We start from the raw sequence: 62,422 nt of genomic DNA, 5'->3' as shown, positions 1-62,422 counted from the left end.
TGCACTTTTATCCTCTTCGCACTGCACATTAAGCAGTTGCTCATATTGTCCAATTTGAGGTCTCCGTTGAAACATGTACTTAACCCAGTGAGACTTCCTCTTAATTCTCTTTTTAATTAATCTCACCCTTCTGCCTTCACGCAAGCGTTTTCGATGCACATGTTGCTCTAATGCATACAGCGCGTCAATTAAAATAACAACCAGCCTGTACTCGAACCAACTTTGTATAGGCATGTCTGCAAATGAGCCAATTCTACGAACGGAGGATATTTATATAGTGTGTGAAAAAAAGTGACATCATTTGTGCCACGTGATTAACTACACTACAGTCCACGATGTTCATTCACGATTAACGGGAAAGATCGGGAGACGGACAAGTCACTCGCACAAATGACAGAATTGCCGAGTACCGTGGGAACTCTTTATCTACCCCCCGTTATATCGTGCGGAACTCGTGCTGGACCACGACCACTTCACTCTTGTGACATCTTGCTTCAGGTCGCACGGTGAGAACCGGCCATAACGGAATCAAGGGATATGGGGAGAAAGCAGAAACAGGGTACTGATTTTGGATGATCAGCCATGATCATATTGAATGGCAATGCTGGCTTGAAGGGCCGAATGGCCTACTCCTGCACCTATTTGCTCTGTGTTTATACCTTTTAAATGTTTTGACATGCGTTTCAGTATTCCAGCATCTGTTTTTTTCAATATCCCTTTCCCTGTATTTCTCTTGGGCTTTTCCTCTCTTTCCCCAACACCTATCTCCTCCATCTGCCATAAATGTTGCATTCAAGTGTAAGTTAAACGATTCGCTCCATTATATTCACCGTGGGAAGGGAGACCCCGCACCCCCCCCCCCCACCCCCCCCCCCCCCGTTGCTATTCTTCCCCCGAAATTTCTCACTCTCAACTCCCACCAAATTTTGCCAGCCCTGCTCCTACAGATCCCGTGGAGGTCAGTACCGGTAAAAGAAAAACAAATTGCTGGTTTAACTCATGCAAGAAAGAACTGCAGATGCTGGTTTAAACCGAAAATAGACACAAAAAACTGGAGCAACTCAGCGGGACAGGCAGCATCTCTGGAGAGAAGGAATGGGTGACGTTTCGGATCTAAAACGTGACCTATTCCTTCGCTCCAGAGATGCTGCCTGTCCCGCTGTGTTACCCCAGCTTTTTGTGTCTATCTGCTGATGGAATTTAGCCGATCAAGTGGAGCGAACTGGACATGAAGTTGAGGTGTCAATTTCCCACCATACCTACTGCCTGACTTGTTGAGATCCACCAACAGCTTGCCTTTTGCTTCAGACTGGCACCATTATTAAAAAGTAAACATGGTTCTCCTGAGAACGATAAGGATCTGTGTTTTTTCGGTATGTCTGCAACGACTCCATTTGGTCATTAGGGAATTGTAGCACCCCAAATAAATGATATACCGTTGGCTGTGAACTAAATAGGAAAAGGAAGGGATAATATCATTGTCACGTATGTCCCACTAGGGTACACAAAATTGCTGGAGAAACTCAGCGGGTGCAGCAGCATCTATGGAGCGAAGGAAATAGGCGACGTTTCGGGCCGAAACCCTTCTTCAGACTTCCCACTAGGGTGCTGCCTCTAGCTATTTTTCGTGCGGTTGAGAATGATGTTTGGTATCCAGGAACTGGCACGGCAACATTCGCACGTGCATGAAGGCGTTTCTTTTCAAGGAAATATACAACCAGGATTTAGTAACCCCGATATCGTGTGGGCTGACGAGCGACCAGTCGTCGTTTGCCGGACTGCAACGCTGAAGTTAAAGGTAAGATACATCTCGAGGGGTTAAAGGAAGGGGCAAATATGTAATGAGTTACTCAATCATTTATTGGTAAATCTGACCGCACAGAGATTCTGCGTTGCCTTTTGTTATTAAAGGAACTAGAACATTAACAAAAATAACGAGGTTAATATATATTTTTTAATCGGGTAGTTGTCTCTTGTTCGTTAATATCTTATGTTGTGAAAGAACGTAGGAACACTGGAAAAATAAAATAAAATTAAATACCCTTTCTTACAATTTTAAAAATACATCCAATATTTTTTGATATCTACCTGCTCGTGTCCTTTTAAATGTGGTAGACACAAAATGCTGGCGTAACTCAGCGGGACAGGCAGAAGTAGAAGGGTTTCGACTTGAAACGTCACCCATTCCTTCTCAACAGAGATGCTGCCTGTCCCGCTGAGTTACTCCACACTTTGTGTCTATCTTCGGTTTAAACCAGCATCTGCAGTTCCTTCCTACTCCTTTTAAAAGTGAGTAGATATTCTCATTTGGCAATGATAGCCTGTTCTGAACTCAATTAGAGCCATGGACTAATAGATTTACACAGCACTAAAGCAGGCCATTCGGCTAGATTTGTCCATACCGACCAATTTGTATACCTGTGCTTGTGCTTGTCCCACATAGTTTCGTTTGACCCCTATCCCTCTAAATCTTTTCTATCCAGGTTCCTGTCGAATTCTTTTAAATGTGATTTAGAACTGTTTAGAATTAACACCAAATAACCCCAAAGTGGGTGGCGCAGTGGTAAAGTTGCTGCCTTAAACCCCTGTCCCACGGTGCGAGTCCACCCACGAGTTATCCCGAGTTAAAAACAAATCAAACTCGTGGTAATCACGTAGAATGAACGTAGCGGGAACGACGGAGCTCGTGGACGTAACTTAGCGACTCGTAACGCTAACGACAGGTACTCGTGAAACGTGTTAACTCGTGAAAAATTTTCAACATGTTGAAAGATTTCCACGAGTCAAATATACTCTTGAAGGAAAATTTTGATATTTTTAAACTCCTTGTAATACCGTAGTAGCCCGTGAGTTTGCCGTATTAACTCGTGGGTACTCTTAACTGGACAGAGAAAAAAAAGGTGAATAAAAAAAGGTTTGCCAAGTCTGCGGGTCAGGAATGATCCCCTGGTGCTGGAGACACCTGTGGCAATCGCACCTTGGCCTTTGGTATAGAGCGACCAAAAAACAATATTTCCAGATTTCCAAGGGTAGGTCACTTCCCTTGTTTATGTGCGTTTCACATTACTGCTTCAGAGGTTTGATGCGTTATGTGGGGCGGGGAGGGGGGTGGGGTAGTGAATGCATTCCTGTTTGAATAAGTGTAGGAAGGAACTGCAGATGGTGGTTTACACCGAAGACAGCCACAAAAAGCTGGAGTAGCTCAGCGGGTCATGCAGCAACGCTGGAAAAAAGAGTCTTGACCCGAAGCGTCGTCTATTTCTTTTCTCTGGAGATGCCGTCTGACCCGCTGAGTTACTCCAGCTTTTTGTATCCATCTCTTGTTTGAATAAGATTATTTGAAATGAAATGATCCACACCAACTCTTAAAAATAAATAGCCTTTATGTGAAAAATAAAGCAATTGCAAAACTTTGCCAACACGAAGGGGAATATCCTTTGGGGTCGTTCGCTACCATCCGCAGTCACGGATATGATAATGTGGCCAATGATACAGGTGTGAGGCGAGATCCCTGAAATACAGTCTGCCGAGCGATGAATAAACAGGGGTGAGAAATGTACTAACCGTCAGCCTATATATTGAAAAATCCCCAAACTTGGGTTCAGTGAGTTTAAAAAAGTACATTAGACAAGAAACCTTTACAAATAGTGAAGCTTCGCGTGTAGCTGCGTATACGTGACAAGTCCCAAAGGGTGGAAGCAGGCCCTTCGGCCCACTGAGCCAGCCGTCAAACACTCATTTACCTCAAACTCATTTCTGCCCGCATTCACATCAATTTCCCACCTGAGCCCCATTCGACCACTCACCGACACATCGGGGGGGGGGGAGGTGACAGTCGTTCAGGTGTTTTTGCCATTCATTTCTCATCAAGTCATGGGTTCATACAACACAGCAGGTGTTGCGGGGAGCATTCATACAACAAAGCAGCGTGCGGGGAGCGAAAGGGAGCCCTTGGGGGAAACTCCATAAAATAGTACCGGAGGTTAGAATCGAACCCGGGTCCCTGGAGTGACACATGCTGCTCCTGTGAACATATAATGAAATGAATGAGGACAGACAATAATCAGAGTAATTGAACTCATCAAAGGGCGTAGATTTAACGTGAGCAGCAGGCGGAATAGAGGGCATCTGATGATTTTTTTTCTCATCCCAGTAAGTGCTGTAGTCGTAATCTGAGAATGCGACGGAGGCAGGTTTACAAAGTATATGGGCCAGAACTCGAATAACGGTCAGGAAGGCTATGGTTGGAATGGACATGGTGGGTGGAGGAGCCTGTTTCTGTGATGTATGAACCCATGACTCGATGAGAAATGAGTGGCAAAAACACCTGAAGGATTGTGAGATAATGATCATGGATGACTTTTAATGGAAAGTCCACACATACAGATAGACAGCCAAGAAGAACTTCATATCTACACTCAGATGGACTGGCAGATGGAGGAGATAGGAGTTGGGGAAAGAGAGGAAAAGCCTAAGAGAAATACAGGGAAAGGGATATTGGAAAAGACAGATGCTGGAATCCAGAAACGCATGTCAAAATATTTAAAAGGTATAAACACATAACAAATAGGTGCAGAATAGGCCATTCGGCCCTTCGAGCCAGCATTGCCATTCAATACGATCACGGCTGATCATCCAAATCTGCTTTCTCCCCATATCCCTTGATTCCGTAACCCTAAGAAATGTAAACATGGGAGGCTTTTAATAGTGAAAAAAAAAACTGCATGACATCATTTTTACCATGTGATGATTTTTCCACACGACGGTAGTCGTTGTTGGCTCAAGAGTAACTCGGGAGAGGAACTTAGTAACTCGGGAGAGGAACTTGGTACGTCGCAGATATGAGAAGTAAACGGCAAACTTAGACATACACGTGGGAACTCGTTGAAACTCGTGAACATAAACTTGGAATCTCGTAGAAAACCACGAGTTTGATTTTTTCTTTAACTCGGGATAACGCGTGGGTGGACTCGCACCGTGGGACAGGGCTATTAAGCGCCAGAGACTCTGGTTCAATCCTAACTACGGGTGTTGCCTGTGTGCAAATTTTACGTTCTCCTTGTGACCGCATGGGTTTTCTCCGGGTGCTCTGGTCTCCTCCCACACTCCAAAGGTCTGTAGGTTACTTAGCTTCGGTAAAATTACAAGCTGTCCCTCATGTTTTGGATAGTGCTAGTGTACGTGGTGATCGCTGGTAGTCGAGAACTTGGTGGGCGAAAGGGCCTGTTTCCATGCTGTATCTCTAAAAGTATAAAGTTAACTGGAACAAAATAATCTCCTCACCTCCAAACTTGGATGCTAACTACAAGAAAATAATTTAAAAAGTGTTGTTTACCACAGTCTGCTTTCAATTCAGGTTTGTTTTGCAAGTACAGGTATGCCCACATTATAGCTATTTGGGAAACAAACATTTGCCCTTACCAAATTTATAAATCACTACCCAGAGATGTGAGATACAAAGTAAAATTTGCTCTATCTAAATGTGAGTAAAGTAAATAAATATTTGTGTCATTTTTTCAACTCTTTCTTTGATACATGAGCATGTGACCCAGCTTTGCTGTTATGGGAAATTACAATTTGACTGTTATCTGGGAAGGCACCTTTTTCTAGTATTGCATCTCCTGTAGTTTTGTAAAATAGTTTTGTACAGCAAAGACACAAAGGCAAATGCCTGTGATTATTCTACGCATTCATTCTGCAGGCTTTAAGATGTCAATGAAGAATGGTCAGCTTCGGGAGATTACTAAATCAACTGTTTGGGTAACAGTATTTATTCATCTCCTTTTATGTGGTAAGTGTGAATTGTTCAAAATGCTTTAATAATTCAATCATGATGAAACTAAGCAGAATCTTTCTCTCCAACTTTTTCAGAATTGATTCAGAATTAATCGCATGTAACATACAGTAAATACGTAAATATTCAAAGCACTGAACTTGGGCCTCTGGTTTTCCATGTTCCATTCAAGACCTAGTCAGAGATATCCATCTCTGTTTGTTTGAAAGCTGGCTTAAGTGTGGTAACAAGATCTTAAAAAGGTGTAGATAATTGGAATGTACATTGACCTTTGAATCCGTAACCTAAATGTACATTTGTTCTTTAGTGTTCGGACAGCTGGTCGCACCACAAGATGTGCAGTTAACCTCTGAAAACTTTAGATATATTGTAACATGGAAACCAGGAGTTGGGACGTCTCCAGACACACGATACACAGTTGAGATTAGCAACCTGAAGTAAGCATCTGTATCTATGTTTCATAGATTTCTGAACACTTTTTGGTGAATATGTTACTCTTTCTTAGGTTGTTATGGGGTCTAAGTATCACTGCCAAAATACTGTCTTCCCATCCATAGTTGTCCTTGAAGCTGATAGTAAGTCTTCTTGAATTGTGTCACACCTTATGATGAATGGGCTCCAGCGATTCTATTAAGTGCTCCAGAACTTTGACTGTTGGTGAAGTGATATATGTGAAGCTGGAAAGTGTGGGACTTCATGTTTATAATAACCAATTATCCTTATCCTTCAAAGTAGTAGAGGACCCAAGGGAACAATTGACCTGGGAGTTAAGGAGGGAGCGGTCTTTGCGGAAAACAGCAAAGACCGCTCCCTCCGTATATCTCCACTCCTGACTGCTTTCTGCAAAGACCGCTCCCTCCGTAACTCCCTGGTCAATTCTTCCCTTCTCACCCACACCACCCCCTCCCCGGGCACTTTCCCTTGCAATCGCAAGAGATGCTACACGTGTCGCTTTATCTCCCCCCTCGACTACATTCAAGGACCCAAGCAGTCGTTCCAGGTGCAACAGAGGTTCACCTGCACCTCCTCCAACCTCATCGATTGCACCCGCTGCTCTAGATGTCAGCTGATCTACATCGGTGAGACCAGGTGTAGGCTTGGCGATCGTTTCGTCGAATACCTCCGCTCGGTCCGCATTAACCAACCTGACCTCCCGGTGGCTCAGCACTTCAACTCCCCCTCCTATTCCGAATCCAACCTTTCTGTCCTGGGCCTCCTCCATTGCCAGAGTGAGCACCACCGGAAACTGGAGGAGCAGCACCTCATATTCCGCTTGAGCAGTCTGCATCTCAGTGGCCTGAACATTGACTTCTCCAATTTCCGGTAGCCCTTGCTGTCTCCTCCCATTCTCAGCTCTCCCCCAGCCCTCTGGCTCCCCCTCTTCCTTTCTTCAACCCCCCCCCCCCCCCTGCATCAGTCTGAAGAAGGATTTTGGCCCGAAACGTTGCCTATTTCCTTCGCTCCATAGATGCTGCCGCACCCGCTGAGTTTCTCCAGCATTTTTGTCTACCTCCTATTATAAAGAACCAGTCTGATAACAATCTTTCATTTAAATGGAAACTGTTTAATTTTATACCGTGTGCCTTTAGGTTTTCATGTGAACTCTTGGACAAATGGGCCACGGAAGCCTCAAATGGAATTGATGCATTGCAGTGTGATTGATCTGTTGATTCTTTTATTTTGTTTAAAGCAATGCTCAAGGGAAATTCACTCCAGTGAAAAGATGCACCAATATTACAGCACACTCATGTGACCTATCACGGAGGTTTAAGTCTTTTTCCAACCTTTACTGGGCTCAGGTTAAAAGTGTCACCAACCAATCTGAATCCTCATGGGTGGAATCGAAGGAGCTTCTGCCAATCCGGGACAGTGAGTGCCTAACTGTTTAGTTTTTGTCACTGTGATAATTTAGCAAATGCTCATGCAATCATTTCATTTCCGAGCAACTGTGCCTCAGCTGGTAACACTATTACCTCTGAGCCAGATATGGTTGCTCTGTATCCAGCTGCAGAGACCTAAGCACATTATCTAGGCTGATATTCCTTGATAGGCAGTGAGCAAGAAAGTTATAATGCAGCATCACTACTGCATGGATGTTGAACTCTTTGGGAGATGATTATACATTTTTGTTTAGATTGGATAAATGAAACTCATTTCACTTTTCCATTTCAAATGTAATCAGGAAGGAAATTAAAATATCTTAATAAAATAAAATATGTTTGGACAGGTACTTGCAGAGGAAAGGTGCAATAGGATATGTCTAATACGTTCAAATGGCAGGGATGGACGATTGGCTGAAAGGGCTATTTCTGTGCTGTAAGATTCAAAGATTATATAATAAGCAAATACTAGGCTAACTGGTTTACGTTTGAGATACAGCATGGAAACAGGCCCTTCAGGCCATCGAGTCCGCACTGACCAACGATCATCCGTACACTAGTTCTGTGTTATCCCACTTTCACATTCTACACACTAGGGAATTTTACAGAAGCCTATAAACCTGCACATCTTTAGGATGTGGGACGAAACCGGAGAACCGAATGGCCTACTCCTGCACCTAATTTCTATGTTTCTATGTTTCTAACCAGGAGAAAGCCCATGTGGTCATAGAGAGAAGATACAAACTCCATTCAGATAGCACCCCTAGTCAGGGTTGAACCCGGGTCTCTGGCACTGTAAGGCATTAACTCTACTATTGTGCCACTGTGCTGTCCTCTCACCTAAGGTGATTATATAAATACTGGCCAGATGATTGGGGAGAACACCCTTGGAATAAATATTGAGAAGATATTTACCATCATGTGGAAATTTAAAACTGGTACCAAAGTTTCAGAATAAGAGTTTGTCTATTTAGGGCAAAGAATGAGGTAGAATTTCTTCCTTCATGAACATTTAACATTTGTTTGAACATAATTATTTTGGCAACCCTGTGACGTACACCTGAGAGGATACATTCTTGGTTTTGGCTCAATGAACACACAATTATGTGGTTCCTAAAGAACAGGTTTGTCCTGTTTGCTTCCTGGCATCTGATCAGCAAAAATAGATTATGTTTAAGAACATTGTGCGACAAGGTTTGTGGCCATTCCACTATTTTTATTGGCTTTATCGTCGGGTATTTTAACTCCAGAAATTAATTCAGAACCACATTTTTTTTTTTGCTAATTTATCTTAATGACACTTTTCTTGGCTACATGCACAAAACAGGCAGTGTGAAACAAAACAGATAATTCATCACCTTGTTTTGATCGAATACAATTATGCCTTATTCTCTAAATGAAAGAATTGGTGAAACATAACCACTGGCCTCGACGCCGTACGTCACGCGCGAACTTCCCGCGGTCTTCGCTCGCACTTCATGTCACTCACTCGACCACCGCGCGGCCCCCGCTTCTGGTTAGGTCGCGCTTGCCGCATGGAGTCGCATGCTCGTGGGACAGGCCCCTAACTATCTAAATGGCGTCAAGTTGTGAAAAGGGGAACTACAATGGGATCTGGGGGTCCTTGTATATCAGTCTATGAAAGTAAGCATGCAGGTACAGCAGGCAGTGAAGAAAGCGAATGGCATGTTGGCCTTTATAACAAGAGAAATCGAATATAGGAGCAAAGAGGTCCTTCTGCAGTTGTACAGAGCCCTAGTGAGACCACACCTGGAGTATTGTGTGCAGTTTACGTCCCCTAATTTGAGGAAGGACATTCTTGCTATTGAATGAGTGCAGCGTAGGTTTACAAGGTTAATTCCCGGAATTGTCATATGCTGAGAGAATGGAGCAGCTTGGCTTGTACACTCTCGAGTTTAGAAGGATGAGAGGATATCTAATTGAAACATATAAGATTGTTAAGGGCTTGGACATGCTAGAGGCAGGAAACATGTTCCTGATGTTGGGGGAGTCCAGAACCAGAGGCCACAGTTTAAAAATAAGGAATAAGCCATTTAGAACGGAGACGAGGAAACACTTTTTCTCACAGAGAGTGGTGAGTCTGTGGAATTCTCTGCCTCAGAGGGCGGTGGAGGCAGGTTCTCTGGATGCTTTCAAGAGAGAGCTAGATAGGGCTCTTAACAATAGTGGAGTCAGGGGATATGGGGAGAAGGCAGGAACGGGTTACTGATTGGGGATGATCAGCCATGATCCCATTGAATGGCAGTGCAAATGGCCTACTCCTGCACCTATTGTCTATTGTCAATTGTCTACATTAGTTTTTTATTGTATCCAAATTGGAAGCTCAATTTTATCATTATCCTTAAATTTGACACAGCTTTCCATTCACAAAAGAAGAATGCTTGGCTCATTTTTCATCCTGTATTTTAGACATCACTGTATAGTTTCCATGAAGACAGAGAGTTATTTACCTTGAAGGTATGCCACAGATACTCCAGAAAGAAAACATTCTTTGGGTGCAGCTGTTTTTCTTGACATTGACAGTGACGTTAAAACACTGTAATGATTCCCTCAGGGGAGGAGCACCGAGAAAAATATTTAAAGCTGCACAACGGGATACTGGTAAATCTGATGCGGCAATATGAATGTTCACAGATATCTTAATCCTCCAACATTTTTGCCACCTCCAACGGGATCCCACCACTGGCCACATCTTCCCATCTCCTCCCCTTTTGGCTTTCCGCAGAGACCGCTCCCTCCGTAACTCCCTGGTCAATTTGTCCCTTCCCACCCAAACCAACCCCTCCCCTGGTATTTTCCCTTGCAACCGCAGGAAATGCTACACTTGTCGCTTTACCTCCCCCCTTGACTCCATCCAAGGACCCAAGCAGTCATTCCAGGTGAGGCAAAGGTTCACCTGCACTTCCTCCAACCTCATCTATTGCATCTGCTGCTCTAGGTGTCAACTGCTCTACATCGGTGGGACCAAGCACAGGCTTGGCGATCGCTTCACCCAACACCTCCGCTCAGTTCGCATTAACTAACCCGATCTCCCAGTGGCTCAGCACAACTCCCCCTACCATTCTGTATCTGACCTTTCTGTTCTTGGCCTCCTCCATGGCCAGAGTGAGTCTCACCGCAAATTGGAGGAGCAACACCTCGTATTTCGCTTGGGTAGTTTACACCCCAGCGGTATGAACATTGACCTCCAATTTCAGGTAGTCCTTGCTTTCTCCCTCCTTCCCCTCACCTTCCCTGCTCTCCCACAGCCCACTGTCTCCACCTCTTCCTTTCTTCTTCCCGCCTCCCCCCCCCCACTCCCACATCAGTCTGAAGAAGGGTCTCGACCCGAAACGTCACCTGTTCCTTCGTTCCATAGATGCTGCCTCACCCGCTGAGTTTCTCCGGCATTTTTGTCTACCTTTGATATCTTAGTAGTTGTCGGTTCATTATGTAATATAATCTGTGGCATATAGCAAAGAAACAGTTCCTTTGGCCCATCTCTTTCATGCTGACCCATATGCAGTTATTTGATGGTTTCTGCGAATAGGAGAGGTTGTGGTTGATTAGTGCGAGTTCTCTGATTTACAGTTTGATAGAAGGGGCCTTCAACTCTCTGACTTAAAGTGACATTTTGTAGAAAATATGAAGTCAGCAACTGTCAGAATGAGTTGCTTTAATGTCTGTTTAATAAATATAGCCTGCATGTACCTGTTTACAGCAAGTAAACATATTGTCAGGATATATTTAAGAAGAGGATTGATTGTTTTACAGCAAAAGGAATGCATGTAAATATATCTGAAAAGCAAATCATTTATCTTTTGGAAATAAATTACATTAATTCATGGGAAGGAGAATCCACCCATTGAATGCACTATATTCTGATGTTGCTTGTGGATCTGCAGCCTCGCATCTGGGTTCAATCCTGACCTAGGGTAGAGTTTGCATGTTCTTCCTGTGACTACATGGGTTTCTTCTGGTACCCTCCCACATTCCAAAGACATGCAGATTGGTAGGTTAATTAGCCACTAACAATTGCCCTGAGTGTACAGGTGAGCCATAGAATCTGAGGGGAATGGTGCAAATGTGAGAAGAATAAAAATGGGGTTGATGTAGGATTAGTGTAAATGGGTGGTTGATGGTTCGTGTAAACTCAATGAGCTGAAAGACGTTTTGGGTCTGGACCCTTCTTTAGTTTAAAAGGCTCCCGACCTGAAGCATCGTCTGCTGAGTTCTTCCAGCACTTTGTTTTTTGCTCAAGATTCCAACATCTGCAGCCTCTTATGTCTCTAAAGGTTATTTAGGTATTGGTCCTGGAAAATTATAGAAGGTACAAGACCTACTTGCAAGGTTCGACAGAAATGCAGTGTGTGCATCTATTAAAATATTGTATCTTTATGATTCTTTGTTTTTATTTTACGCAGCCATTGTGGGTCCCCCAATTGTTATGGTGGAAAGCAATCTCCAGATAATTGAAGTCACTCTTGACATGCCTCTGACACCACACAAGGAAGAAGATAGTCATAAACTAAAGACACTGAGGGATATTGATCCATATTTGATTTACATTATCCTTTTTGTTGATGAAAATGGCAAAGCGTATACAGTAAGTGAACTTCTATTTAAGCTATTCTGGCAAGATTAATTTAACTTTTTATAATATTTCCATTGAGATTCAAGAGAAATTATACCAAACTTAATATTGTTTTGGAAATACTATATATAAAGTTTTAAATATTTGCATGGTCCATTCTTGTTCTCATGTCTTCTCTCCAAGTTAAATAAAATAATATTTCCACTATATACATTAATATGTACATACATATAGAGACAGACACACACACACACACCACACACACACCACACACACACACGCACACGCACACGCACACGCACACGCACACGCACACACACACACACCCACACACCCACACACCCACACACCCACACACCACACACCACACACCACACACCACACACCACACACCACACACCACACACCACACACCACACACCACACACACACACACACACACACACACACACACACACACACACACACACACACACACACACACACACACTGGATCGCTTTGTCTGAAACTCCAAATGTACCACATCCATTAGTATTCAATTCAATAAAATTAAAGCTTATGGGATTGGAAATGATGCAGAGGTGTGGACTGAGAATTGGATAATGGGCAGACAACAAAATAGGAATAAATGGGGAATTTATTCCTACTTATTGGCGCCATACTTGGCAGCCGCGCCAACAGCCTGTCTCATCTTTTTCTTCTTTTGCTGGTTTGGTCTGTGTTTACTGTGTTAGCTCGTGTTATACAGTTCAAGAGTTTGATGGTTGTTGGGAAGAAGGTATTCTTGAGCCTGGAGGTGACAGATTTCAGCCTCTTGTACCTTTTTTCTGACGGCAGTAGTGAAATTATATCGTGGCCAGGTTGGTGTGCATCCTTTTTGATATCGGCTGCCCTTTTGAGGCAGAACCTCCTATAGCTCCCTTCGATTGTATGGAAGTCAGTTCATGTGTGGACTGGGCAGTGTCTGCCACCCTCTGTAGCTTCATTTGTTCCTGGGTTTGAGTTTCCAAACCAGGCTCTAATGTAATGAGTCAGTATGCTCTCTACCATACACTGTGGATGTTCGATACAGTATTCGTTGACATCCCGAATCTACTTAATCTTCTATGGCAGTAGAGGAATTTATGTGCTTTTTGTGTGATTTCACCTAAGTGCTGGACCCAGGACAGATCATCAGAGATATGCATGCCCAGGAACATGCAGATGTCACAGTCTGCATTGCCATCTCATTGATGAAGACAGGTTCATGGATCAATTTCCCATCCTAAAGTCAACAATTAGCTCCTTGTATTTGCTCACATTGAGAGCAAGTTTGTTGTTCTGGCACCATTCAATCAGTTTATCAATCTCTCTGCTGAACTCTGACACACCATTACCCATTATTTGTCCAACAACTGTAGAATTGCGGTGAATTAAAAAATGGCATTGAAGAAGAGTCTAGCCACACAGTAATGGGTAATGAGGGAGTACATCAGGTGACTGAGCGCAGAGCCTTGTGGTGCACTATTCCTGATGGTTATCCATATCTATGACTGGCCTTCAATGTTATGAGGAAATATGAAAGCTAAAAATATGACAGATTGAAAATCATTGATTTTCTGATGGATCCTGAGGTCATTGCATGTAAATCTCTGCAAATTAACATGCGGGTAGAGAAACCAGTTAGGAAGAAAGATGGCATGTTGACCTTTACTGTAAAAATAAAAATGTAGCTCACTTACAATGATAACATTTTAAATGGGAAATAAAGGAATGTGAGAGGAATGCATTAAAAGGGTATGGTATCAAAACACATGCTCTCATGTCACAGCTCCATGACTTGGAGGACTCCTTCAGTTCTTTTGGTTCCCTTTGACCAACCCAACGATATGATGTTAGGTTAGTTACAATCTGTGGATTATCCTTAGTGTATCTAAGAAAAAATCAAAAGTGATTTGAATGGGTCTGCGGGAGACGGTACAGGTTGTAGTGGTGTAAGGAAGTAAGAAGAATGGGAATAGGACTAATAGGAGCTGGCATGGACCTGAAGGGCTGAATAGTTTTTTGTGCATTATAAATATTAAATAATAATATGATTGAGCTGACATAGCATGGATCTGTGAAAGGAAAATTATGTTTGGATTTTTAAGGTGTATTTATTACAGTAAATAAGCATATTTTAGAAGCAGAATGGCTCTCTCCAGCTCCTATTTTGTATGTCTTAGGTTCAATCAGTGAGAGTCAGGACAGCATGTAAGCATTTAAGAAGACACTATCATCTATGGAACTGCATCTGCTATTCCCTGACCTTGGTGTTACTGGTGTGGTTCACCTGTCAGTTCCTGTTTATCCTAATTCTGCATTTAACTACCTCTATCTGGATCAATGTAGATATTTAATTGTTTTTGGTCACACTGCGCACCACTCCCTAGATTTCTGAACACAAAATCACACAACTCCAATCGTTAATTTGTTAGTTGCGCTTTGCTGTGCAAAATTACATATTGATAGATAAATATTTTAATGTTTTTACTGTAAGAATAAGGGAAAGATCACTTCAATATTTTCACTGAACCTAAATGATTTATTTTATAGTTTTTCTGTATTATTCATATTCAATATTCATATTAATATTGCTACTTTCTGAAATCAGTTTATGGGATGATTATTTAATGAATCTCAGTCATTCTATACAGTATGCAATGAGTAATGGATGTGTTTTTCCCACCAGAATAGAAAAGTAAAACCTGATAAATCGGGGAAAGGATATTATCGGTTTGAAAATCTAAAATCCAACTTTACATACTGTGTTGTAGCCAGGTTTGAGTCATTACATAACTATCACATGAAGGATTCCAGAAAGATTTGCAAAACCACCTCAACTCAAAATACAGGTAAATAATTGATGTTGAATTGTACCAAATAAATCTTTGAAATATTACTTTCTCACTTATTCTACAACCAAATAATTACTGCATTTCAATTACACAACGCAATATTTTGTATGATTAAAGATCCTAGTACATGAATAGCAAAATGTGAAGAAAAGTTGGAGACCTAGCACATAAATTACAAAAGCTATGATTTTCATCCTTGCGAATTCATTCTCTGTGCGAATTCCACTTCTGTTGAGGACATTGGATATGACCTGTACAGTCCATTGATGTGCTGCGCTTATGCAGATACTACTTCCATTTGCTTTAGAGTCGTCATGGTTTGCAAGCCATACCTGAAGCAGTAGACTTTTAAACTACACTTGAAGCATAACTCAAAACAAGCTCATTGTTCAAGTCCCAGTCCAGTATAGGGAAATCAAATCCTGTTGGTCCTTTTCAGTTACTGAGTCAAATGAAGACCTCTTTCCCACCAGGGTATCAATTTCTCAACCTCCATCGGATCCTTACGTGATCCTTTCTCCCATTTAATGATCACCCATCCAAATGAAATCCTATAATTGATCATCCAGCAGAACTCCAAACCCATCCATCCCTCTTCCCATGATACCTCCAACATGCCAACCCTATAATGTCTCCTGTAAGGCCCTGTTGTGGCTAGCACAATGAATGGATGTCCAACACTGATGACATCTTGTAAGAAGTCCTTTATTTCCCACTCCAAACCACAAGCTTCTAGAAGGCCACTCGTCATCAGTCATGAGGCACTGGCCAACTCGCCAGCTTCTACTCCTGGATTCAAGTGGTGCTGGCAATTACGTTAGATTTACATTACATCTCCCCCTTCAACTTTGGGGTCACAAATTAATTTACATTACAAACAACACATCCAATTGGCAATTTCTGCCCCACAATAACTGATCACCATTTTGGGTCGAGATCCTATATCGGGACTGGAAGCATAGTGTGAAGATAACCGGTATAAAGAGAGGGGTTGGAGTGAGCAAGAGCTGGCAAGTGATAGGCGGAATCAAGGGAGGAGGGGTGTAGGGCAGATCAAACAAGGCAGGGGGAGAGGTGGTAGGAGAATCAGAGGCTGGAGGTGATAAGTAGGCATAACAAAGGTGGCAGATTCTGCAATCTAATATATAAAGCCTGTGATAGATGGAACCAGATAAGGGAGAAATGTTGAGCAAATGGATCCATTGGGAGAAGGGGAAACATTTGAATAATGGGAGATTGAGGGGGGGGGGGGAGGGAGGGAAGGGGGGAGTTGAGAGAATCTGGGAAGAGGTGAATCAGGAAAGAGATGTGGATTACCTAAAAATTGAAAATTCAATGTTCACACCATTGGATTGGAGACTACCTAGGTAGACCATGAGGTGCTGTTCTTCAGGTTTGCATTTGTCCTTACCCTGGCAGTGCAGAAATCCAGGGATAGATTGGTCCGTGTGGGAATGGGAGTTTTAATGGAATCCAACCAGAAGCACAAGATAGCCAAAGCTGACAGGGGAATCAGCGAGACCATATACAGACCAGACTCTGTGCTGAGCTATGGGCATCTGTGCCCTTCTGCAGTGGCCATCATGAGTGATGCGAATCCTACACAGTGGGTCTTCTTTAAACCGGATTTATTTGGATGCAATCACAGGACACAAAATGATCTGCTTACTCCTTTATCAGCTGCTGTCATGCAATATGTTCTGCCCACCTCAGAGAGAAGCTAGAGCCTCTTCCAAACGAGGCATCCCTGGCAGACAGCACACCCACAATACTGGACTCCTGCTAAAATCTCCAGAGTAGGATTCATAGAGTCATTGAATAAGCAGGTGTTATAAATCTGTTAAGGACACAAAATGCTGGAGTAACTCTGGGTCAGGCAGCATCTCTGGAGAGCATGATCAGGTGACATTTCTGGATCGGTTCTGAAGTAGGGCTCGACCCAAAACGTCACCTATCCATGTTCTCCAGAGATGCTGCCTGACCCGCTGAGTTACTCCAGCGCTTTGTATCTTGTTTCTACATCATAAATCTGTTATTTGTCTGTTGTCTTCCCTGGTAGATATACTGTGGATTGCTCCCTTAGTAGCGGGGGCTGGTTTCATTGTAGTTTTGATCATCACTGGTATTGGGATATGGATGATGAAAGAATTTACTTACCTACATTTGGTCCAGTCAGATCTTCCTAAATCCTTGGTATGTAAATATTTTTTTCCTATACCTGACTGCATAGAAATATGTTTGACCCTTGAAAATATTATCAAACTGATTGAAATTTGGGGATATGTGTCCTCCTGTTTCATCAGTTAATTTACCCTGAAAAACATGCATGATTCTATATTGGTTCCTGCTAAATTACATACACAATGAAACAATTATATAAACTGCTAAAGAGCCTCTGATTCTATCTTGGGCAGCTTCTGCTGCAAGTGTGGTTCCTTGAAAGAGAGCAAGACTTGACACCTCCTACAGTGGAACAGTTTGATGCTTATCACTACGAGACTTGCTTGTGAATTTTGTAGCCCATACCAGAAAGTATCAGTGGTGTTAATGGAGTTATAGCAGAGTAAGAAGAGAAATGTCTTCAGGAGATCATTTATGGCAAGACATGATGTATGATGTTGTAATGATAAGTCTCTGACTCTTCAAAATCACATAGCCTAATGTATTCTTATATCTTGAAGTACGATGGAGAAGTACAAGAAGGAATGTTTTGTTCTGTGGTTTAAACTCATTGGGGTTCTGCTAATAGTTCTCCTCCCAAACACTACCCTGATTAACACATGTTCAGTTTGTTCTCCCTGTTTGCAAAGAAATGCAACCTAGGAATGGCCTGATTTCCAGCCGCCCAGGATAGAGATCATGGCGATGAAAGTACAGTAGGTTAAAGAGGATCTCGGGGGAGAGATGATGTTTGAGTTGTGTTCCACAATCACAAAGACTGGAGATGTGAGCATCATTGATCTGGTGGTGGTGAAAACAGCTGGGCAACATTGTTAGCAGTTGCATGGAGGTACTGTTGGAATGTTCAGATTGCAGTACAAGGACAGAGACATTTACTGGTAATCAGGTGGAACATTCCTGTTGTTGGGCCACAGGCAATGACAGAAAGGCCAGGAGTGGGCACGTTCAAAGTTGATTGAGGTCAAATTTTATTTTATTTTTTAAACATCACATCCACTACAAATCATACCTACATTGGGCTGTAAATGTTACTCCTTGATGTTGATGCTGTAAAATCATGGATTTTGAAGAGATAGGGGTGGACGAAAGAGCAGATAGTGTTGGATGGGGACATGCAGTTGATCTTTAATATAGAGAGGATATAGATTAGAAATGCTGGTTGTGGATGAATGTAGGTACAAAGCTTAGCATCAGGCATTTCGGAAGAGTGATGGATTAGCAGTGAGTTAACAGAATTTGTGGTAGCATCTCAGTTTGATGGTTTTAGATTGACTAATGATTACAAAAGTAAGGACCCATCTGAGACTGGATGTTGAAACATGTTTAGTGGAGAAGTCATAGGAAGTGATGGAACGATGGAGTTGCAAGCCATGTCAGGTCACGTAGAAACTGATCTTGTGGCTAGAGATGGTATTGTCACTTTACAGGACATCGATGAACAAAAGGAATGTTCTGAAATGGATCCTTGGAGAACTTTAGAAATGACGATTCAAGTCTAGGAAGAAACTATCGTGCCAAACAATAGTCAAATCAATAAAAACAGAATAAAGTACAGGCAGTCCCACTAAACATCTTCTTTATACACATTATCTAAGTGTAGCTTGGGGTAATATTAATCATGTCTTGCAGGGCATCATAGCTCACAACCTGTTTTTAAATATATTGAAATTGAAGCTAAGTAAAGTTTAGCTCCCAGTTTAAATGTTTATTAAAATGTCTGATGGTTCCTTATGGCACACTGAGATGGAAGTTTTTTGCCATTTTTTTAGTTAGTGTAGGTTCACCAGGACTTGAATGCTTCTCTTGATGCAGATTTGGCTACAGAAGCAAAACCCAGGAGAACAGCTATGGATGGAGATATGGAGGGATCATGTACCATCATCACATTATTTGTTGATGAATACCAGATTATTCATCCAAGGGAAATCTATTGAACGAGCTTGGATACGCAATGTTTAAAACTAATGTCTCTTTACCTAAACAGGTCATTATTTCTCAGGAATTACATGTGAATCTGCAATGCAAAGAGCTTGATGAAAATCCAGAGGCTGACCATATCTCGTTCATTACACACAGTGATTATGCCAATGACTATTACCAGAAAAGCCAGAGATTACATTTTACCATGTCATTAACTGGCAGTATGGATGGAAATGTTTTCGACCAAAGTAGTGAATTGAATTGTACAAGTTATGAGTGTAACAGATTACTGCAAGTAAAAGATGGTTGCACAGACAAGGAGAATGAATGCATTCCTATCTCCTTCCAAACATCTACTGAAAATGGTGGATCTTCAAGCATCACCCCAAACATCAGCCTCAGAGTTCCAGGATCCTCTCATTTACTGTACCAACAGTTTTTAAGTGATGAAGATACAGACGACACAAGCAGGAACAACACTGCTAAAGACATTCAGGCATCAGAGACTGTACATCATCAATTTGATACCTCTCAGGAAATTAATCTAGAGACCACAGAAATAAGGATTTGGAATTGTGCCGATATCCATTTAAGTTCGGTAAAACTTTTCATCAACGACGGCGCAGAGTGGGATAATTTGGAAACTGACTCAAGTGCAGGTGGAACATCTGATCAGCTTACTACTGATGACTTGTGTTCTCCAGTTACCTCTCTGTTAACAACAGCCATTAATCCTTCCCCAAATGGCATCCAGGGATATCACACACAATCTATAAAACTCCCTCAATCTGGATCATGATAGGTTTCTGAACCTGGTCTAAAAGCCCTGCTCTCATATTTTCGAACTTAAATGGATGCATTTCTCTAAATATGAGGCACACTGGAAATCTGTATGAAAGATATGGTTGTAAATGATTCTAAAATGTCCAAACAAGCCACTCAGTTCATGAACACTCAGTATGAAATACATTAAATCCAGCCGACCAAGCAACCTCGATCCATTACAGTACACCTACCGCCCCTGCAGGTTCACAGCTGATGCCATCTTCCTGGCCCTATAATCATCCCTGGAACACCTGGATAAGAGAGACAACTATGTCAGAATTCTTTTCATAAATTACAGCTCTGCTTTTATTCGCATTATCCAAGCTCATCTCCAAACTCATGGAACTTGGAGTTAGCACTTACCTCTGCAATGGGATCCTCGACTTGGTCACCAACAGCCTACAATCAGTGAGGATAGATGATAAAACAATAATGCTCAATACTGGCTATACAGTGTGCAAAAGAACCTTTGGCCCAACCTGCCCACACTGACTAACCTGTCTCATCTAGACTAGTCCCACCTGGCTGCATTTGGCCCATATCCCTCTAAAACTGTCCTATCCATGTACCTGTCCAAATTTTTCTTAAACTTTGCGATAGTACCTGCCTCAACAACCTCCTCCGGCATATACCCACCACCCTTTGTGCAAAAAAGTTACACCTCAGGTTCCTATTAAATCTTTACAATACCACCTACTTTAGTGTCATCTGCAAACTTGCTAATCGTGCCTTGTACATTCTCATCCAAATCATTGATATCGATGACAAACAGCAATGGGCCCAACACCGAATCCTGAGGCACACCACTAGTTACTGGCCTCCAGTCTGAAAAGCAACCTTCCACCCTCTGCTTCCTTCCATGAAGCCAATTTTCTATCCATTCGGCTATCTCGCTTTGGATTCCATTGGATCTAACCTTCCAGAGCAGCCCATCATGTGGAACCTTGTTGAATGCCTTGCTGATATTCATGTATTCAATATTAACAGCTCTGCCTTCATCAAGCTCTTTGGTCACATTGAAAAACGTTCACTTCTTAAAAGGTTCACTTTTTAATAAACAGCCAACTCACGATATAGTTAGGTTGACCAATTCAAACTTTACTGATTATCGATCGATGGAAGTGGCGAGGATACACCAGCCAAGTAAGCAACATAGACACATGGCTCTCCTCGTGTCACCACTTCCATGAACAAATAATTACATAGTATTTTATACTGTTTTTTTTGTCACCCAAGCACCAAAGATGTTAGTCGTGGTCAGAGTCAATACACATTACCACAGGATGCGTCTGAGTTTGTCTCTTGTCAATCAGCAGTTGCATATCAAAGGCATCCTATCAGTTGGTACTTTCAAGACAAGACATTTCAAAGGCATTGGTCATTGCACATTTCAAAGGCATCAGACATTGTCCCAATACCCCTCACTGGGACTAGTCTGGGCTTCTCTCTCTCATCAATTGGTAGACGCATTTCAAAGTCATCGGTCATTGTCTCAATACACAGCAACCTGGGGCAAGCCTGGGCTTGTCTCAAAGTTATAAGCTAGTCCAGGAATCCAAAATAGTTTAAATATATTTAACAACCAGATTTGTGAGACACGACCTCCCACGTACAAAGCCAAGCCGACTCTCTCATCAGCCCTTGTCCATCGATGCAGCTTTATAGGCACATTAGCCACAACAACAATAATATACAAAAAGTTATCAGTTATTATAGAGCATAGAAAGTAGAGCAGTGCAGCAGAAGAACAGGTACTCAATGTCACAATGTCTGTGCAAACATGGTGTCAAGTTAAACTAATCTCCTCTGCCTGCACTGATGCATATTCCCCTCATTCCCTGCACATCCATGTGTGTAACTAAAATACACTATCATAACTACCTCCATCACCACTCATAGCGCTGCATTGAGTGTACAATTCCACCATTCTCTCTGTAAAAAAAAAATTGCTCTTCTATTATGGATATCCATTTAAAGTGGATCACAGACTAGTAGTGAGAGGCCTCAGTTATCCCTGCCACAGTTGTCAACTATCCGTTTGATCCTCTAATTTAGTCTGAAAGTATCTCTTTGAATTTTCAATGGCATTCTGGAGTCATACCTGAATTTCTCGTATGACTGGATGGTCTGACCTGAACACAGCAGATCTGCTCCTCAGCATAGAACATTAAACATAGAACAGTACAGCATGGGAATGGGCTCTTTGGTCCATAATATTTGTGGCGAACATGATGCCTAGTCAAACTGATCTAATCTGCCAGTACAAGATCCATATCCCTCTGTTGCCTGCACTTCTGTGTGCCTATATAAAACCCTTTAAACACAACTTTCTGGCCTCCACCACCATCCCTGGCAATGCATTCCAGGCCTTCACTGCTCTCTGTGTAAAAAAACTTGCCACGCACATCTCCATTAGACTCTCCCCTCTCACCTTACAATAATAATACCTTTTATTTATCATTTGAACCTCACATGAGGTTCAAACGGAATTTGGTTTCTGCAGCCATACAAAAAAAGAACCAAGACACACACCAACACAATTCAATTCACATAAACATCCATCACAGTGAGTCTCCTCCTCACTGTGATGGAAGGCAAAACTTGTCTCTCCCCTGCTCTCCATCCCCCTCCCGAAGTCGAGGTCAAAGCCCCCGGCGGGCGCTAGCAAGTCCGCGGCCACTCAAAGCCACGCCGGGCGATGTAGGTCCCTGCCCCGGGTCTTGATGTTGGAGCCCCCGGCGGGCGCTAGCAAGTCCGCGGCAGTTTACAGCCGCGCCGGGCGTTGTAAGGCCCCCCTCCAGGTCACTCTCAACCCCGCAATTCGGGCGGGAGAAGTCGCCGCTGCCGGTGCCCCGCAAAACGGTCTCCCAGCAGGGACCCGCGGGCTCCCGGTGTCACCATCCACCGGAGTCGGGTCGCCGCAGCTCTCCACGCTCCGAAGCTGGCCAGCTCCACGGAGGTAGATCCGCAGCTCCACAGCTCCACAGGCTCCGTGACTTCAGCCCCCAGGTCGCTCCGGTCCGAGGCCGCTCCACGGCGCTAGGCCCCAACGGCAACAGAGACCCAACAGGGAAAAGGTTGGGTCTCCATGCAGGGAAGAGATTTAAAAGTTTCCCCCACCTACCCCCCACCCCCCACACATACACATTTAAAAACCCGCTACAAACTAAACCCTCAACAGGACAAAAAAAAAAAAAAATACACAGACAGACTGCAGAGGCCGCTGCGACGTCGGTCGTGCCGCCCACATGTATGCCCAACTATGCCTTCTAAAGTTGGACATTTCTACCCAGGGAAAAGGTTCTGACTGTCTACCCTACCAATGCGTCTCATAAATGTATATATTTTTATCAAGTCACCCCTCAACCTCCAATTGCGGATCTTTTGGTTTATCCAAGGTTTCCAGTTAGGGCACATTCAAATGGTCTTGGTAGGAACCTACTCTTGCACACATTCCCTTATGAAATCAGTGAGACCCATGGCTTATTCATTCAGGTCCATTATTGAGTTCTTCCAGTCTACTAAGTCCCAACTGGTCACAAAGTCATTCCTCTGTCTCCCCTGAAGAGCTCTGTACATTCCTTCTTCTGGAATTATGCTCTTCAGTTGCTGCCCTTATGAATGAAGTAGGGGCACAATCAGATGGTTGAAATCTCCAAAGTGCTTGCAACGGATGGAGCGACAGACATCTCTAATAGTTGAGTAGCAGAAGCTGAAAGTGTTTGATCCTCTGATGCTGGAGGAGATGTTTGTAAGTACCTTCTACAGGTTAGCCATGTTGAAATCCCTGGCAATGATGGAGAAGGTGTTGGGGGATGCCGTCAGGTGTTTGTTGACCGTGGGGAATAATTCCGTAAGTGTTAGCTGAATATGTGCCTGGGCGGGATGTGGACTCCCTTGTGAGGTAGAAGAGGCAGCACATCACTGCTAGACATTTCAGGCAGGGGTAGCAGGAGATCGACAAGGTCATCACGTCCGTACCTCAGGAGTTTACCATGAGGTTGGCGCTGCCACCTTTTCCTATACACGATGACGCTAGTGCATGAAATAGATTGATACATATTTGGGCTGGAAGAGCTGGAGCTAAGCCGTGTTTCTGTGAAAAGACTAGACAGTATTCCTTCATGTCCATTTGGTAAAGCAATCTTAAGTCCTCAATCTTATATTCAGTGGATGTACATTAGCCCAAGCATACTGGATTCGCGGACTGGGGTCAGAGGCAATGATGCTACATTCTTACTTGAAGCCGGTCCTGCTACCATGTTTCTGGGAACATTGCAGACCTCACCAATGCTTCTATATACTGCATTACAGCTGCTATTTCACCCACTGAGTTCTTCCAGCATTCATTTTGTTTGTTCTAGATTCTGGAAACTGCAGTCTCTTTTTTCTTGCTGAATTCAATGTTAAATCCCAAGGGCTATGATGTTCCTCTGCAAAAGATAAGATGCTGTTCCCCGAGCTTCACTGTATCAGTGATGGAGAAGTAAGAGTGGGAGAGGGATGGAGAATGAAAGGACAAGTCAACTGAGAGCTCAGTATCACTCCTGTAGATTCAATACGTGTTCCACAAGTTTGAAATTCATTCAGTGCTGGGGAGAAACATAGAAACATAGAAACATAGAAATTAGGTGCAGGAGTAGGCCATTCAGCCCTTTGAGCCTGCACCGCCATTCAATATGATCATGGCTGATCATCCAACTCAGTATCCCGTACCTGCCTTCTCTCCATACCCCCTGATTCCTTTAGACACAAGGGCCACATCTAACTCCCTCTTAAATAAAGCTAATGAACTGGCCTCAACTACCTTCTGTGGCAGAGAATTCCAGAGATTCACCACTCTCTGTGTGAAAAAGTAAGTACTGAGTGCAGTATGCTAAATTGGAAGGTAGACACAAAATGCTGGAGTAACTCAGCGGGTGAGGCAGCATCTCTAGAGATGCTGCCTCACCCGCTGAGTTACTCCAGCATTTTGTGTCTACCTTCGATTTAATACAGCATCTGCAGTTCAGGATTATGGGGAGAAGACAAGGGAGTTAGGATTGGGATTACCTGGATTTGTGTTATGTGGAACCAGTGACAGATTTAATGGGCAGAATGGCCTATAGGCCTTAACCATTCTGTGATTTGGCAAAGATCATAGAAAATGTGAAACATGTCTTAGCTAAATTTATATTTACATTGCATTATGTTATTTTTTTACATTTATTACTCTTTTTGAAATAGATACAACAGTGCCGTGTATGTAATATTGGATGAGAACAGGAACTCAGTTTAATGGTGTCCTTTCCTTCAGATTATGTCAAATATCTAACTGGGCTCTAAAAATATTTGTCAAACAAAATTTTAAATAAAATCCATACACCTTGTTTGCGTTCCTTGTGTTTAAGATGCACTCTGCTATGGACTTCATTAATAGTTCACAACTCATTTGGCATGTATATTTCACAGCAACAAGATGTTTTGTTGTTAGTTGTTCTGGATCTTTCTATGTCCAGGGATGAACGAGACTCCCACCTGAGCAGAAGCAAGATTCCAGATTTTCTCACATCAGCTGGAATCATGCCTACCTTTGCTAATGGTTCTGCAAATGGCTAACTGCAGTATGTATTAACTTGTCCCAGACCATGTGCATATGTATGTTACATTGTTGGATATTGGAAGAGAACTGGAGGTCAGATACTAGGAAATTTGACCTATTCCGACCAGACCTCACCTCAAACCTCAGGGACAATTTGAACCTGCTGGGTGCAAAAGGTGAAACCACACTGTGTTGTAATGAGGAGGTATTGGGAGCAAGTGACAATGAGATCGATGTGAATCCCCACTGATCTTGGATCAGTGTTAGAAGATATTCTGTGTTCTCATGCATTTGGTCAAAGTTTGTGCTGTAAGCTTCATATACCATTCAGAAAGTCCAACATAGCAAAACTTTGATGTGAACATGTGTGCGTTTGTGCGCTCATGTGCCACAATTTCACCATCTTTTCTGCTGCCAGTACACCCTGCTCACACACTCACGGATTTTTTCTAGTGACCACAGGTTTACATTATCCTGTTACTTTGCTTTTATCAATGCAAAGTCCTACCTGGCTAACTAGCCTTTCCTCACTGTCACCCTTGGGAAGGAAGGCACCCAGAGGAAAAGGAACACTGCTTCATTACATTTTTATTCACTCCAAAGGTGCCAGCCAATTTAATGGAGCCAGAACATATTGTGAGATATCCAACGCCAGCAGCTGCAGCCAAGGGAAAAGAAACACGATTTCACATTAATTCTATTCTGGAAAACTTAGATGAGGATGCAGTATGATCTATATATTTATGGATTTACTGTGTGCATTCTCTGACGCCAGAAAACCTTGATGAGAGGTGTAAATGAGCAAAGAATAATCCCTCTCCAGACATCTGCAAAGCTGTCATTGTCAGAGAGGAAGTGGTAGGAATCTCCTTGCAAGCCAGCATTATTTTGTCCATCTGGCAGCACTTGATCGAAGAGGCAAAGGACATCCAAAGTATGCATGAGGTCATGGAAGATCAGTCCCTGTCTCAAATCTCTGTTTGCTGTAGTCCAGGCAAGGCCAAACTGCTGTCATCATGGCACGGAGGTTAACACAGAGTGATGCACTCATTTCCAGGGGATTTCGCAGCTTGCCATAAGTCACAGTGATTAGGCACGTGGAATATTGTGGCATATCTGGTCACCACACTTGCAGCACTAGAAATAGTACAGCAGAGATTGACACAAGAGGCTGCAATCCTGAGTAAAAAACAAACTGGTGGAGGCTCTCAGCAGGTCAGGCCGGGTCTTTCTAAGGGAAGATGACATTTTGGATCAGGACCCTTCTTCAGACTGATGAATAAGAGGGGCGATAGCTGGCAAAAAAGGGGTGAGGGAAAGGCAGGATATTACAAATGATAGGTGAATCCAGATAAGTTGATTATCAGATGCCAGAGAGGGAATAGTAGGTTGGCGAGAGTAGCTGACGTTGGAAGTGGTAAATGAAGGCAAAAGGCTGCCAACGGTCATAGGGTATTACAGTGTGGAAACAAGCCCTTCTGCCCAACTTGCCCACATCAGCCAACATGTCCCAGCTACACTAGTCTCACCTGCCTGTGTTTGATAAGAAAGGAAGATGGAGACTGAAATGTAGAAGCAGTGGGAAGGATGGTGGGTGGAGAGGAATGATGGTGGGATGGGCCAGGTAGGGGTGGGCTATGAATGGATGGAGGTTGGAGGAGGGGGAAAAACACTCGGTAATAGGGGTGGGGTGAGTGGAAAGAAAGATGTGAGTAGAGTGGGAGGGGTTCAGAAAGCTGAGAAGATGAGAAGCAGGAGTGTGGTTGCCTGAAATCGGAGAATTTAATGCTCATGTTGTTGGGTTGTAAGCTACACAAGCAGAAGATGAGAAGGTATTCTTCCAGTTTATGTGTGGCCTCACTCTGGCAGTCGAGGAGGCCGATATCATAAAAGTCGATATGGAAATGGGAAGGGCAGTTAAAATATTTAGCAACCCTTTCAACAGGCTTTGGTGGACAGAGTGCAAGTAATTGCCAATGTTGTTACCTTGTCTATGCTTGATCTCACTTTTGTAGAAGAGGCCACATTAATTTGACATTCAATGCATGATATCATGATTTCCTAAAACAACAAAATGTTGAGTAAATATATTGTTTATGACTCCTCACAATCAGCGAGCTAATAACATGGGGAATACATTTATTTTTGAAATGCAATCTGGTGGAGTCACAATCATTTCCTCTGAAAGGTTAATCTGTTTGTTCCTACAGATGCTGCCGAACGTATTGTGTTTCCAAAATGTTCTGTTTTTTACGGCAACAAGCAATAACCTTTGCCGAATCTACGTCTAGCAAAGCTTGGAAGACTGTAGGGGAATAAAAACACTGCTCTTGCCCGCCCTAAAGTATTAGACCCTGGCACTAGTATTGTTTCCAGTTGAATACAGGATTCACAACCTATCATTAAGCTTTAACATCATTGCATTGGTGTTATTTTATATCGGCCTGTTTACAAAATCAAAGTCCATGTCATTTGGAAACCCCATAGGTAAACCTCTAAGATTTTATGAATATGCACTCCTGAGTCACTTTGCTCTTCTCCTCTGACAAAGTAGCTCCTTTTAAATAATACTGACACAGTTGCTGTGTCTCTAATTCCATCACTTCACACTTCACCAAATTAAATTACACCTGCCATGTGTCTGTGCATTTCGCCAGCCCCCCTGAAGCTGATCACTGGTTACCTACTATTTGTAATGTTGCAGAGTTTTGTACCATTTGACAATTTTTAGATGATGTTCTTTACCTCAAGTCCAGGTCTCAAAAAAAACTGTGATCTTAATCCCAACTGAAGACCTTATTTGTGAGATTAATGGGTAAAAGAGAAATGTTCTCAATACAGCTATGCATACAACAGACAAATCAAAAATATATTTCGACACAAACAAACATTATACGACTTCCTGTTCAGTTTACATAGAATTAGATTCTGATGCAGGAAATGTTTTGGTAATTTGTGAAATGTCAGTAAGCCATCTACAGCAGACACTGTATGCAAATTGCTGTATTCTTAAACAATGAGTTTCTTCAGATATATATCTGTTTTATATATATATCTGAAGAAACTCATTGTTTAAGAATACAGCAATTTGCATACAGTGTCTGCTGTAGATGGCTTGAAGAACTTTTAAATGAGGATGAAGTATAAAACCACTAGAGGTTTCATCAAAATTGTTTTTCCTATTGGAGTACTTCAGCATTTTGGACTGTTCAGGGAAATGTCGCTGATTTGTGCTACTTCCTCGATATCAAGTGATTACAGTCATGCACTCACCTTGACTTCAATGATAATTGTCCTGTACACAAGCAGGGTGAGGAATGGATTGAATAAAAATCTTGCTTGCAGCAGAACGACTGGAATATACACACAGACAGCACAAAAATATATAAGTTATACATCAGTTATAAGACATAGAAAAAGTGTGGCAAAGCATTCTACATAAAACCATTGTTTGTTAGTGTGGCCTCATTTGGAGCACCATGGTCTGCCCAGCACTTGACAGTTGAGGACAGAATGTATTGAGGTACAGTAAGTTGCTAGAAAACCTATCTTATCAACAGCTTTACAACAGGAAAGTAAACAATCATTGTCTCTTGCTTTACTTTGGAGATACAACGTGGAAACAGGCCCTTCAGCCCATCGAGTCCACGCTGACCAGTGATGACCCTGTACACTACATTATCCTACACACTAGGGACAATTTACCACTTACAGAAGCCAATTAACCTACAAACCTGTACATCTTTGGAGTGTGGGAGGAAACTTGTACATCTTTGGAGTGTGGGAGGAAACTGGAGAAAATGTGTGGGAGCACCTGAAGAAAATCCATGCGGTCACAGGGAAAACTCAGTACAGACAGCACCCATAGTTAGGATCGAACCTGGGTCTCTGGTGCTGTAAGGCAGCAACTCTATCGCTGCGCCACTGTCTCGTGCCATCCTGATCAGTGTTTCTGCTGTCCAAGCTCTCTAACATGGGAGTTTCTGCTTATTCACAACTTCCTATCCTTTCATTAAAATATTATGTACCTCGTTGTAAAAACTTTTGGCCATATTGGGCATTCTGTGCATATCTGACATATTGGGATGGTTTGTTATATTAGACATGCTTTATAAATATAGGACATAGAATCAGAATCATAGAGTAAGTTACACACCAGAGAAACAGGCCCTTCAGCTCCCATGCACATGCCAACCATCAAATATTCATCTAGAATGATCTAATTTTTCAATAATTGACCTATAACCTTTCATGCCTTGAAATTCAAATGATTGGATATTTTTAAAATGTTGTGAGAGTTCCTGCTACCACCATCCCCTCAAACTATGTCTTGATTCCTCCCACCTTTGAGTGCCACACTCCTACCACACTCTGACTCCATAATTCTAAGACTATGTATGGCTCTAAGATCCCAGTTATGCTGGGATGCAGTAACAGAGTGCCATGTAGTCCCATTTCTGAGGCCACCCTGGCATGAGATTGTCAACAGCTGACTGCAAGAACATTCACTTTCCTGGCTCTGGCAGGCAGGGTAACCTTCGGGAGGCTTTTGCAGAGCCTGCAGTTGATTTAGAAGCTGTTGAGTCACATCTCTCACTGACGACACCATTCATAGCGGGGAAAGTTACAGGTTAAGTCAACGTGATTCTAGTTGTGGCTTGTTAAATCTTATAACATTGTTAGATTTTTCTTTATGCAATAAGGTGCAAGTGAGCCAAAATAGCGCATGTAGCATTTGCAGTTGAAGACGCATTTATTATCAGCAAAATAATGTTTCAATAGGCTATGTTAATGTAAAATATTGATCCACACAAAAACCTCTTAATGATGATGTTTTAATAAATCCAAAACATTTTAGTGTAGTCTGATTTATCTCCAAGTATTACTGCAGTTTTGCCTTGACTGGAAGATTGCTCCACTCCAAAGACATGTTTGTAGGTTAATTGGCTCCCAAAAAAAATTGTCAATTGTCCCTAGTGCGTAGGATAGAATGGCTGGTTTATGCAGACTCGGTGGGCTTAAGGGCCTGTTTCAACACTGTATCTCAAAGGTCTATAATTTAAAGTGTACATACAAACTTCAAATAAAGCATTTTAAAGGTCACATTTACAAAAATGTATGTTTTATTTCACAGGTTTTGAAAGCTAAGTGACATGAATATACAAAGTTACCGTTTAAAAATATTTGTCAGAATTTCCACCCAGTCCTCTGTGGATGCTATACTCTATTTGCTTATAAAATGGTGAATGTAGCTTTATAGGACTTTGCTTAGGTAGCGTTTGGAGTATTGCATGCAGTTCCAGTTGCTCCATTACCGGCAGGATGTGGAAACTTTGGAAAGTGTATTGAGGAGGTTTCATTGCCACAGAAGGTTGTGGAGGCCAAGTCTATTGATATTTTTAAGACAGAGATAGATAGATTCTTGATTTGTACGGGTGTTAGGGGTTATGGGGAGAAGGCAGGAGAATGGAGTTAAGGTGGAAGAGTTAGATCAGCCATGGCTGAATGGCAGAGTAGACTTGATGGGCCGAATGGCCAAATTCTGCTCCTATCATTTATGAACTCTTGAGCTAAAATTTTGCCTGGATTAGGGGGTATTAGCTATGGGAGGAGGTCAACAGACAGATTGTTTTCGCTGGAATGCCGGACGTTCGTGGAGACCTGATAGAATACTTTAAATTATGAGAGGTATGGAAAGGGAAGAAAGACATAACTATTTTGCTCAGGATGGAAAAATCAAATGCTAGAGGAAATAGATTTAAGATGAGGGACAAAGTTTAAAAGAGAAGTGCAGGGCAACATTTTTACACAGAGGGTGGTGCGTGCCTGGAAAGTGATGTCTGGGTTGGTGGTTGAAGCAGATCTGATAGTGGCATTTAAAAACCTTTTTGATAGCAGATGGATATGTAGGAATGGCAGGAAGATAATGCGGCTTTTACACGGGGCGACTTGACGCAAGAGTTAACCAGAGTTCAACATCGTGGGAATCTCGTGCGATAACAGTACGGCATTCGTGGACCACCGTGGACCACCGTAGCGCTAACGGCAGGTCATCGTGTAACTTGGTCACTCGGGAGAAAATTCAAGAAAGTTTGAATTTCTCCAAGAGTGACTTGTACACTTGTGGTTGAGTATTGCAACATTATATGAACGTAGTGGCCAGTGCGATATCCGTGCGATATCCGTAATAACTCTTGCGGGTACCGTGGGAACTCCTGCGAACGGTGAACCCGGAAGCTGGACAGAGGGGACAGAAGGTGATTAAAAATTATCTTCAGTGGGATTGAATTTAAAAAATAAATAAAAATAAAGATTTACATCCGCATATGGACATCAACTTATTCATGAGTTATGTTAATGAGATTCAAGAAAATAACTATAATCTTTAAAAGGGACTTTAAAAGGGACTTTACTGAAAGGTTACGCATTTTTATGGTCCGTGAGATATTTTTCACATGTACTTCTTTGAGAGATACAGGTCGGAGTCCTCGGGTCCAGGGGTCCGGAACGCTACCAATCAATGTTGTGCAGAGACCCGTGTAAGGAGTGAACTGCACATGCTGGTTTAAACCGACGACAGACACAAAAAGCTGGAGTAACTCAGCGAGTAAAGCAGCATCTCTGGAGAAAAAAAGCTGATGTTTCGGGACGAGACACATCTTCTGACTCAATTCCGATTAGGATGTCTGAAGAAGGGCTCCGATTCGAATCGTCACCTATTCTTTTTCTCCAGAGATGATGCCTGACCCGCTGACTTACTCCAGCTTTTTATGCTTTTCTTCCCAGATCTGACTTACCTGCTGAGTTACACCAACATTTTGTGTCCTTCTGTGCATATTAACCAGCATTAACCAGCGTCTGCAGTTCCTTTAGACATTACATAACTTCAGATTTTAGAGATATAGCGCGTGGGAACTCCTGCGAACGGTAAACCCGGAAGCTGGACAGAGGGGACAGAGGGTGACTAAAAAAGGTGGTCTCAAAAGGACACATGGGAACATGTGTCCTTCGAGGACGTCCCACCTAATTGTCATTGTTGGATAATCTTTTTAACAGGAACACTTGCAGAGATGGCTCCCAGAAAATCTCAAAGGAAGGGGGTAAAGCGGGTCAGAGATGTTTTTGCCATGCAGGAGAATGAGGAGGAGACGCCGCAAGAGAGACAGGTGGAGAGGCAACAGGAGATGCCACAGATAACACTGCCTGTGGGCTCCTTGGAGCAGGGAGAGGGTGAGCAAGGTGCAATTCAGATTGCCTCCCCAGTAGCCGTTGTAGGAATAGCCTCTACAGACGCTTATGTAAAGGGAAGATGGCAGAAGGTAAAGTCATATAACTTCACCAGGGAACAAGAGGGGGAACTTGTAGAATGGTTCCAATTTAACGAGATTCTGTACGATAAATCCAGAGAGGATTATAGAAACAGGGAGAGAAAAAGGAACCTGCTGGAGACGAAGGCTGCCGAGTTTCCCGAGTGCTCATGTGAGTTTATATAACGATATATAAGTTCATCAAGAGGAGAACCATTTAATGTTATCCAAGATTTAAAAACATACATTGCTATTGATGTAAAAGTGCTGTGTTTGCAGTTAACTTAAACTTCTCTTATAAGTCTGTCTGTCTGCCCTGCAGCTGCAAAGTAAAAAAGTCGCAGATTCAACCAAGGGAGGATATATATAGTGTGTGAAAAAAAAAGTTACATCATTTGTGTCACGTGTAGTTCACGATGTTCATTCAAGATTTAACGCGACAGCTCGGGAAACAGCCAAGTCACTCGCACGAATAACATAAATGCCGAGTACCGTGGGAACTCTTTATCTACTGCCGTTATATCGTGCGAGACTCGTGCTGGACCACGACCTCTTCACTCTGGTGACATCTTGCGTCAACTCGCCCCGTGAAAAGGCCCTTTAAGAGATAGACTTGGTATCATCTTCGGTACAGACATTGTGGGCCGAAAGGCCTGTTCTTGGGCTGTGCTGTTCTATGTTCTATGTGCTGGTTGAACACCAACTTGGATTATTCCATATGCCATTTCTACGCCCATTTCTATAGCTGATGTATACTTTGACAGCCTTCCTCACAGTCTGCGATCCCAGCAATTATTGGTGTCATTTGCAAACGCAATAAGCAACCCATCTGTATTTACATCCAAATCGTTAATGTAAATGTATTGCAGTATGCTTTTTCATTTTTCAAATAAAGATGGGCAGTAATAAATTCCAGAAAAGGCACAGATTATAGTGTAAACCTGAAGTTTTATCACACTTTTTAAAAATTTGGTAAGAAAGAATATGAGGCCACATATGGTGTGGGCAAGTTGGGCCGAAGGACTGATTTCCACTCTGTATGACTATGACTTTATGTGTTGATGAGTGACAACATCTGGGAATTATTTCTTTGGAATGTTGGGAGGTTAAAATGGATGTTTAAAAATGGGTGTCTGATAGTGTAAATCCTGGTCAAAATGGAGCAGGAATAGAACCAAAATTTAGTAAAGGATTCTTGCATTGCAAGGCCATTTTGGTCAAGTCTGTATATAAAAAGACAAGCTGCTGAATATTGCCAGGAAGTCTAGGTCCCAGATCAATGTTGCAGATAAGAAATGTATCAGTATCTCTTCCATTGTCAGTATGAATGAGATTATTGCAGAGGACCTCCAAAGAATTGTAAATGAATGAAGTTGATTGGATTACTACAAGAGAATTGTAAATAATGTAAATAATGTTGCTAGACAGTTACCCTGCTGTTTGTTGATTGGTTAAGGTGTTAAGCCCTGGCAGGATTGTTTTGAATTCCAGGGTAAATATTGCCCTGTTAAATTAAGTTAGCTTCTTTCCAGAAGCTTCTCCAAGAAACAATGTATGGGAGACTCTGTAATTGGTTTGGGGAACTGTCAATAATGTATTGATGTAATTAATACGTTTGATTGGATTGTAAAGAGACCACCCCTATGTAGTTCGGCCCCTCAAGGTTTGGGGACCTATAAAAGGTAGCCCCCACGAGGTCCGTTGTCGATCTTCTGGAAGAGTGCTTGGGACTGTGTGACCTTTTGGAGCATGCCGGCTTGCATAAGGCTGAAGGGCTTGGACAGGCAGAGACAAGGATCGAACCTGCGGTGGTTTAGGTATAGTATAGTGGAATTTGCTATTCAATCTAAAAATAAGGTTTAGTTGTTCCAGTGCTTGATTCAGTGTTTTTTTTACTGAACTAGACTAAGCTTTAGAAGAGCGTATTTACAATAGTTGATATGGACTCGGTCTGCAGAAGGACCTGTTTCTATCTTTTTTTGGTTTTGATTTTTTGTGTGCTTTTGGAATTGAGAATGTCTAAATGGTTTACAGGACAGAGGTATCTGTACATCAATCCCAAAGTTAATTCATGCTTTAAGACCTTCTCAGTTAAGGTTCACTTCGAAATGTGGCCAGCTGAAGATGTACGTGGTTAATCCATTCTAACGGCATTGTTGTCATTCTGTCTCCATGTTATACATATATAACAAAATTGACGGCACAGTCTGCCAGTGATCAGTAGGTTGGGTGGGGCTTGTCACATAACAGAGCATGCACTCAGCACTCAATTCAACCAATAAAACCCATTGATTCAGACTACAAACTGGCTGAAAAGTGGAGAAAAACACACACACAGGCACAAATTAATCCCAACAAAATTGAGCTAATTTCTCCAGAAAAAAATGCAATGTGCATATCAATTATGTACATTTGTTATATTTGCTATTTATAGCACTGTGCACAATGTTTGATTTATAGTGGAATTATGCAATCACCTTCAACCTGGATGTGGATGGTGTTGTCAATTTGTGTAGCCACTATTTAAAAAGAAAAACAGAGCTTTTGGATGAAGTTGGAAAATAAAAATTAATTTGCATAAATCTTTTTGTAATATTTGGGCATATCGAAAGGATTATTTATTTGCACATAAGAAGAGACAAATCTGGAAGTTGATATCTGAAATCTACTCTGCACTTCCGCAGGAAGAGAAAGGGACTGACAAAAGACGGAAGAAAAATGGGAAATATGCGGGGGTGGGGGGCGGTGGTGGATAGGATGGGGGAGAAAGATTGAAAATCCTGATAGCTGAGTCTCACGTTGCGAGTTGACACAAGAGGTACCCCGAGTTAAAACTCATGGTAATAACGTACGATTAATGTACGGAACTCGTGGACGCAACTTAGAGACTCGTGGTGCTAACGGCAGGTACTCGTGAAACTTGTCGACTCTTGCAAAAAATCAAACATGTTTAAAATTTTCCACGAGTCAATTTTACTCTTGTGGTTAAGAATTGAAACATTTTAACGTTGTAAGAACGTAGTGGCCCGTGCGTTTACCTTAGTGTATCGTGTGTCTACCGTGGGAACTCTTTAACTCAGCGGGCAGGCAGCAGCAGATTGTCGCTCCCTTCAGTTTCCCAGCGACAATCACCTGCCATAACGCGAGAGAGATCATGCACTGTTGTAGGTCTCCTTTGCACGTCGGTGTTTCTGTCTTTCTCCACTCATTGTTGGCCCTATCTGTCACCACCCCCACCTACACCCCTCTGCTTCCCGGCCATGTGTGTGACCCCTTCCCTCCCCTCTCCAGCTACCCGCCCATTGCACCGGCGCGGGGGCTTTGCACTGTCTTCACGTCGGCGATGCCAGCAGGTCAGTGCCAGTCGCCCCGGGGCAGTCCCTCCCTTCGGTTTCCCAGGGGGTCGGGACGGGACTGGAGTTGGGAGGGAAAGATGGGGGGGGGGGGGATGGGGGGGTTAGGTGAGCAGGAGAGGGGGGTTGTTTGCAGTTGCAGAGGGAGGGGGCAAGGGCGGTACAGTTCCCAGTCTCAGCTCCTGTCCAGGGGGTTGGCCGGAGATGTCAGGACCAACGGACACCGACACCCAGGCCCATCAGCTCGGGCTGTGGGCGAACTGCCACTTGTCGCCGTAGCGGCCCATCGGGGAGCGGGTTCCTCTGGAGTTGGAGCGGGGCTGGGCTGGAGTTGCTGTTGACTGTGGGTCTCTGGGTTCTCCATGCTTGCAGTGGGCCTGGTGGGCCTGGGGGTCGGTGTCCCGTTGGTCCTGACGTCTCCGGTCACCCCTCTGGACAGGAGCTGAGACTGGGAACTGTACCGCCCTTGCCCCCTCCCTCTGCAACTGCAAACAACCCCACTCTCCTGCTCACCTACCCACCCATCCACCCCCCCCCCCCCCCCCCCCCACCTTTCCCTCCCAACTCCAGTCCCGTCCCGACCCCCTGGGAAACTGAAGGGAGCGACTGCCCCGGGGCGACTGGCATTGACCTGCTGGCATCGCCGACGTGAAGACAGTGCAAAGCCCCCGCGCCGGTGCAATAGGCAGGGAGCTGGAGAGAGGAGGGAAGGGGTCACACACATGGCCGGGAAGCAGAGGCGTGTAGGTGGGGGTGGTGACAGATAGGGCCAACAATGCCTGCCCGCTGTTCCTGACGCTAAAGCCTTGGGATCGTTGCCCTTCGTGTTGGCGTGGAGGGGGAGGGGGGTATTGTGCTGTTTGATCGCCCCCTGTTATCCCAGGGACAGGGAGACACAGTGGCTTTTGAAACTGGTGGGCAATCACTTCCAAAGTGTCTGCCCACACAGTCAGTACACCTCTCTTACACTTGTCTCCCGCACTAAGTTCATCCTGCGGAGAATGATCCCAGCCTAACCCAAGAGCCATGTCACCCCAGACAGATTAATGATGACTTGGAACATCGCAGAAATGACAAGTAAACGGCAAACTTGTCATACCCGTGGGAACTCGGTTAAACTCTTGATCATACACTTGCAATCTCGTACACAACTACGAGTCTTTCACTCGGGGTACCTCTTGTCTCAACTCGCAACGTGAGAATCAGCTTTAAGAATGGATTTAGGAATATAATAGTGTTAGAAAACAGCATAATTAGAAGGGCAAACTCTGTTCTCTGAACCTGAAAGTTGTGCCTAATGCAGTGTTGGACAATTCTCGGGACTGCACGGGAACTTGGAGATGGGAAATATACAATTATCTTTGTCTCTGTGAAACCCATTGGCATTGATGCCACAAAGAAGAAGGTGCAGTAAGGGTCCAAATTAAACAGCAGAGCAGCAGAGGGGGAATCTCTGGATAACTACCCAACTCATTTGCAAATTGGCAAGGAGAAAATGGGAGATTTGGTGGACAGAAGTAGGGGAAAAGAAGTTCAAATTAGTGGTCACTGGGGAAATAGGGAGCTGTTCCATCCACCCGATTTTACTCAAACCAGTATCCGGGCAAATAAAACAACTGAATTTGTAAATATGTTAAATTAAATTGTTGGGGGACGGTTTGGTTTAGGTGAGGAGAAATTTAGAAAGTTAAAGAAAAAAGATAAAGCTATCGTGCAGGATAGCAAAATGTTATCTGATAATTGAGTTAAAGAGGAACTTTATACATAAACATACATACATCCAATTAGATTCAGAGAAGAGAAAGTGGTAGGAGTCCAAAATTGAAGGCTCCTGAGCTAAAGTGCACAGTATGAATAACTAGTTCGCGGAATAGGTAACATACAAAATCAAATAGATACCATCTAATAGTCATGATAGGGAAGTGGTTGAAAAAGGTACAACGCCGATAACTGAATATTGAAGGATGCTTCACTTTAAGAGGAGATAGGCTAAATGGAAGATGTAGGTTACAGTCCTGATATTAAAGAATAGGATAAAAGCAGTTAAGGGGGAGAGCTCTCGACACAACACGAAGGGTCTCGACACGAAATGTCACCCATTCCTTCTCTCCAGAGACGCTGCCTGTCCTGCTGAGTTACTCCAGCACAGAAAATCAAGAAGTAGAATCAATTTGGCTGAAGCTAATAAAACACAAGGGATAAAAACCAGAGTGATAGGTATGTTGGGATGTCACTTTCAAGGAACAATGTACCTGCACTCCTAGATCCCTCGGCTTTACAACACTCCCAAAGCCCTTCCATTCACTGTGTAGTCCTTGCCCTGATTTGACTTCCCAAAATGTAACACCTCACACTTCTCTGTATTAACTCCATTAGCCTTTCCTCAGCTCACCTGCCCAACCAAGATCATGCTGCAATTGTTGACAATCATATTTGCCATGTACTGTACAATATCACCCACCTTAGTGTCATCTGCAAACTTACTAAATGCCTTGTATATTCTCATCCAAATCATTGATATAGATGTCAAACAGCAATGAGCCCAGCACCAAACCCTGAGACACACCACTAGTCACATTTGGGGACATTTACAGTGGCCAATTAATCTATCAACCAGCACATCTTGACATGTGGGAAGAAACAAGAGAACCTGGTGGACAACAATGCAGTTACAGAGAACATACAAACACCTCATGGACCACAGATAGACACAATGTTGGAGTAACCCAGCGGGACAGGCAGTATCTCTGGATAGAAGGAATGGGTGACTTTTCAGGTTGAGATCTAAGAAGGGTCTCGACATGAAATGTCACCCATTCCTTCTCTCCAGAGACGCTGCCTGTCCTGCTGAGTTACTCCAGCATTTTGTGTCTATCTTTGGCTTAAACCAGCATCTGCAGTTCCTTTCTACCTCATGAACAGCAGCCCGATTAAACCCATGTCTCTGGTGCTGTGGCAGCAGGTCTACTTGCTGTACCACTATGCTGCCCTAATTCAAGATCAAAGGAAAAGGCCTATAGCATTGCTAAAGATCACGAGATCAGTGATGGAAGAGAGCCTGACCTATGGTGTCCTTCACCGCTCTGTGTGCTGCTGCAGGGATTGGTGGTGGGTCCTCCATCATGCACAATCTATATCGCTGCTTTGAATGTAGTATATTCCATATACTGAAGTAACCATATCTGCTAATGATATAAGCTGTAGCAGTCTTCTTCTTTTTTCATGTGGCGTGCACAGCCTAAAGTTGTTGGACAACTTGTTCTATTTGATCTTCCGTTTGTGCACGTCTAGTTGATTGCATTAGTCGAAACAGGGCGGACCACGTGAAGGTTGCAATCTTCCACCCCAGCTGTAGCAGTGAGGGTTATGTAATAGATGCAAAATAGCTGTAGGATTATAGACAATCTAAACAGAGGTAAGGCAGATGGAATATAATGTTGCAAAGATGGTACAGGAGTCTAAGAACCATTACCTTTAGGTTCAAGAACACCTTCCTCCCATCAACCATCAAGCTCTATAATCACACTGCACAACCTGACCATAAAACCTACCTCAGCAACAGACAATACATAGGTCGCACTTCATAGGTTGGCTTGTACTATTATGGCCTTGCTTCATCGTATTACTAATAACTTATTGTATTATTGATTGTTGCATATTTATTTGTTTTGGTGCATTAATATGCCTGTAAAACTGCAGCAAAGAAGAATTTTATTCCTGCTTTCCCGCTGCATAACACGTAAACATTTTTGACTCTTGATGTGGAAAAGTATTTAAAAAGTGGGAGATTGAAAAATATTGATGGTCAGAGGGTCAGATGGTCAGTGCAAGTTAACATGCAGGGTCTGTTAGCAATCCGGAAGAATTGAAAAATCATTGAAAAAGAGCCATTGTGGCTGGTTGGTTAATTGTAAACCAGACTGTAGTATAGGTAAGCAGAAGGACAATCAAAGGGGGATTCATGGGCACGCAGGTCAAATAAGTTGCAGGGCTACAGGGATGGGAATGAAGCTGATGAGATTGCTGTCCAGGGAGCCAATATGGATTAGATGGATTGAATGATTCACATTGTAATAAGTAAATAAAAGGGTCATAGAGTCATAGTCATACAGCACAGCAACAGGCCCTTAGGCCCAAGTTGACCATGCCGGCCAAGGTGCCGCATGTACACTAGTCTCATCTGCCAACGTTTGGCTCATATCCCTTTCAACTTTCTATACATGTACCTGTCCAAATGTATTTTAAATGTTGTTGTAGTACCTGCCTCAACTACCTCCTCTGGAAGTTCATTCCATATACCTACCATCCTCTGCGTGAAATGGGTGCTCCTCAGGTTCCTAGTAAATCTTTACCCTCTCACCTTAAAACTGTGTCCCCTGGCTTTTGATTCCCCTACTCTGGGTAATAGGGTATGCAGTGAAAGTGCACACAAATGATTCCGGCAATGGTGGGATTTTGTTTATGCTGAGGTTAAACCTCTACTCTCTAGAGTAGAAAAAAAATTGAGATGTGTTATCTTGCAGATCTCTGTAAATCTCTGGAATGCTTTACCCAAAAGACTGACATCTCTGGAAAGGTTCAAGGCAGTGATGAATAGATTTTTCAATATCAAGGGACACAAGGTATGTGCAGGAAAGTTGTGCTGAGGTAGCCATTGAATGGCAGAGCAGGCACAAAGGTCCAGTCCAACTTCTATTTATTACATAATGCTGACTCACTGATAAAGATTTTGGAATTTGGATTTATGCAATAAAATGTGCTGTTAGGTTAATTGGCTTCAATGAATGGCCCCTTGTACAGATAAATGGCAGGAGAATGCAATTGGGACTGAGGGGCTTGCTGATTGGTGATGGTATGGAGGAAATGGGAAAAAATGTATCATTGTATATCACAGTAAGTATGCAATATTGTATCTTATATACTTTTATCTCTGTATTATATCAAATATATAAATACATCTCCTCACATGTATTAATTATGAAGAACATTGCAACAGTTCAGAAGCTGCAGACACACTATGGCTGCTGAGGGTGGGAACTGTCAGGGTGTCTGTGAGGTGCTGTTTTTGAAGATCTATTTTTCCAGGCCCCATGGGATATGCATCATTGATTTTTTGATGACAAAGTTTCTGTTGCCATCATTGTTTGGGTTCAGATTGATGGGGACAATAGAGAGGATGAAGTGGCTGGCTAATGTTCTTTGGTTCTTGTCATAGTGTGGTGATGAATCTAATCCTGATGGCCTGACCTGGACATGGGGTGTTGGCATGAGGTTAATGGATCTCTGCCTAATGAAAGAGGGATTTGGTTAAGGCAACACAGTGCACTAATCATTTTGCAAGGAGGAGGACTCTGTTGGAGTTAGCTTTCTCTACCCCATTCTTGCTCATCATGCCTTACCAAAGGATTGTCCCATTTCCAAGCTTGGCTTTGAACTCACTTAGGAAGATTATGTTTCTGTACCTCTCTAGGATATGGGTCAGGGATTTTTTCAAGGTCAGAATAGGGCCTGGTTTGATGAGAATGGTCAGGAGATCCAGGATCTGACGAACAGGCTGAAAATAGAAACATGCCTTGATTCAAAGGAACTCGAAATATAAATTAATTCAGGAGATGATTCTTGAGTTAAAAATATGTTCTAGCAAAAGATCATCGATTTGAAATGTTGACTCTGATGCCGCCTGACTGAGTAATTCCACCATTTTCTTTTTTATTACAAGACTCAGAGAAGTGTGAGGAATGCATATGGATAAATTGATTGATAGGAAGTTTAAGATGCTTGTATTCCGGACCACCTTTTTACTGAATCGTATAAGGAAACTCATCAGGAAATACGTTTGTCATGATCTAATTTACTTTCTAAAAGCACAAATCGAAAGGTATATATCTTCCCCTGGCCTTAATTATCCAAGCAGTTTTTGAGGAGGATATTCGTATAACCTTTTTGAGACCACATAAAAACATAATTTGAATTGAGTGCATCGTGCTCCAATTTGAATAATGCATCAATCACGTTTCTTTTTCCAGGTTTATCTTCTATTTACAGTCACAGTAAGGGGAGCTCAGTTTCAGGCAACCCCTTCCTTAATAATAATTGTCATCTTTATAATGTTTAGAAGGTTGAGCATTCTAAATTTCATTGTTTTTCAAAAAACTTACAATTTTCATTTTATACATTTTAAATATATTTTCAATTCTCTGCAACTGAAAGTCAAACCACAACCACAGGAACATTATAACAATATAGTCATTTGCATTCTTTGTGACATGATCTGATAGTTGAAATTTACTCAATGTGGTTGGAATTATCTGCAAGTTAAAGAACCACTGATTGAGATTCTGAGGTAATGTAACTGAATTTTCCATATAATGCTGGCATACCACTTAAATATAATATCCCTTTTTGAAGTCAATGGAATATGTTGATAAGAACCTTTTATTTTTACGAGTTAGAAATCTTTTGTCCATTACTTAAAATTATTTTATTTTGGATTTCAAATTCATGAGGTCCACGAGGGAAAATTGAATGTTTCTTATCTGGTTACTTATACCCCGAGTCCCCTCAGTTCCACATTCTGCTGCTGAAAACCCCAGGCTTCTCTTGGTGGTCGGAATCAAGGGAAAAGCTAGAAACTGAGTGTTGAAAACTGGAAAATATTTGAGACTATTTTTTAATCATCGGATCAATATGTCCACGTTATGGGCATGTTGCTATTGTCCCTCTGCCAGAGTGAGCTATGGCTTTGCAAGTGTTACTCGCAGCTCATAGTGCGGAATGCTACTAATTACTAGCATGCTGCTGTACAGGAGCAACATGTTAAATCTGAAGGGATCCCAATCACTTGTTGACCAAACACAGTTTGCAATTCAGCTGAGAAATCAGATATACAAACAACATATAAATAAGCAATTCATGCTGCCAGGATGAAATGTAATGGAACATACCTTTGGGGACCAATCAAATAACTCACCCGCATAGGAAGGAACTGCAGATGCTCGTTTATACCAAAATAGACACAAAATGCTGGAGTAACTCAGCGGGTCAGGCAGCATCTCTGGGGAAAAGGAATAGGTGATGTTTCGGGTGTAGACCCTTCTTCAGACTCGGGTTTCGACCCAAAATATCACCTATTCCTTTTCTCCAGAGATGCTGCCTGACCCGCTGAGTTACTCCATCATAATTCCTCTGCCTGGTACAATTTCTTCCTAATTGAAAGTTGCTAAAAATCGTTGGAAGAGTGGCCATTCGGTCTCGCACTTCTACACAACAAACCACACAGACTGTGAAGTCAGCTTTTCCAACCAATGATCTATATGTGACTGGAAGGGTTCCTCTAATGAATGTGTAGTGCGGTTATGTTCTGTTGTTCAACACGTCGATGTTTAGCTGAGCATTGTTGCCTTCAATGCTCTTTTACATCTCAATGCAAATAGCTCTGCCTTCGGTGACGCAATCAGATTATCTCATTTTTTACAAAGGCTAAATCATTGAATATATTCAATGACCAGTCAGGACTGAGACAGATTTTTGTGTCTGATTGTTGATGGTTTGGGGAATAGGCAGAAGATTGGTACTAAGCCTGAAATCAGTTCAGTCACGATCATATCTGCTGCTTGTCCTTTTCTGCTAATTTCGTAGGGTGCCATTTTCAGAGCACAATTTGTGCACCTTCCTGTTAATCCTCCTCTGATCCATTGCTGTCATTTATCACATGCAGTTTTGAACACAAATGAGTTGAATATACTCAAACGACTTGACTGCACGTGTTGCAGCCATACCAGGTGTAATTATAGTCTATTTGAAGGTTAAGATCATTCAGTGTTGCTCTTTAATGTGGGTGGATGTATATGTTTGTGTTTATGTGAAGACTTACAGGCATGGCATAGCACATCAATGTTCTCAACTGCGAGATGTAAGAAGTGTGAAACATAGGTGTGATGTGTGGAGACACATTGTGGCAGGTGAACGCTGTGGCTGCCACTTGACCCAGTTCCATAGCAGAGGGAAACAGTGGGTATTCTTACAATTCGAACATGTGATACTGTCTCTGAATTCATTACTCATCTCAGTCACATTCACAAGATAGTTGCAGGAGAATTTACACGGCTTTCCCAAGGGTGTCTACAGCCAGTCTGCACAATGCACTGAAGAACTCCAAAGCGGCATTCTATTGAGGAGACTTTGGAATAGCTTTTTCGTGTTTTGATCCCAAAATGCCTGGAGAAAACTGGGTTAACGTACAGATCAACCATGAAAGAGAATAAACTGCAATGGTAAAGGATAGAAAGGAGAAGAGGAATGGAACTGGGAATAGTTTCTCCCATGGGAACCAAACTCTTTCTTTATGGTGAGGTATAAGATGTATAAATTGGGCCAGCCTAGTGGTGCAACTGGTAAAGCTGTTGCACCACAGCTCCAGATACATGGGTTCAATTCCCTGAGTGCCGTCCATGTGGAGTTTGCATGTTCTCCCTGTGACTGCACAAGTTTGCCCTGGATACTCCGGTTTCTTCCACCTCGCGAAGACTTAGGGTGGTAGGATAATAGGCACTCTAAATTGCAGCTGGTGTCAGGGTAAGTCTGGGGAAGCAGATGGGAAATGTGGGGAGAATGGAATGTGCTTAATGTAGGATTAGTGAAAATGGGTGCTTGATGGTCAGTGTAGTTGGGCTGAAGGGTCTGTTTGCATTGAGATGTAAAAGAGCATTGAAGGCAACAATGCTCAGCTAAACATCGATGTGTTGAACATTACAACTGTATGACGCCAGCATTTTATTAGGGAAGGGGTTAGTGGACCTGAATGATCTATCAATATTTTTATGCCCATATATTTTCAGCATTATTTACCAACAAGAAACATTAGGAATAAGTAGAGTCAGTTTGAGTGTTTGCTGATAACATGATCGGGGCTGATATATTAATCGCAACAATCCAGGAGGGACAAAAACAGCAACTTCACACGAAGAAAGACATATGAATTTTAGGTTCAGGTATAATAGGAGATATTTACATTTCTAGAAGTATGCAAATGCAATGATGACTGGATAGTAAAAATGTCTGGACAACTAGAACATTTCAGAACAGAACCAGGCCCTTCAAGCCATAATGTCTGTCTCAATCATGATGCTTTAGCGGCACCTAGTGGTTCGGCCACTCTTGCTATGCGAATCCTCGGCAGTCACGGGAAGGAGTCACGGGATATAGAGGTGTGCCCTAGTATATAAGAACCGACCTTCGATCTCTCGCTCCCTTTTTTCTTCCTCTTCCTCTCTCTTCATGAGAGTGTCCTGCCATCTCAGCAGGAGCTCAATCGAGCCCACGAGGCAACAGCCTCTCAGCAACAACTATGACTATTATGTTAGAGTGCTAAACATGCATGTATATCTAACCTACAATGCCTGAATAAAGAATCCATTTATTCACTACGTTTGTGCCTCTACAATGTCAAGTTAAAACAATCTGCTCTGCTTCCATGTGATGCATATCCCTCCATCCCCTGTACTGCTGGAGTGCTGTTTTGATGTGTTGTAGATATGATTGTGATTTATTCTATCACTGAAGGGGCATATGATAAACAAAGAGATAGAGGTGATAATGTGGGATCCTTTAGAAGATTGTGGTTTTTGTTGCTGCAGGTTTCAAATGTCAGAATTGTTATTTGTAATTTTATGTGCAAAGCCAGAATCTTTAAAGCGGAATCAATGTGAGCCGTTTACTGCTTTCAGCAACAAGTAAATATTCTGACATAAATGAATATTTCAAATTGCATTGTGAAATGTTGAGATAATCTGACATACTGTAATTCAAAATTTCTGCAGCTATTTTACCTCCATTAATCAGAACTGTTCCAAGACCATGTTGAACCAATCAGGCATATCCTTCCTTGGATGTTGTCAGACTTACTGAGTTCATCCAACACTTTGTTTTAAGCTCCCCTTGAAGTTATCAATTTCACATTCCTGGGAACACTTTTATCTCTTTCATAGAAACATAGAAACATAGAAATTAGGTGCAGGAGTAGGCCTTGGACACCGACGTTTGTTACGGCATTTTATTAATTAATAAAAAGAAATGAAATAATGGAAATATTTATTAACAATCCATGACTGAGAGACAGTGGGCAGTAGAGCGAGAATATCACCATTATGGGCCTGGACCAGAAACATCACCTATCCATGTTCTCCAGAGATGCTGTTGCTGCTTGACCAGTGCTTTGTACCCTTTTATATAAACCAGCATCTGTAGTTCCTTGTGTCTACAAGAATATCAAAGTGCTTTGCTGTCCACTAACTAACTGCCACTGTATATACAGTATGTTTATGCTTCTAACACTTAAACTGCTCTCCAGCTGAAGTCAAGGTGGAAAAGAGGCTCCAGGCTTATATAATGAAATAATAATCCTTTTATTATGTGACTTCATAAAATGAGGTAAAATTGTCAATACAAATGTCATACTTTCTAAATATTGACAAAGATCAGTAAATGAAAACAGTTGATTCTTAACTTCTTTGCTCATGTTTGTTGCTTCCAAGATGACGCCCACCCAAGGTGACTATTTGGTGCTAGCGTGCTAGCGTGCTAGATTGCAGAAGCAGATCTACAATCACATATTTCCTAGGAGTAAATATCACCAATGACTTCTCCTGGACCACCCATATTGAAGCAATAACCAAGAAAGCACACCAACACCTCTGCCTCCTTAGAAGGCTTTGGAAGTTTGTCACGTCCCCAGCAACTATCACTAACTTCTACAGATGCGCCGTAGAAAGCATTTTATCGGGATGCATCACAGCATGGTTTGAGAACAGCTCCATCCAAGACCTCAAGTAATTGCAGCGAATTGTAGACGTAGCCCAGACCATCACACCAACCATTGACTTCATTTATACATCACGCTGTCTCAGCAAGACCAGCAGCATGATCAAGGATGAGTCGCACTCCCTCTTCTCCCCTCTCCCATCCGGCAAAATGAACACCTCCAGATTCAGGGATAGTTTCTTCCCAACTGTTATCAGGCAACTGAACCATCTTACCGTAACAAGAGAGCAGTCCTGAACTGCTATCTACCTCATTGGGGACCCTCGGACTATCTTTGTTCAGACCTTTCTTGCTTTACCTTGCACTAACCATTATTCCCTTGTCATGTATTTGTACACTGCGAATGGCTTGATTGTAATCATGTACAGTATTGTCTTTCTGCTGGCTGGTGAGCACACAGCAATAGCTTTTCATTGTACCTCGGTACACAAGACAATAAGTTAAACTAAACAAAACAAAACTCGAGCGAGAATCAGTGAAAATAAACTTCCTGACCTTCAGAATTGCATTCAAACAGGAAGACAATGAAAGCAGTGTGCGCAGGCCATAGTGTTTGCATCAATTCTACTGGCAGCTCCACCACACTGTCCACGTGACATTGCTGCAACATGACACACACGTTCGTATTTACTACAAAGCCAGGCATCTTTAGTGCAAAGTGTGAAATTCAGTCGCAGCTTTGGTCAATAGATTTTGAGGGCTTTACATTCTCAGGTCTAATGTCCCCGTGGACGCTATTATTTAAGAGATTGAGGCAGAAATTAGATGAATGATTCTAGCCTATAATTTAATTTTCACTCCCGGAAATGAATTGAAAAAAATCCAGTAGATGGTATGATTGAGTGTAATTAAAGAGTTGGGTAATATAACACTGTTCATACTGCCTGCATAATATTACACGTTTGACAATGTCAGTTCTACTGTTTGGTATTTACTTACCCAATGGTGCATGCCTTGTGTGAAGGTTTTGCCTGTGTGTTTGCATTGATATTATGTGCTGTACTGACTTCCACCGACATTTTCACATGCGGGGCCTGAGGGTCTCATCAGAAATAGACACAAAATGCTGGAGTAGCTCAGCAGAACAGGCAGCATCCCTGGATAGAAGGAAACTGGATAGTAGTCTCATTAGATTTTGTGTCTGGAAAGCTTGGGAGGTGTTGCACTCCTCAGATGTTTACACTAGATTTTTGTACAGGTGACCCCTATGGTACAAGGGACTGCGTTCCTAGAAAATGGTCTGTATTGTGACATTTGCAGCTCCAAGTCACTTCATCTGCAAATGTGTTGAGAAACACAAGTTTATTAAAAAAAAACGATGTTTCTTATTTTGCATTGTTCACAGAAATTATGCAGGAGCAAATTTTATTCTGTATCTCAGTTTTAATTTCTGGAAGGATGAATTTCCATAACCCAGTTGTATGTGACTCAGGGTTGTGAACTCTGAGCGTGTGAACTCGTGGTCCACAGTACCAATATAAATATTCCTCCATTTTGAGTGGTCATGAGCCCGTGATCCCCTGGAATCAGTGGGAAAGTTACCAAGGTGTCCTTGAGAACATCCTCGGTCCACCTACTAATCACTTACCTTAATATATCTGTGTGTTGCAGGAGTCTGGTATTGGGCATAATATGGCTAGTCCAACAGAGCTGTCTGAGAGTAATTGGAGTCTCTATGCTAGGAAGGACCCTGACATTCCTTTGCAAGTCCTGCAATTGAAATTGGAGGTTTTTGTTGATGACAGTGATAATGACTTCCACTCTCCAGTGTTTTGAGGTGCCTGACGTAAGTCACAGGAGCATAAAGAGAGCTGTGATCACAGCAGCTCAATGCACCATGAAGTTTTGACTGGGTTTCTGTCCTTTATTTTTAAACATTCTTTTCCACAGTCCTGTAGTCTGAAGAAAGGTCATGCCCCAAAAGGTCACCTATCTATGTTTTCCACAGATGCTGCCTGACCTACTGAATTACTCCAGCACTTTGTGTCTTTTTTTTCTGGCTTAAAATCTGCTGAAGTTCTACTTTACAATGTTAAAGTTACAGAAACCAAACCAATTAAGTGTTAATCAAATTTAGAAACAACCTTCTGCTGGTTTATACCAAAGATAGACACAAAGTGCTGGAATAACTCAGCAGGTCAGGCAACATCGCTGGAGAAAAAGGATAGGCGATTGCAGAGATTCACAAACTCTGTCGAAGAAAACTCCATGTGCTTCAGTGTGGATTGAAATAACAACTGCAATCTTAACCGTTTTCAAATGTCCGCCAGATTTAGTTAAAAATTGGAACATTGGCAACTTTGCCAGGAAGCAAATCTCTACCTCCAGCCATGCATTCTGTCAGTGGCTATCTATGGGACAGGATATCTGCATTTTCCAACTCATAGTCAATTTGCCACTTTGACCTCCTGATCGGACTTAAGGGTGCAGTGGACCAGCAATATTGGCCCTCTATTTATGGCTGAGGTGAGTATTGTATACAGAGTGTGACCTAGGCACTGGTCTCCTGACACATTGTCAGTAAGCAATGCATATAAACCTGCTTCATTGCTAATGCCAAGCTGGGTAAAAAGAATTGTGGCTCCATGGATACAAAATCACTTCAGGCAAAGAAAGTGGAAAAGTTCTAAGTGGATGTCTTTCACACTGGAGGTATGTTTACAGTTCCCAGAGGTTGGTGACTGGGCCGTTATCCTTTCTGATGCATTAATAAATTGCAGTTATATCTTTCAAAAAAAAAAAAAAAACTGAAGTAAAAATGTGATGGAAAATAAATGACCGGGCCATTGGGAAGTGAGGCATTGAGTGAATAGCTCAACTAAAGGCTCAATTGATTGGTCTCCTTTCATAGAAACATAGAAAATAGGTGCAGGAGTAGGCCATTCGGCCCTTCGAGCCTGCACCGCCATTCGATATGATCATGGCTGATCATCCAACTCAGTATCCCATCCCTGCCTTCTCTCCATACCCCCTGATCCCTTTAGCCACAAGGGCCACATCTAACTCCCTCTTAAATATAGCCAATGAACTGGCCTCAACTACCTTCTGTGGCAGAGAATTCCACAGATCCATTGTGTCTGCTATCCAGCCTACCCTCAACTTACTTCATTTGTTCTGCAGTCCTTCAGATGAAGGCTCCAGTACATATACAAGGTACATGTAAAATATGGCGATATTTCTCCATATTTTCCTCCTCTCACAGTCTGGATGAAAACAGAATTGCTCGTATCCCCTCTAATCCTTCTACCAGTTATTTTGAATCTATGCCTCCAGATATTAACTTCTTTGTAAATTGACAAGTTGATAAATTAACTGTTCCTTCTTGCTTCCTCTTCGTCGGTCCTGAATAATTTTATAAACTTCACGTTCCCCCTCCCTGCTCCCCTTGCAAAGAAACATCCCCAAGCTAATGCAATCTTTTCACCGTTAAAATACTCTAATCCTGCCAGCATCCTTGTTCATCTCCTCTGGATCCTCTCTGTGTAATTGTGTATTTCCTGTAATGCGGCAACTAGTACTCATGTTGTGATTTATCCAACATTGCATACAGTTCTAGCAAAACTTAGAAGGATATTGCATTTCTCTCCATAGGTATTGCCTGATCCCTTAAGAATTTTTATTTTAAAAATGGCACAAAATGCTGCTGTAGCTCAGCAGTTAGACAGCACCTCTCGAGAATATGGATAAGCAAAGGGTTGTGTATTTTCTTCAGACTAAAGAGGATTCCGATCTGAAACATTGCTTATGAGCTTGAAGTAGGATCCTGAGCCGAAACATCATCTATCCATGTTCTCCAGAGATACTGCTTGACCGCTGAGTTACTCAAGCATTTTGTGCCATTTTTGGAAATCAGCATGTGCAGTTCCTTGTGTTTGCAAGGATTTCCATCAATTTTGTTTTATTTTGGCTTTTCATCATCTGCAGTTGGTTGATTTTCTGGCTGAACCGCCTTGCTCTTATAAGTTCAATGGTAAGGCTAATAATGGATAGCATCACTTAGGCACTTTAACCGCCTTACTGACTATCCTACTGCCTTGAAGGCTCTGTAGACATACACTTTTAAAGATCATCTACACCACTGGACACACTGCTATCTAATATGAACTCCCTTGCCTTGTTGCAACCCCCCCCCCCCCCCCCCCCCCCCCCCCCATCTCCATTACCTCCCAGATTTTGGTTTAAATTCCAACAGCCAATTTATTGTCCAACTGACTGGACCATTTTTATCTTGAAGTCAAAAGCTTTGTTTGTAAACACATAACTATTGTTTGCATCATCTGCAAACTTCTTACCATGCCCCTTCCCACTGCCACTGATCTCTCTGCTCAGATCAAAATGTTAAAACAAATTATCCAATCAGTTCCATTTTATGCCTTGATTTATAACTGATTTTTGTATCTGACTGTGCAAATATCCACAGCATTGGAGGAACTTGTTCAAGAACGGACGGAGAGGTATGACAGAGGCAACATGATGCAGCTATTCACTTCCCGTTAGTGCTTGAATGGGATTATTTTTTATCATCGAACATTACAGACCACTTTAAAGTACCTCTACATCTGACTGAAAAATTAGATAACTTTCTGTTTGAAATTCTGCAGTCTGGTTTCTATCTTTCTTCATAACAAATGAAGCCCTGACCAAAGTGAAAACTAATTTTCTGTAACTGCAGTCAGGCTGAATTATCTCTGCGTTTCTCCGCAGTGATCTGATTGCTTGCTTGTGATCTGCCACCATCATCTCCCAGGAGGGATCAGTGGAGGAAGGAACCGCAGATGCTGGTTTATACCGAAGGTAGACACCAAGTGCTGGAGTAACTCAGCAGGTCAGGTCAACCTGAAGAAGAGTTCCAACCGAAACATCACCTATTCCTTTTCTCCAGAGATGCTGCCTGATCTGTTGAGTTGCTCCAGTGCTTTGTGTCTCTCTTCCGGATCAGTGAAGGTTTGGCTTTCAGCTGATGGTGTTTAATCAGGTAGCAGTCAGAGGTCTAAAGAAGAGATGACATTGCTCCGCAAGAGGTATTGCCAGCCCTTTCATGAAGGTCATTTTATTGTCACGTGTACCAGTTAAGGTTCAGTAAAATTTGAGTTACCATCCAGCCATACTAAGTGAAAAGCAACAAGCCACACAACCACATAAAAGTTACCATAAACATCCACCACAGTGGATTCCACATTCCTCACTATGATGGAAGGCAATAAAGTTCAATCCTCTTCTTCTTGGTTCTCCCGCGGTCGGGGCAGTCAAACCATTCGCAGTCGGGGCGATCGAAGCCCCCGCAGCCGACAATCGAAGCCCCCATCTGGGTGATCGAAACTTCTGCGTCGGGGCGGTTGAAACTCTCTCTGCGGCATGGAGCTCCCGAATCGACTCTTCTTACCAGAGACCGTAGGCTTCTCAATTATTATTACTGTTGCGATTATCCAAGGTCTGTCTACCTTGTGGACACCAGATATGCTGAGGAAATGTAGCCTGGGACAATCAGCATGGTGAGGCATATTCCAATCACTCAATCCTTGGTGCAAATGATTGAGAAGACTATCAAACAAAATGGAACAATGGACCTGGGAACACAGTTCAGACACCGCAATGGAAAGAGACATTAATCTGAGGTTGCACTTGTTCTCAGAACATACCTGTAACTCACCCTGACAGACTGGGTTGTTTAGGCAAGTTGATCTTCAGAGACAGATGTGTAATTGTTCCTCGGTTAGAAAATAAAAACCTGATCATAGGCATTCACTCTTCATGTCTGGGATTGAATGCTTGCCTCGACAAAGTGAGAGAATGTATCTACAGGGATGGACAGGGAGATAAGGAGGTATCTGCACAAATATAGGACATGCAACTCTCTATAAAGGATCTCTTTAAAAAAAAACACTCTTATTAGGTCTCCGACTGACTCTAGACCAAAGCCGGATCAGATCTGTTTCACTTGGATGGAAAATTATATTGTGCCAGTTGATTACTTTTCCGATTTCTGGGAGATAACATTCTCAGAAAACACCCACACATTGAAAATTGTTAATTGTCTGAAAGGACAGTTATAAAGATATGTATCTCTGGTTTGTTGACCTTGAGCTCACAGCTGTAGGAACATCAGAGATATTCATGCCATTTTCCATAAAATGATAGGGCTGCAGAGAGTGCCGTGAAGTTGGCTAAGCGACTGTCAAAAGAAGGCAACCTCTCAGACGCTTACTTGAAGATAGCAGCTTTCTGATGGGGACAGTGAGCAGACCTGTTTAAAATACCTGTGTGATTTTATCAATTTTTAAATAAACTTATCAATCATTTCATTTTGTTAATGCCTCATAATTATTTTGTAAGTAGGAGCCAAGGCTCCACAAAATGTTTTACAGGGTTAGAATCAGAGTTGTCAGCATGGAAGCAGAACCTCCTGCCGGCCAACTCCACACTTGCATTTTCACCCAATCATCCGCATAAGGGCTACATCCTTCAATACCTTCCCTCAATAAGTTTCTGACTAAACGATGACTCGTCTCTGATTCCACTACCTCCTCTGGCAGTATGTTCCAGATATCAACAGCTCTGTGTAAAAAAAAAACTTACCCTTCATATTCCCTTTAAAACTACTTCAGATCCTCTCTATACCTTCTTGTTTTTGAAGTCCTTATCACAGGGAAAACAATTTCAATATCTACCCTATTTATGCTCTCATAATCTTACATAATTATATCAGGTCACCCTCTGAGCCTTCCTTGTTCTCGGAAAACAAGCCCAATCCATCCAATCTCCCCCTGTAACTAAAGTCCTCCAATCCAGAAACATCCAGCTTTAGAGCATGGAACAACAGAGAGAGGCCCTTCGACACATGATGCCTCTTAGTATTTCCACCATATCAAAGGATGCTTCCACCATCTCCCTTTGCAGCATGTTCCAGGCATTTACCACTTCCTGTGTTACACATAACATGCCTCACAAATCTTCGTTAAACTTCCCCCTCTCACTTTAAACCATTGTCCTCCAGTTCTTTTCATTTCTACCATGGAAAAATACTCTGACAATATACCCTGTCTATGCCCTTAAGAGAACAGTTCTTTCCATGTTCTATTCAATCCCTTCAGCCCACAAAGTCCATCCCGAACATGATGCCAAGTAAAACAAATCTCCTCTGCCTGCACGCAATCCATATTTCTCCATTCCCTATATATCCATGTGCCTATCTCAAAGCATCTTAAATGCCAATATTGTATCTGCCTTCAAAACCACCCCTGGAAGAGTGTTGAGGCAGCCACTGCTAATCACCGCATAACAATTCAAGGTGTGTAATATTGAGTAATATTGGGTGATTTTGCATATTATTAAATGAGCTCTTCTAAAATGTTATTAAAATTGAGAAAACGACATAAGTAAAATAATATAAATTAAAACGTGAGAATTCTGAGTTGTGATAGCTTTATCCATCCTGATGGCTCAGGTTAAACTTAGAGGATGGGTGTAAGAGAAAGTTGCCTATTAAGGATAAGACCATTTACTCAGAAATGTATCCAGGAAGAAACAAAACTTAACTCTTGAACTGAAAGCATCAAATGAAAATATGCACATCATGACCTTTTATCAATACTTATGACTCGTGCTGCTAAAGGTCATGTATTATAGGGAACTGGTACATGGTAATTGTGGTATCCACCTACTAAATTCCGGCCAGTGGTTTTGAAATGTTCAGTCATTTCATGATTATACAGTCAAATAGAAAGAGTTTTATTGAATTTTAAACAAAAGGAATTTGTTTAAAATAAATGAATAATAATTGTGCTTTCTCTTTGTGTTGTGATCACTTTAAGAAAAACACAGATATGATATTTAGGGATTTTTACCCCAGTTTTTTACATTTTCCACTTGTAATTTCTCCATTCGTAATTCTTTCTGATGTTACAATAATTGTTTCTGGGGATTTTTTTGAGCCTTTCATTTAATTCCTGTACTCGTGGCAACTTGTTGAACATCCCATAGCTGGAGCATTCTCTCCTGGACTAAGCTTTACACCAGTCATGAACTCCAAGGTGACCACACATTTAAAAGTAATTCAAGGGCCCAAGGCAAGCTATCAAAATGCAGAGAAATATCCAGGGATAAGGCTCTTAGATTGTGGGAGGATTCTCATGCAGGTACAGTCAGCTTGCCGGCATTGCCTTTCACCACCTCCTCTACATATCTGCATCAGGTTAGTGTGCTTCTGAGTAAATCTTCAGCCGACCCACTCACCCCTTCTGCAGGTGTATCAAATTAACTTCTAATTGACAAACAACATTCTAATTTTTTTTTACTCTCTTCCAGATTGAACTAACTGATAAATTATAACTGACAAGGATTAAGTAAATCCCAGTTCTGACATTTCTTACTATCAGTTTCTTGTTTACTTATTCTACTTCTGGATCTCAGTTAAAACCTGAAAATATGATTGATAACCAGGCTCATCATTTATAGATGTTCTTCATCTGTAATATCAGAGATGGAAAGTTTCCATCAAGTTTCCATCTCCTGGCAGTGTGAATTCTCTTCATTTACTGAACTTGTCAGTCTGAGCCGATTTTTCACCAGTGGGAGCATCCATCTTTGTTTTACTTATTTTATGCTGATCAGAAATATACGATTGTATTACCTCAAAATATCCTCAGACTCTTGTACTCTGTCCAACAGCTTGCAGAGTCTTTAACTCGGTGCCTTTTAGTCAAAGTATCAGGTACATCATGGAGAAAAGAGTCCATGTATGAATGCAATCAGATTCACAGCTAATCAGTCCTTGAAGTAAAAGTGAGATGACCATGTTAGATCCAAAATTAAATAAAGAGACAAATATATTCAGCAGAATAATGGTGAATGCACATTTATCTAACAATGATAATGCTAAGAGTTAAATGTGCAGATTTACAGAAGCAATATGAAATAATGTAAATCGGTGATGCATTTAGACAGAGACTAGGCTCAGTTAACAGGGCAAATCTGTTGGGGGTCAAATTGCAGAAGTCAGTGAAAGATATTCAAAATAAGTATTCATATCAAGAAATGCCTGTACACCCATGCAATGGCACAGTTGCTTAACTGAAAGTATGTTGCCCAGTACTCTTTTCTGGCATTTGTCTGGGATGGGGTTCTTGGCGAGAGAAAGAAACAAGGACTGGACCACAAGAAAACACATATGCTGGAATCTTAAGCAAAAGCCAAAGTACTTGTGTGACTCAGCGGTCAGGCAGCATCTATGAAGGTAATGGATAGACGGACATTTCAGGAAGGGCCCATTCTTCAGACTGATAGGAATAGGGCGGAGAAAGCTGGAGCAGACAGGTGAAACTGGGAATAAGCCTGGCTGTCTCTAAATACACAAAATACAAACCAGTAATTTGGCATCCACAGAGATCCAATTTTATAATAGGATCATAGAATTGTACGATTTCAGCAAACCTTGTGATTGGCGACCATAATATCTATTTGTACTGTTCCAATTTGCCAGTATTAGGCCCATATCCCTAAAAGCTTTTCCTGTCTAAGATTCTGCCCAAATAACTTTTCAACATAATTATATCAGTCTCTTCAACATTCTCTGGCAGCTTGTTCCATGTAAACATACCCCTCAGATCTCATTTAAATCTTTTCCCCTCTTACTTTAAATCGATGCCTCTAGTTATAGGCTCCCTTACATTGGGAAAAGGATTCTAACTTTTAGGTTTAAGGTGAGAGGCAAAAGATTTAAAAGTTCTTGTAACAGTGAATTGCCCACAGCTTGGTGTGCAGAGGCTGTCAGTAGGGATTGGTGTCAGGCACGCTGGGCTGAGTGGTGTAGCTGCTCAGTATTGTGATGCGGAAGTCAGGACTGCATCCTGATCTGCATGGTGAATGGAGTCTCTGCTAGGGTCAGGAAGCTCCTGCTCCATTTGTTGACAGACTGGCTGTATCTGACTGTCTCTCTCATCGTCTTCTGTTGGGTGTGTTAGAAGCTGCAGTGCTCCACACAGGTTGTATAGCTGCACAGCTATCATCTTTATATCTGGTAATGAGCGTTAAGCTTGTTGCCCATGGAGTGGGTGCATCATGGTGCGTGTGTGTGATTGGGGTTGTGAGGGAGAGTGCAGGAGTTCACACTTGGTTTCCAGCACATTAGTGATGTCCGGAATGCATCCCTCTCTTATTTGTTAATCACATGTTAATCACATGTTATTTTCTATGTTTCTATGTTTATTTAGCACTGATTTCATGAGCAATATGGGGCCAGAAATGGGGTTGGGAACATGAAGCATGTGTGCAGTTGAAATGGGAATACAAGAAACTGCAGATGCTACAATCTTGAGCAAAATATGAAGCACTGGAGGATCTCAGGCAGGATGTATGGAGGGAATGGACGCGTGCCTTTTGGGTCAGAGTGCTTCTTCAGAATTTTGAAGTAGGGGGAGAAAGCTGGAAAGGAGAGAGGAGGGTGGGGTAAAGCCTGGTAAATGATAAAGTGGATACAAGTGAGGGGTGGATTGGCAGGTGGGTGGAGTAAGTGACAAAGAGGAAAAGGAGAAGAAAGGGTGCCAGATAAAGGTAGAGAAGGTGTCTTCCATTCTGTCATTTGCCATCCCTGAATCCCATATTTCCTTTTTATGCCTCTTCTTTCCACACCCCTCTTCCTTCCATGAATATCTCCCCCCCCCCCCCCCCCCCCCCCCCCCACCCTCCCCCAGCTTTACATTTCACTCTTTCTCTTCTCCCCTATCTGGCACCTTGTGTCTCCATTTCACATCTAGCTTTATTTACTTGCTTCACCCACATGCCAATCAACCCCTCTCCACGTATCACTTTCCAGGCTTTGCCTCACTCTCATTGCCAGCTTTGTCTCTCCTACTTCTTCAGTCTGCAGCAGGGACCTGACCCGTAATGTCATCCGTCCATTCGCTACACAGATGTGGCCTGACCCTCTGAGTGAGCACTTAATGTTTTTGTGCTGTTGATGCTGGGTTGGGAATGTTGGCAGGCTGTGCCGTCAGATCCAGAGACTGGGACTTGAAAAAACCTCTGCTCCATCTTAAAACAAAAACCTGGTTGGCATCCCAAAGGGAGACAAATTGATCATCCTGAGTGACTTCAGTCCCAGAGTAGGACGAGATGCAATTCTCAAAAGGTGCATGCTTGGCAATGGGTTAATCTTCCTGACAAAATGTTTCGAGCGTAGGCTGGTCAGAATGAATCCTTGTTTTATCAGAGAGATAAACAGAGGACTATGTCGAGGTATTGCTGGTCCAAACACTGACACCCAGCAAAAGACCTCAAAGATGGCTGCATAACTCACACTATGACCAACACAGCTCATGGCTAGATTTTCCACCATCTCTCCATTATCCCCATTCATCCCGATCCCATCCATCAACAGAGATAGGTACCTCAAGTCACTGGAAAGATACCTCCAACTCTGTCTCTGCAAAATCCTCCAAATTCACTGGACGGATATATGAAATCAGTGTCCTTTCACAGACCAATATTTGTACAATTAAGGCTCTATTAACACAGTTAATTCTGTTGGAATGGTCGCCCTGAGAGCTTGATACCAGACTACTGGAACAGACCGTCTCTCCTCAGCTCAGTCATGGGTAGATGTAAAGTGGACAGAAGAAAAGATTCAAGGATGTCTTCAAAGCTTCATCATAGAAATGCAACAACCTCTACTGAGGAATCTCCACCCCTTGGAAGTCAAAGACACCACAAAAGTAAAAGAGAAGCTCATAACATTGCAAGGATTAGTGGGAAGCTAGAGGATGGGGAAGCTGTTAAAAACCCACCAAAAAGCAACTAAAAAGACAATGAGAGGAGAAATGATGAAATATGAAGGTGGCCAATAATATAAAAGAAGATTTCAAAAGTTTCTTCAGATATAAATAAAGAATAAAAGAGAGGCAAGAGTGGACATTGGAATGTTGGAAAATGACATTGAAGAAGCAGTAATGGGGAATAAAGAAGTGGCAGACAAATTGAATACGTTTTTTGGTGTCAATCTTCACGCCGAAGATACCAGCAAAGAGAATCAGGGAGCATAAGTTAGTGGAGTTGCTAATAATAAAGAGAAGGCGCTTGGGAAGCTGAAAGGTCTGAAGGCAGATAAGTTACCTGGACCAGATGGACTACACCCCAGGGTTCTGCAAGAAGTAGCTTTAGAGATTGTGGAGGCATTAGTAATGATCTTTCAAGAATCACTAGAGTCAGGAGTGGTTCCAGAGGACTGGAAAATTGCAAATATTACTCCGCTGTGCAAGAAGGGAGCGAGGCAAAATAGGGGAAACTATACCCTAACTTCAATTGTTGGTATGATTTTAGAGTCCATTATTAAGGATGTTTCCGAGTACTTCGAAGCTCATGCTAAAATAGGCAGAAGGACGCATGATTTTTTGAAGGAGAGATCTCGCCTGGCAAAACTGTTGGAATTCTTTGAGGAAGTAAATAGCAGGATAGACAAAGAAGCGCCAGTGGATGTTGTTTACTTGGATTTTCAGAAGGCCTTTGGTAAGGCGCTGCATGTGAGGCTGCTAAGCAAGATGAGAGCCCATGGTGTGCGGGGGAAGATACTAGCATGGATAGAAGGTTGGCAGAATGGCAGAAGGCAAAGAGTGGGACTAAAGAGGGGGTTCTCTAGTTAGCTGCTGGTGACTAGTGGTGTTGGGGTTGATGTTGAGTCCGCTACTTTTCACATTGCATATTAATGATTTCGATGAGATAATTGATTGCTTCATGGCCAGATTTGTGGATGATGCAAAGATAGATGGAGGGGCACGGTGTGTAGAGGAAGCAGGGAGTTTGCAGAAGGACTTAGACAAGTTGGGAGAGTGGGCAAAGAAGTGGCAGATAGAATACAGCACAGCAACGTGTTCAGTCATGCACTTTGGTAGTAACAATAAAGGCTTAGACTATTTTCCACTCATGGGAGAGTTTAGGACTAGAGGGCACAGCTTGAGAATTAAAGGGCGCACTTTTAGAAAGGAGATGAGTAGGAATTTCTTTGGGCAGAGGGTAAATCTCCTTCGCCCAAGGTCTTGGGGAAATGTTAAAGCGGAGATTGACAGGTTTTTGATTGGCTTCCATATTGGCTTCATCAGTCAGATTCGAACATCAAGCCAGAGCCTTGTAGATCGTCCTTAATCCCAAGGGATTACCTACAAAGAAGAATCAGGTAGAATTAAATGGTTCCAATTTCCAAACTGGAGCACATGTTTCTATGACTGAAAGGGAACTTTATAATTTCTCAGTTTACAATATAAAGTGAAGGATTATGGCATTGTAATATGTTGCTATGACAAAATAAAGCATGTAATTAGCATATAAAACAATGGATTTAATTGCATAGATTTCACAGCCCATCTGGGTCACTCTGTTGTATTCCTTTTTATCTTTATTTAGCATTTCCTTTAAAAGAAAGGGCTCTTCAAATACATCTTTGTATACATCTGCAAATAATTTCACAGATTCTCATGATTCTTTTTTTGGTTATAAGTATTGTATAAATAGATGGTTTGTCTAAAAATGGATGATCTAGGAAAGGGGTGAGGCACGCTCTTCAGATTGAAAAGTTCTGAGTGATTTGTTCAAGTGTTTGACGGGCAGCTCTTTCACATCTTAGCAGACAATTGTTCAAATGTTCCTCGGTCACTGTCAGTTCTGGATAGATTTGTCAGGCTATCAGTTTTAAATCAAAGAGTTTGTCTGCAGCCTTCAATGATAAGAAGACAGGATGGATTGCTTCTGGAAATGCTAATAAAAAGAAGAAAAAGTGGGACATTTTTACTTGCATTGCAACTTAAAAGATTCATCAACAATTTATTATTTTTCCATGAGCAAACAACCTTAATAACCATAGTAAAATATAGAATAGAATATAGAATAGCCTTTTATTGTCATCCAGACCGAAGTCTGAACGAAATTTAAGCAGTCATACATATAATACAATACAATAAAAAACAACAATAAACACATATTAACATCCACCACAGTGAGTCCACCCAGCATCTCCTCACTGTGATGGAGGCAAAAGTCTTAGGGCTGCAGTCTCTTCCCTCCTCTTCTCCTTCTGCGCTGAGGCGATACCCCCCGGGCGATGTTAAAACCTGTCCTCGCGGCTCAAACACCGCGGCCCGGGGTAGTCGAAGCTGCCGCTCACCAGACCTGCTGACGCAGCCGCTGGCCCGCGGCCGAACCCCCGGTCTCAGGCCACCGCCACCAGAACTGCCGTCCCAGCCCCCGGAGCATCGTTCCAGCCCTGAGCCGGATCGCCCTCACGTGAGTACTGCCACCGTCTCAGCCTCGCGCCAGGCCGCCGCTCCTCCCTCGGGCCAGGCCGCCCCGACCGGGCACCGCTCCTCCCTCAGGCTGGGCCGCCCCGACCGGGCACCGCTCCTCCCTCAGGCTGGGCCGCCCCGACTGGGCGCCGCTCCTCCCTCAGGCTGGGCCGCCCCGACCGGGCGCCGCTCCTCCCTCAGGCTAGGCCGCCCCGACCGGGCGCCGCTCCTCCCTCGCGCTGGGAACGCCGTACCTCCCCGAGCTCGGCTACTCCGACGGGAGCACCGTTCCTTCCTCGGGCCGGCCGTCACAGCCCCTCACGAAAGCCCTGTTCCAGCCCCGAGCCGGGCCGTCCTCACGGGAGCGAGCTCAGTGCGAGTCCTGGCGGGCTCTGCCTCCTGAGCCTCGAGGTCGCCAGCTCCGCCATTAGGCCTCAGCGCAGACGGAGGCAGAGAAGGGGAATACGACGAAAAAGTCGCATTCCCCCGCAGGGAGAGACAGCAAGCCCCGTTTCAACCCCCCCCCCCAAAACACAAACTAAAAACCAAAACTAGACTAACCAAAACGAAAATAAACAACCCAAAAAACACAAAACAAACAGGACTGCCGGAGAGCCGCTGCAGCCAGAGCCGCGCCGCCACATATACTGTTATTTATTTGCACTGAGGTTGGAGTTATTGAATCATAGAGTTATGCAGCATTGATACAGGTCATGCAGTCCACAACATCCCTGCTCACCACTGTCTCCGGCAGTGCATTCCAGATACTCAACACTCTTTGTGTGAAATGATCCCCCGAGAATCCTTCTGAACTTTTTACCCTTTACGCTAAGTCTGTGCCCTCCGTTTTTATTCACCTTAGACAAGTAGAAAAAGTCCTGCAGTTCTATTCTCTCTACATTCCTCATTATTTTAAATATCTTAATCATGTTTCTTCATAGCCTCCTCTGTCCCAGGTAAAACAGACCTAACCTCTCTAAGCACTCCGCATAATAGATAGGAACTTGCTAAAGTTGGTTGGAGTAGGA

General features: G+C 42.6%; 1 protein-coding gene across 4 annotated transcripts; it reads left to right on the top strand.

The window, feature by feature from the left end:
* Positions 1-1,689: 1,689 nt before the first annotated feature.
* On the top strand, positions 1,690-25,443 carry LOC116979000 (interferon lambda receptor 1-like). 4 transcript variants are annotated; one of them, XM_033030363.1, is made up of 9 exons: positions 1,690-1,798; positions 5,376-5,482; positions 5,702-5,791; positions 6,102-6,231; positions 7,485-7,663; positions 12,099-12,280; positions 14,980-15,142; positions 17,205-17,338; positions 19,311-20,635. In XM_033030363.1, the coding sequence occupies exons 3-9, from the start codon at positions 5,710-5,712 to the stop codon at positions 20,043-20,045; spliced, it is 1,605 nt and encodes a 534-aa protein (XP_032886254.1). In that variant the 5' UTR covers positions 1,690-1,798; positions 5,376-5,482; positions 5,702-5,709; the 3' UTR covers positions 20,046-20,635. The 4 variants fall into 4 exon arrangements, with proteins under 4 accessions (XP_032886254.1, XP_032886255.1, XP_032886258.1 ...); XM_033030364.1 differs by lacking the exons at positions 5,376-5,482; positions 19,311-20,635 and adding an exon at positions 25,298-25,443 and having other exon boundaries at positions 1,692-1,798; XM_033030362.1 differs by lacking the exon at positions 5,376-5,482 and having other exon boundaries at positions 1,693-1,798.
* Positions 25,444-62,422: the final 36,979 nt, after the last annotated feature.

Source organism: Amblyraja radiata, chromosome 12 (assembly GCF_010909765.2).
Source record: "Amblyraja radiata isolate CabotCenter1 chromosome 12, sAmbRad1.1.pri, whole genome shotgun sequence".
Classification (NCBI taxonomy): Eukaryota; Metazoa; Chordata; class Chondrichthyes; order Rajiformes; family Rajidae; genus Amblyraja; species Amblyraja radiata.
This window is presented reverse-complemented; position numbering and strand designations above follow the sequence as displayed.

What these genes read in the sequence shown, in the direction of transcription:
- LOC116979000 (XM_033030363.1), top strand. Translation starts at nt 5,710, where the DNA reads ATGTCAATGAAGAATGGTCAGCTTCGGGAGATTACTAAATCAACTGTT. An exon ending in GCTTCTGCCAATCCGGGACA is followed by an intron (nt 7,664 to 12,098) that starts GTGAGTGCCTAA and finishes TATTTTACGCAG; the next exon opens with CCATTGTGGGTCCCCCAATT. An exon ending in AAAATGGCAAAGCGTATACA is followed by an intron (nt 12,281 to 14,979) that starts GTAAGTGAACTT and finishes TTTTCCCACCAG; the next exon opens with AATAGAAAAGTAAAACCTGA.